Source organism: Lynx canadensis, chromosome D3 (assembly GCF_007474595.2).
Source record: "Lynx canadensis isolate LIC74 chromosome D3, mLynCan4.pri.v2, whole genome shotgun sequence".
NCBI lineage: Eukaryota > Metazoa > Chordata > Mammalia > Carnivora > Felidae > Lynx > Lynx canadensis.
Window position 1 is genome coordinate 12909964 of NC_044314.2, and position 72089 is coordinate 12982052.

Consider the following 72089-nt stretch of genomic DNA (forward strand, 5'->3'; position numbering starts at 1 on the left):
AACCTTTTTCTGCATGGGGGCCATTGTCTACATTCACATGAATGTTAACTACAGTACAGTATTAACAAACTCTTGTCATATACTGTATTGAATGTAACTGGCAACAAGGCAGCAGAGGAAAGGGTCTGTATCTGCAGGCGGCCTGACCTAGAATGAAGCAAAGCATTCCTAAGCTCCCTCTTGTACGGAAATACAAAGGACAGTCCATAGGTGCTTTGAAGTGACAAAAAATATACTAGTGCCAGTTGTGGGCACCTCCCAACGTTCCGAAAAATCACTGATTTCTGCCAAACACCACAGCCTGAGACCAAGCATTCGAGAATGGGAGATGATCACCCACAATCCAGAGAGAGAGACAGAGAGAGAAGAACCATTGGCTAGTTGTGATCATGTGACGTTCCACATCATGTACTACTTGAATTGTAAGACATCACTCACTTATCAAGTTGAAATTTACTGGAAATATTTGCTCGTCTTGCGGAACACTCGCAGAACAAGTTCCTCGCAATCCAAGGTTGTACTGTATATATTTGTAATGGTGACCTCTGGTGGTGATTTTACTATTTTTTTGCTTGTCTTTTCTATATTTTATCCTAATTATTTTTGCAATTACAAACACAAAAACATTTTTAAAGTCAGTCTGAATACCAAGTAAGATCTTCAACTGTACACATGAAACTGGGACAGATGACCTGGCAACATACTGTCATTTGCTCCTTACTTAACCTCCAGCCACCCACTAAAAGTATTTTTACTGTCTTTTAACTCTAATCACCATGCAAAAGATTGTAACAGTGGATATTGATTTATGCCCGGTGTGGCCCATTTAAGCATCTCCCATAATCATTTTAAAGCAGTTAATTCATGTCTATTTACCTATCCACAGATAGATTGCCATTAGTGAAATGTGTTTGTCAAGCATTTTCCCTCCCATTCATCTTTGAAACATTATAACATTAAAATTGTGCCAGCTGGTAAAATCTGGTGACTACAAAATACATTTTGTTTGTTTGTTTGTTTGGGCATGCCAGTTAGAAAACACAGTCCCAATTTTCATATTAAGTTTACGTTTGAGGTATTAATCGAGTCTGTGTCCCATGGTTTGCAGAATATGAAACATAGTGTGAAATGCAAAGCTCCACCACCCATATGTAATGACAATTGGTGACCCCAGTGGCAGCTGCATTCGTAAATTTTCACTCAGCAAACCTGGAAGTGGGCCCTTCATACATTAAAGAAATAGAACAGTGTTAATCTATCCGAATCTAATCTTAAAACACACATACACACACACAGAACCTCTAGGTTTTAATTTTTTTATTGAAAGGAGAGAGATTTTTCTCATATCAATTTTCTTTTTATTTTGAGGGCATTCTAATTTCTACTGTTTCAGTAATTTTGGACAAGTCACTAAACATCTGTAAGTCTTAGGGGTAAAGAGATACACAGTTCTTCCAGGTAAAAAGAGGTATGTTTTGGGCAGGAACTACCTTCCTAGTATTTAATATTTGTACAGAGACCAGAATGATGACAGAACCTAACCAAGGGGAGAGAAAGGAGAAAGGCCCAAGGCAGGATGTGTTATTAGGGGGCAAGTAGGTCAGTGGCCTAGAGCACAGGAATAAGAATGGTCAGGGAAGACATTGAAGAAGTAGGCAGGAGTCAGAACAGAAGAGTTTCTGTAGACCACACAAAGAGTTAGGATCTCATTCTAAGTTTAAAATGGAAGTCATTGGAGGGTTCGAAGCAAGGGAATCATGTGATCAGACATAATTTTTAAAGTTTCTATCCTGGAAGCAGGGAGGATGGTCAGGAGTTTACTGAGGTAGGTCAGTCAAGAGATGAGAGTGGCTTGATCTTAGCTGCCATGACATAATTAACAACTAAGTATGGTAAATAATTAATAGCCAAATTTAAAATTCATTTTCAAGTGAATTACATTATTGCCTGCTCATCACAGTCCCAAAGCAAACTTCTCATCTCATTCCCAGTTTTCAGATGACAAACCTAAAACTTAGACAGTATGTGATGTATCCAGTGTCACACAAGCATTTGACTCAAGATTCAGAATTCAGATCTGGGCTTTATGGCTCCGTGACTACTATACCTGTGGCTCTATAACAACACCTAATAGTATTGATTTAACATTATCAGGGGCGCCTGGGTGGCTCAGTCGTTTGAGCATCCAACTTCGGCTCAGGTCACGATCTCACGGTCCGTGAGTTCGAGCCCCGCATCGGGCTCTGGGCTGACGGCTCGGAGCCTAGAGCCTGCTTCCGATTCTGTGTCTCCTTCTCTCTCTGCCCCCCCTCCCCCATTCATCCTCTGTCTCTCTCTGTCTCAAAAATAAATAAATGTTAAAAAAAAAATTTAAAAAAAACATTATCATTGGGCCATTGGCTGCTTTACAGAATTATATCATTTTTAGTTGGTAGGGACTTTTAAGACTGTCTCTTTTGACACTGACTCTACGGATTGAGGAAACCAAGAGTTTTTTTTCAAGTTTGCTCAACAAGTAGCTGACAAGGATGGCAGTATGTTCAAGTATCTTGGTTCTTATACTAACATTCTTTCCACAACAGAGTAATAAATCCACTCTAGGGTGCCTTCTGTGACAGGAAATAAATAGGAATTTTGAGAGTACAGAGAAGATTTCACTTAGTTCCCAGGTATATCTGATTTACCTTGTTCATTTTTCATACATCTGTTGAATATCCATTCTAAAGCATTATAATAGATTATGGATATTTAGAAATTAATGTTACAGTCCCAGTTCTCCAGAAGATTATAATCAAAAAAGAAAGCCAGAAATAATGTAAAATATATTTCAATACAGCATAGTAAAGGCCAAAACACAAAAAGGGATAGAATTATGGGAGCACAGAAAATATAACAATGGATACTTGTGCCTGGAAGCATGAGGAAAGATTAAAAAATGTAATTTCTTCTGAAATCTTCACCAATGAGCCAATGACAAGATTGGGAAGGGTGTTCTAGGTGGAAGGAAAAGCATGGACAAGGCTTGGATTTATGAAAACAAGTAGAATGTCCAAGGGACAGTGAGCCTTATACACCTGACTGCTGTATAAGGGTAAGAATGACAAGAAGTTGGGGTAGACTTTGCAGCTTTCTGTAATGAAGCCATGGGCTTTGATCTTGCCCTATGGGCAGTGGGTGCTGGAAAAACAAGAATAAATCCCCCCTCTTGACTTTCTCAAAATAGAAAAACAAAACTGTTTCCAAAAAAGTTGAAGGAATAAAGGAATAAAGCTTATCTAAAGCCTCTTCTACCAATCACATTGGAAGGTCATGACAGCAACCTTCTCAGGTTATATAATGGTAGTTCATTCTAGATTCTTTTGTGTGTTACACTGAAAGTAGTGACTTAAGAATTGTGGTTTGCATCCCCAAAGCTGTATCATTCTACAGTCAGTAGATACTTTTCTACCCTTGGAAATAAAACAACCTAAAAGTACACATGGACCAGTGAGTCCCTACTATTGTTGACTATTGTTTGGTTCTCTTTTCTCCATTTTATCTCCTATCCCAGAAAAAGCCCACCCTTTCTCATTATTCCAACCCCACCTACACTACTAAATCTCAAATAGTATCTACAGGTAGACTTACTAGGGGAAGTCAGTTTCCTGTTGGGTGGCAGTGAGGAGTGTCCTTTCCCCTTGATTGCTATTTACAGACCTGATATCCAGAACTGGCCCAGAAAAAGCTAGTGCCTGAATTAGAATGTTCAAAACCAAAGAGTAGGCCAAATAACAAAGAAATCAAGCTATTAAACCAAAACAGAAAGCACGAATTACCTCCATGTGTGCATATAGAGTCTTCCAACATAACATCGGTCAAATTTTATTGCCTTTTCTATTTTACACGTGTCCTCCCTTGTCAGACTATTAGCTCATCGTGAGGAAGGAATATATCTTACTTATATCCCTAGTACTGCTTAGGCTAGGGCCTAGTAGACACACACACACACACACACACACACACACACACACACACACACACACACACACACACACACACACACACACACACACACACACACACACACTAAATGAATGAGTAGTATGTAAAAAATGCATCCTGAGGTTTTTGGCTCCTCCATGGCACCATTAAGTCTTAGCAGATTCATAGGATCTCTGAAGCATAGTGTCTTAGCACCAAGAGAGTTATTAAAAGTCTTCAAGTGTAACCCTGTGCAACAAAGGACTTCTTTCTTCCCTGTGCACCTGAAAACCTAGGATGATAGAAGATTCACTACCTTCTGAGACTGTTGTTCATTCTTTAAACAGCTTAAATTGTCGGTGAGTTGTTTCTTTTATTGAGCTGATATCTCTGGCTTCCTCCCACACATTCTAGTCGTGCCTTAGGGCTTTCAGTGAATACATATAATCTCTCAGAAGATTCTTTACCATTGATTTGAGAGCCATGTCTAGGTCATATATGATTTCAGACTGAACTTGTTATTAGTCTTAAGTATTTTCGTTCACAAATCCCAACAAAGGATTAATCGAAACCCAATTGAAATGTGCTCAGTGCAACAATAGCAAAGTGATGTCTTCTTTCTTAGGATCTTACCCTTGTTTAATAAAGAAGGGAGAAAAGGCCTATAAACCAGTTAGTATCAACAATGCTCAGCGAGTTTCCACATTCTTCTTACTTCAACTCAACTTGCCTCACCAATTATGGTACAAATAGTATCATTATTCTCCTCTTACAGATATGCTAATAGATATTGTTAAGGGAGCCAATTGTCTCAGGTTCAAAAATATAATGATCTGTATTTGATTTTAGATAGATCTGACTGGAAAATTATCATAAATTAAGGCATTAATTTAAAAACATGAATCCATCATTGGCAGAGAAATTGCCTTCCTCTGAGTAGGCACCACGGATTTCAGAATCAAAGGGATCTTGGCTCCATTTCCTGGCTCTGCCTCTTCATAGCTAAGTAATCCGGAGCAAGATGTGTAACTTCTCTGGGATGTAGTATCCTCATCTGTGAAATGATGCTAATAACATCAACCTGGAAAGGTTGGAGTCAGGATACATTGGCACCATGTGTGTAAATGTTGAATACGATGCCCAGGACGTAGCAATGAAGATTATGATGAAGATAACGTCAAGATCCAGCTGAAGAAGAACCCATAAGTTTTCAGAGCTAGGTAGCACTTTAGCAATCACTTAGTCAAACTCTTTCTCTCTGTCTCTCTCTGTCTCTGTCTCTGTCTCTCTCTCTCTCTCTCTATATATATATATATATACACACAAACATACATACATACGTATGTTTCTATACATTTCTAATAAATTTTAACTTGATAAACAAGCAACGTCTTGACACCGAATGGCTCATGATCAAAGTGAGCCAATGGTTCTTGAAATGTGCTTTGATATATGAGTGCTTTAGATTACAAGCATGTTTCTAGAATTAATTACGCTCACAAACCAAGGTTTCACTTGGATATATATATATATATATATATATATATATATATAAAATGCAGGCTCCATTCAACGTCATTGAGCAAGTCAGTATGGGTTGCCTGTTCCCCAGATCTCTGCTCCTCCCTGTAGTCCACAGAGTCCCCCAGGCTTAGCATCTCCTCACTAAGTTAGGACAGAAACCAGTCTACAAGGCAGCCCCTGGCACTCAGCTTGTTCTCTAACCCTCGTGAGGGGTGCAGGAGAAAGAGAAGCCCGGCCTCCTCCCTTCCTTACACTCTTCCTGGTGTTCCTTTCATGTGTAATCACTAAAGACAGTCACATGAAAAATAAATCTTCATTTCTATGGGGTCCAGATGCCAGCTCATGAATGCATCTCAATTTTTTTTTTTTTTTTTTTTTTTTTTTTTTTTTTTTTTTTTTTTTTTTTTTTTTTTATTATTTTTGGGACAGAGAGAGACAGAGCATGAACGGGGGAGGGGCAGAGAGAGAGGGAGACACAGAATCGGAAACAGGCTCCAGGCTCCGAGCCATCAGCCCAGAGCCTGACGCGGGGCTCGAACTCCCGGACCGCGAGATCGTGACCTGGCTGAAGTCGGACGCTTAACCGACTGCGCCACCCAGGCGCCCCGCATCTCAATTTTAAATGAACAGTCGAATAAAATGCTACCATCAAGGCTGCCTTACAAGGGGTTAAAAGTCACAATGACGGAGCCCCTCCTGAGGCACCAAGCTGATGGCTCCCTCATGCTGCAGCCCTGCTCCTGTTAGTGAGAAGGGTAAAAAGAGCCTGTCAAAGCTGCTTCCCCAGGACATGGGGCCCTCAGGCAGACAGATGTGCTGAGTCTGAAAAGTTTTCAAATGAATTCCTTGCTCCTAGCCTGGGGCAGAGCAAACAAGGCTGGGGAGCAACATTACCAGAGCTACTGGCCTCCAGGGCAGATGCCCCAGATCCTGGATTTTAACTTCACCTTCTGACTTCCCCTGCTGCGGTTCATTTTGTTTATGTTTTTTGTTTTTCATTTTAATACATTTGTAAAATTATTTTTCTTGGATCCTCCCCATCAAACCTATGTGCGGCCATGACATAGAATCAAGAAGGTAGGCTCCAGTCTCATCATGACTGAGTGAAGAACACGTAAGATTGGCAGGGAAGGGCTGGAAAGAGCTGAATCCTGTTTCTTAGTAGCTCCCACTCTTCATTATACCACCATTTACTCTGCCCAATCTAAACAGCAGAGGGATGGGTGGAAATCATTCCTCTACTATTCTGAATTTTCTGTGGGAAACCACATCTCCCCCATTTCAACCCATTTTTAATGCTATGGTGGACATGTGACTCACATCCGCCCATCAGAACAGACAATGTGGGCACAGCAATGTGATCCAGTCACGATCCATTGGCCACACCAGGCTTGTTCTGAGACTAATGGAAAAGAATTCTGTTCTCACATCTACAGATTTTAATCTGAAAATGTATAAGCCTAGAAATGTTGGGAGCCACCACGAGAAATCAGAGGATGAAGGCTACTCAAGAGAAGTCAGAGCCCAGAAATGGAGAAAAAGTCTATTCTGATGAAGTCAATTGAAAGCCTAGATCAAACAATGATTCAAACTATGATTTTCCTTTTAACCAGTTTCTGCATTCTGTCATTAGTGAGTAAAAGAAACCTGACTGATACTACTTCATTTGATAATCTACATTAATAAAGATTTTGGTGAGACAGGTGCAGTGTGAAGGTAGGTGAACTTGTTAGCACAAGATGTTGAAATAAAAACCTCATGGGTTACTTCCTAGCATAATCTGACTTCTCTGGCAAGCACAACACAAGAAGAAAAATATCCAGGGAAAAGTTTGTTTTAGTGATTTAGTCACTGATATGTCTTGAGCAGTACAATACAGTGCCCGCCCATTTACTACTCTGATTAAATTTTTCTGAACTCTAACTCCCACCTTATAACATGTCTTTCTTTCTTTCCTACACAGTTAGCACCTTCCTTGGGTTCCCTCAAATCCAGTGAGTCGATCTGACTGATGGTCCTCCAAGCAGAGAAAATGAACACATGCCCATTGCCAGAGGATCATGTGTTCCCCAATTACAGCTGTCACCGACACATGGGGCTGGCAGTTTCAAGCCCTAGAGGGACAGAAAGCCACCCTGCAACCTCTGGCTTGGGAACAGTTTCTCTAGATGTCAGAAGGAGAGAATGGTCTTTCTTCCTCACATTGATGCTCAAATATTGTCACTGCCTGCCAACATCGGCATGAGCTTTCCATGACAAAACATGACGGAATCTTGATCCCCTTGGTGTACACATAGTCATTGTTTGAGGCACACCCAAGTTGCCAGGACGCCTGGATTAGATAGAATTTGACCACGAGACTCATATTGTGTCTAGAGATAACCCTCTTTTAAGATACACACACACACACACACACACACACACACACACACACACACCAAGAGACACAGAGAGAGAGAGAGACCTAGGGAGTGGGGGAGAAAGGGACTTTACTTGGTTCAAGAGGTCGGTTCTTGTTCCTCTCACTGATCACTGAAAACACTGGAATTCTCTAGGCACATGGTGGGGTGACTGTGAATGGAGGGAGGCTGAGAGGTTCTGGGCAGCAAAAACAATGCCTTTTCCAATGCCCCCCCCCCCATACACTACCACACATTCTCATTCTAGCCTGACATATATATTTTTCCAAGGCAACTGTCTTAGAACTAATTCAAGTTCTTCTTATAACCTCCAGAGCAGGATATTATTTTATATAAGGAGTCAGCTCTCTACCACACTATACACTGGTTTCCACTAACATTAGCCTCTGCATCTGGTGGTACTTTGTGCTTCATCACCAATAGTGCGTTCCTATTTTAGAACAGCATTGACATCCAGGATGCGCATGAAAGTACCTAACCCACTTTCCACCCTGTGGTATCTATGGAAATAACACATCTGCCAACCCCTCTAAGATATTAATAGCAATAAAAAAACATATCCCTGCATGCCACCCTAGGCATGCTATTTACAATAAAATAAGTATTCAAACTTTCCCAGACCACACAGTCCTTCCCCACTGTCAGGAAAGGACTGGGCTTGCCATGAATTGCTCTGATTCTGTATGATAAACAGACACCCAAAGGGTCAAACCCCACTAACAACCAACTTGGATCAGAATAGCAAAACCTACATGCCCTAGAATGGGGGCAGTGGGAGTCACTGCCTCCACACCAAGGTTTTCTGAGCTCCCAGATGAAATGCTTCTGATATAGCATAAATGACTATAAAGTTTCACCCAGGATTCCTCTTTCCACGTTTGGGAAGTAAATGGAGAACATGGATCTGACAACCAGGCAATAACCAGCCCTCAGCAGCAGTGGGACCATCACAGATTGGCCGACCCTGAGGAACTGCAGACCACTCGAAAGTATGAGGAGAAGGGAGAGAAAACAGCATAGGGCTGGCCACAGACCCAGGAAACCAGTGACAGAGAATTGAGAGTTGTCAAGGAAATCGGTGAGGGGAGCTGGCCATCGCTCCCTACCCAGTAACTTCTGCTTCTCTGTAGAAGTGACAGAAATACAAGAGCAAACAAGAGACACCCAGGGGCACAGAAATATATGCTCCATTCAGATGGTCTCACTCTGGACATCCCGTGTGCCCTCAGGATTCTATGACTAAAGGTGTCCTTGAGACTGTGCCATCCTAAAGAATTGGATTGGAGAAATGGGTCAAAGGTGATTCTGGGACCATGGAAAAGGGGGGAAGGGTATGTGTTTAAATCACAGCAAAAAGTTGAGCGGCTGTCGAGTGAATGAGAAGACAGTGAGGGCTTCAAGTGTCCTCATCCCGGGCTAGGGGCGATGAGCGCACAGCCTGCAGGAGAAAACACAACGGGTCCAACATGCAGGAGAGGCTCGGGTATGTCCTGCGTGGTGCTCTATGAGGAGATGTATTTCGTGTGTGTTCATTTGTTTTGTTTTTAGTTTGGGGCTTTGTTTGTTTGTTTGTTTTTAGTGAAACTGACAATACTCAGAGAAGCTGTGAGGGAAGCAGAATCTGGTCCTCCAGATGGAAAGGCAGGAGCCCGCACTGGGAGATGTGTGGGAGTGAGAAGAGAGGAACAAGGTGCAAGTTGGAGGGTGGGGGAGGCCGGATGGGCAAAGAGGACAGGTGTGTGCTGGAAATAGCCAGTACAAATAGAAATCAAGGGGTCCTGGGTGTTCTGGCAAAAGCACTGAGTAAGACCTACCTTTGACTTGTAGCAACAAGGAAAGTGAATCTGGGACCCCAAGATGGAAGGAGTCTTGTGCAGGAATGCAGAGCCTTCCACCCAGGCTTGAAATTGCAGGACGGAGACTGGCCCCAGCCTCCTCATTCATGGTCCATGCCACGTAAAAATAACAAAGGAAAAAAATTATCATTTTTAGCACTATTATAAACCTCATTGATTACACACCAAGACTTCATAGGGTTTTCTGGAGACAATTATTTGATGGATTTAGGTATTCAGACCTTGCCCCCCTACAATGTACAAACTACAAGAGAAGGTATTTTGCAAGGTATCTATCAAATTCAAAATATTCTCTTTTTTTCATATTAGAATGCATTCTGGATGCAAATATTAAAATAGAGACAGGGGCGCCTGGGTGGTTTGTGGGTTGGGGCCCTGCTGTGGGGCTCTGCACAGAAAACGGTAGAGCCTACTTAGGATTCTCTCTCCCTGTCTCTCTCTGCACTTCCCCCACTTGCAAGCACTTTCTCTCTCAAAAGTAAGTAAATAAACCTCCTGTGTGGCTCTGTAGGTAAAGCGTCTGACTTCAGCTCAGGTCATGATCCCATGGCTTGTGGATTCGAGCCCCACGTTGGGCTCTGTGCTGACAGCTCAGAGACTGGAGCCTGCTTCGGATTCTGTGTCTCCGTCTCTCTGCCCTTCCCCCATATGACTCCATCTCCCAAAAATAAATAAACACTTTTTTAAAATTTTAAGTAAATAAACGTTTAAAATAAAAAAAGTAAAATAGAGACAAAGATGCAGATGAAAAAATTTTAAAACACTGAAGACCAAAAACTTTCCATGAAGACAAAAAAAAATTGAGTACTTTGCATTTGTTTGTTCTTTCTGTTTGCCTAAGTACTTTTAAAGCATTAAAACGTCATTACTCAGGACCACATTTTCTAGATGGGTGGTAAGAAAATCCTCTAGTATGGAAGCTAGAGTAAACCGTCTTGGTTTGATTGGTAGTAAGATATATTTAAAACAAAAGCTAGGTGAGTTACTTTTAGTTATTATATGTTATGCCAAATACACATAAAGTATTTTTTTTTAGCTGTTCCCAAAACGAAAGGCAAAATATACTGGAATAACTTAATTCCTACAATAAACAAAGGATATAAGATACAAAAACAACTCTAAAATAGCAGGGAAAATGAACTCATTTTAAAATAGGTCTTTAGCAGGTATAATGAAGAAGATAAATTTGAACAATTAGGAACTAATGCAGACTTTGTAAAAATTGCTATTTTCAAAGAGTAAGTGAAAAAATGGTTGGAAAACATGGACATATATTAAGCAATAGGTCTGAATGACAAATGCCCTAGGCTATTAAGGAAATTAGTCAAGAAACTTAATTAACTTACAATGATTTTTCAAAACTCTTACAATGGATTGGATACTGGCAACATGGTACCCATCTTCAGAAAAAGATGAAAACGAATGAGCTCAGAAATTAACGGGTGGTAATTTTTCCACTAATCATATTAATCACCCGTAAAATCATAGAATACAGCGCATGACAAAAAGATGTTGGCACCAGAATCATAACAATCATGAAATCCTGAAAAAGAAAACACAAAACAAAACAAACTTTAATCTTTTCCCCCCAAATACAGAGGGGGGAGAATGAAATTGACAGTGACTATTGAATATGTATTTTTTAAAATAATTTTGGAATGTGAGAAATCAAACATTCACCTGCCAAATGACTTTTAATTGACTTATTCAGAAGTTCAGCTATGTAAAATGAAATGTCATTGGTGAGGGAAACTGATCATTAATCTTCACATAAAAGAAGTCTCTAGGGAGGGGTCGCAATAGTTGACCAGTCTATGCCCTATACTCAAGATGTCAAGACTGAACATTGTGAAATTTGGTTATGTCTCAACACTGAGAGCAATTTTCCGATTTAAACGTTCATTGCATTGGGAATTTGTGGTTAGCGTTGGTATGGGTGGAAAGAGAGTGAATCTAAAAACCTCAAAGCCAGGGGAAAAAATAGCTTTAAATGAGAAAATTGGAGACAAGTATTTGAGAGGAAACAAAGTCTTTAATGAAGATAAATGGGTGGATAAAAGCAAGTAATCAGTGAAAGAAGGATGTTCCCCAGCCAGTGGCAATCCTAATGAATTATTCACTAGAACCAGGCGAGGGCCTGCTGGGAGCTGTCCTCTCCTCACTATGCGGTTACCAGCAAAGGCAATGGCTGCACCGAGACCTGACTGCCTCCAAGCGGGGCTCAGCCTTCAGGGGAGTCAGACTGTGGCAGGTTTGGGGGGATGACCTTCATGTCGTTGATGTAGACATGTAGCTTATGTCCACATACTTAACCAGAACATTAGACACAGATGGTCCGGACTGATAAACACAGTTTTAAATCACATCCTTGTGAGGTTCAAGACTAATAGTAACTTTCTTCCCATCTCCAAACAATGCAAAGTAGACTCTCTCCACAAAACAAAACGAAACAAACCCCAGTTGCAAAATAGAGATGATTTTTTGCAAGACCTACTTAACACGGTGAGAAGATCAGTTACATAAGATAACATGTGCTAAAGTTATTCATAAATTTTTATGTGCCATATGCATCTGTTACGATCCCCACATCCTGGCTAGATCATATTTGTACCCGTCCCCAAAGTATGAACATGTACATGGACCCATTTAACAAACATTTATCGTGCCTCTCAATACTGTGCTACTATAACAGGTTCAAGGATAGCGTGATAAACAGTTCTCTGCCCTCTAACTTCCCAAGGGGGAGAGTGATATTGCAACACAATGCAACAACGGATCTAATTTAAAAAAAAATAATTAATTGATTTTTGAGAGAGAGCGAGAGAGAGCAGGGGAGGGGCAGGGAGAGAGGGGGACAGAGGATCCGAAGCGGGCTCTGTGATGATAGCAGAGAGAGAAGTCGGATGCTTAACCGACAGAGCCACACAGGTGTCCTGAATTTTTTTAATGGGTGTCCATGGGAGGCACACTTATTCCAGTTTTGGGTCAAGGAAGATTTCCTGGAGGAAGTGATATCAAAGATAAGAATTAATGTATACATGAAATTTAGAGAAGTAAGAGGTTTTGAGGAAGGAGCATAACCCACCCAGAATAAACAACACATCAAAGACCTGGAGGAGACATTCACTGAAGATTTCTGAAGCTGCACACAGTCCAGTTGAGATAAACTGAATAGTGTAGCCCTGAATGTAAGGAGAGATGAGACTGGGAAAATTTATAGAAACCAAATCTTGAATGGTCTTATACAGCATGCAACAGAATCTGGACTTTTCCCAGTGGGTGAAAGCAGGTGCTGAGGGTTTTAAGCAGGCTATGGCATGATCAGATTAGCAGTATTAAGGACTGGACCAAGGATTTAAATTAGAATTGTTGCAGTAACCCAGATGAAATATCAGAACAAAATGTTCATAAAGTTTTACTGGAACACAACCACATTCACTTACATATTGCTTATGTCTGCTTCAGCACGACAATGTCAGGGCTGGATATCATGACAGAGACTGTTCGTCCCCCAAAACTGAAAATATTTACCATCAGGTACTGATCAAACATCTTTGCCACCCTTTGATCTAAGGAAAAAAATGTTAGGAATGGAGAGAAGGAGAAGGCATTGCAGAAATAACAAAGAGCTAAAATTGATAGGCTGTGACGGATTAAACATGGAGCAGGAAGAAAAGTCAAAGATGTCTAATGTGGGTTGAGTGAATAGGTGATAAATAAATAAGCTATAGGGGCGCCTGGGTGGCTCAGTTGGTTGGGCGTCCGACTTCGGCTCAGATCATGATCTCACGGTTTGTGGGTTCGAGCCCCGCATCGGGCTCCGTGCTGACAGCTTGGAGCCTGAAGCCTGCTTTGGATTCTGTGTCTCCTTCTCTCTGCCCCTCCCCCCACTCGTGCTCTCTCTCTGTCTCTCAAAAATAAATCAATGTAAAATAAATAAATAAATTAAATAAGCTATATATAATAACATATTTATAAATGTTCAACTGTGAGGAAGGAATCATGCTCTCTGACAATCACACATCAGGGTAGAATACACATACTATAGAATCTTCAACCTACAAAAATGTCCATTCATATGGTTCAACACACAAATGTAATAGAACAGTATTTTATTTTGAATCAAAGATGGAATGAATATTATTTTCCAAATATAGATGAACTTGTGCTTTCAAACCTGATTTTGTTTTTCTTGATTGAGTCTCATAGCTATTTGTGGCATTAACTATGCATCTTGGGCAAACCCTTTCAAGTCTCAGTGTTCTCATTTGGAAAATCACTACTTCTATTACCCTAACATCTAAAGGTTCACACATTAATGATTCTGTATCATGATGATTTTCAATTAATTTGCAACAGAGGAAAAGAGCCGAAAGATGGTTGAGGTGGCTGTAAATCTGAGAAATAAAACATTGAGAGAGGGAGCCATATTTTAAGGGAGAGATTACTGAGCTAAAAAGGGAAAGTTCCAGACTAGATGCTTGGGAGGCATGTGTCCAGTCTAGTCTTCCCCTGGACTGGATACAGGCAATGGTTAGCTGGTTTATATATATATATTTTTTTTAATTTTTTTGTTTTAACGTTTATTGATTTTTGAGATGGAGAGAGACAGAGCATGAGTGGGGGAGGGGCAGAGAGAGGGAGACACAGAATCTGAAGCAGGCTCCAGGCTCTGAGCTGTCAGCACAGAGCCCGACGCGGGGCTCGAACTCACGGACCGCGAGATCATGACCTGAGCCGAAGTCGGCCGCCCAACCGACTGAGCCACCCAGGCGCCCCTGGTTTATACTTTTAAAAGGAAGAATATGGAAGCCTTTTTAGTGGCCTATTTCTGGACTTTCTAGTATTTCTAATGCCATGATGATTCATCTCTATTGAGAAACTCAGTATAATTACTGATTTGTTTCTCTGTCTTTATGGTGTAGAATCAGTCATTGTAGTTGTTTTGTCAACTGACTAAGGGGTATATTGGAAAGATTGAGTCAGTCCACTACGATATAAACCTTGGTAAGCCACTTTGCTTTTTGATGTTCTAGAGACACTTCTGAAAGTTTTCTCTGTCTTACTTTTTCCTTTGCAAGTCCTGATGGGAGGAGAGAGAAGGGAAGGATATGTTGTGGTATGATACACACGGTTGATTCCAAAGGCAGTATTTGTCTTTCAGAAGAGGAGATTGAAGTGAAAGTTGCATATACGTAGTATAAGGGTTATAGTGTCTATTACTTCAGCACTTAGGCATTTGCATTTAAAACCAAGAGCACAAATATTCTGAGTCAGGATCAATTTTTCCGTGAATCAGTTGGGTAGATCCAGAGCCAAGACACTGGCAGCCAAGGTACCTGTTAAAGGAGATGATAAATTGAGTCCTTAAGTCCTTGGCAGAGGAGCTGACTTGGAGATAAGAGATAAGAAAATGACTTTGCAATAGAATCTCTAAGCATTCGTTGGGATGGAAATCAGAAGGTCTTCTGTAGTCTTGATTACATTTTTTTATGATCTTGGCAACTTATTTGGTACATCAGCATATTTTACAACTTCTCCCCCCTTGATCCCTTCAGAAACGTCTTTTGCTTGAACGAGCAGTAAATAACAAGGAGAACTAGGGACAATTAAGTATTATTGTAGCCCTATGACTAATGAAAACTCGTACATTGCACTTTGGGGGGAAATGTACTTATTAACATGCCTGTGGGGGGTAGGTTAATGTTGCTCTTTTAACTTTGCTTTGGAGAAACTGAAGTAGAATAACTTGCCCAAGGTTAGCCGGCTGTGGCAGTCAGAAGTCCTTGAGCAGGTTTCTTCCCAGCAATGGCCGGTGAAGAAAGTCAAGGGGACCCGCAGCATCCTCCGGCAACGCCCCATACTCGAGCCACAGGACTCATCTGTGCACCGCAAAACACCACTGGCTCACCAAAAAATGTACGTATAAACTAAAAAAAAAAAAAAGAAAGAAATCACATCTTGACACTCCCAAATCTTTTCACATGCACTCACACATTGATTTAATCAATCATTTTTGAGGATTTTTGAACCCAAGAAAAACTCCACGACCCAAAGAAGAAAGTTTTAATAGTGATGTGCCAACTGGCAGGTTGGGGTGCGAGCCCATTGGCCATCAAATCGCGCTGTCAGTTATTCTTTATTAATTCGACCAAAATTGATCGAACACCTGCTGGGTAGCTCAGCGTTGCTATAGCGCAAACCTTAAGGGAGTCCTGTGCTTACATGACATGGAAAAAAGGATTTCATTCTCTAGTTAAGGGTTAGCTACTAGAAAATCGGAACAGGGGTTTCACTTGATTCGATTTTCTTGACTGGTTCTGGCAACAATCTGAAGCGGAGAGGAGGGGAGAAGCTGGGTGAGTAGCCCTTTTCTGAGAGAGAGAGAGAGAGAGAGAGATGGTGAGAACTTGAACTTGGAGAGATGAAGACAGATTATGAGAGACATCAGTGTTCACAGGACTAGGAGGCAGGGGGGCCTGAGTGACAGGATGTGGGAGGCAAAAGAAAGAGGAGGTCTAGGGTGACTTCTGGGTTTTCCAGCTTGGAGAACATGGTTGGAAGGTTGGTGCCATTTGGTGAGATTGGAATCACACGGGGGAAATCAGGTGAGTGCTGGGTGGGGTGCAGTAGATACAGGGATGGAAACGGCTTTACATTGAAATATGTGCAGTTTGGATAACTGCGGATGTCTAAGAAATAATTTCCAATAGGCAGTTTGATATACGGGTCTAAACCCCAAGGCTCAATCTGTGTAACATAAAGATTTGATAGTCATGTGGGAGTGGGCACTCACGCACCGTGGCTGACCTTGATTCTTCACCCAGCCAGGACATGATCCTCAGTGAAGGTTATCATCTTTAGAACTGAAAAACTGAACATGGTCATTCATTCGCTCTTTGACTTTGTTTTTAATTTTTTTTTTTTAAGCCAGGAAGAAATCGAATGATCTTAGCAAGTACTGTGGAAAATACACAGTCAAATATCAAGATGTGCCTAATAAACTCTGATATATTTTTTATGTGTAACTTATAGATGCTTCCCGGTCTTTCCTCTATTTCTAATGGTTTCCCTGAGTGTTTTTGACATTTGCCCTCTGCCTCATGGGCATCGTTAAGATAAAGTGACTTGTAAGCTGCAGAGCGTTGCACGAAAGTAAAAAATTTGAATGGTTGTAATGATGAAGATGATGAGACTTTATATACTTTATAGACTTCATAAATCATTTAACACAATGTCTTCACGCCACAAATATCCAATCGATATTATTTGTCTTAACCCATTTCAATGGACCCAAGTACTTACGGCATCTCCAGCACAACAAAACTAAACTGGCACTAATAATCAAATTACTAGTTGTAAGAAATCAATTCTAAAAATTCCATTCGCCTTGCATTGATTTGCCCTTGACAGTATTTTAAGGGTTTCCTTCTGGTGCCGTTATTTCTGTTTAGTGCACCAAGATGAGGCTTTTTATTTTTAATACGAGACTCGTTGGTTGGAATTTGTCTACTGAAATGCACCCAAAGTCGCTTTATATTAAGTTTTGAAAAGCAAAATTAAAAATGAAGAATTTAAGCTGAATTCTGATAGATCTCTTCCAGTTTAGCCCCAAAGTACTTCTTTAAAGTAAACAAGCTGTCATTTGTCTACAATTCAGAAAGAAAAGGCAGTTCAGTCAACTACATACAAATAGCGACACCAAGTGGTGCCATCTGGGAAATGTTTTTAGACTTTTTTAAACATCTGAAATTACCTGAGAAAATGGTTGTCAGTGACCAACTTAGTCTGTAATTTGGCTCTGAAATGGATGGAGTTTTTCAACTATAATTACAACCATTGCTTCTATATTGAAAATTTGTCTCCAGCCCAGACTCAGAGTCAAATAAAAAAATTCCATATGGACAGCCATGATTAAATGAGCATAATTAGTTCTGTTTGTCGTTTTGGAAATAAGGACGAGACAGGTGTTGTGCATTCTGCAGAGGTAGCTGCTGCCCCTAATGATGAGAGATACTGATGGGAAGGTTAATTGAGTAATGTCAAATCCTTCTTCGCTGCCTATTAGGCATATGATTTGCAGCCCATTATTTAAAATCTCTCAGCGAGGTTTTTTCTCATCTCTAAAATGGGGATAACTAAACTTATTGGTATGAGGGGAGACTGGTTACAGAAGGATCCGTTATCACTATTAGATAGACGAGCGCCTCTCAGTACCTTTACCAGGGGACCCCTGCAAACTCCCCCAGGTTGCAAGGTGCTCCCTGGGAGGGTAGGTGACGGCAAGAAGCCGAGCAGAAACACCTGGGCGGGTTTGACCAATAGTCACAATGCCAACACGTGAAGCAGCAAGGGATATAAATCAAACGACGGGCTCCGCTACAGTCGAACTGTGATGTGCAAGTGAAAGGGAATGGGAAGCAAAGAGCGTCAAGAAGCAGTGAGGGGACAGACCATAAGAGGCCACATCACTTGAACAAGGTCGGATTTTATCACGAAGGCACTGAAAAGTGGGGAACGGTATGAATGTATTTGCTTGCATAAATCATGACCCTAATAACAGTGTTAAGGACTAGACTCAGGAGGGAGTGGATAATAAGCCTGGAGCAGAGGAACCAGGGAAGGGTTGGGGGCGTGGCAGGCGTGCATGGGCGGGGCGTTTAATTGATTGACTATGGGGGTAACCAGGGTGGGTAACCAGAGAGGTGGAAACCAGGGACGGTGCCCGGCTTTCTCCTGTCGTGCGTTGGCGGATGATATTCTATACCTGGGGAAGGAGGCGCCGAAATAGCTCTCTCTTGCTTTTTCTAAAGGCGAAAGTCTCGAGTCCTAGAGCAAGACTCAGAACGGGCCATGGGAAAGGAGGGGCTGCGAGCGCCAGAGACTCTCCTGTAGCTCCCTGCCTTCCCATTCTTCCGCACCCAGAATTGAGGGGCTGTCCCCACTTAACCCAACACTGTTTAATAAACCGCTCTAATGTGTCAGGCAATATGCTGGGTGCTGGGCAAGGCATACAAACTCTGCGGTCTCAGACTCCATAGAGCGGGGGTGGTGTTTTGAGTATTCCTAAAATCGCTCCCCATTCAAATACTGAATCTCTGTGATTGCCCAGTAAATCCCTTCTTAAACACTTGTCACCCTTAGCAATAGCAAAATTTGTTTATTTCTTGTGCTCGTCACCCATAGTATTTCTCTCCGCTATCTACCTACAGGTAAGAACATGATCCTTCCTTCAATCTCCCCTTCAGAGCAGAAGTATCAGAGCTTCTGGGTTTTCTAGAACAATCCTGATTTCAAACCTGTTTCTCAGACAACACGCTTGCCCCGATTCAGGATCTGGGGGCCATGACCTAAGTGGAGGCAGTTAGAATGCTTTCCTTATGCACCTCCCGGAAGGCTCTGTGACCCAGGGAGTCGGCAAGGCCTCTCCCCCCGACCACGCTCCACTGGCCAGCTGTGCCGCTCGGGAAGGGGTAACCGGGTCAGCTGTCCCTTCTGCCTCCAGGCCCGGGACGCCCAGGCCTCTATCGGGGAAGATACACGTCGGATCTGTTGAATATAAATAAGCTTACTTCCAAACAGCAGCACTAAAGCAACAGCAGCCCCCGAGCCCCAGGCGGGTTTTCTCCTCCAAATCCTGGTCCTCTAATTGAACGCTGCTCTATTTATGGGGAAGAGGAGACTGCCCAGAGACCTTGATTAGCACGTGAGCAGGCTTGCCAGAACCTCCTTCTCTGTCAGGAGCAGCAGGTCCGGAGGACTGTTAGCAAAGGCCTTCATTCTGTCGAGAGGAACTTCAAAGGCCCCAAATGAGGAGAGACGTGTCGCTGGAAAATGTCGAAATGACAAATAGCAGTATTTCCGCTGACAAAAGATAAAGATGAAACAAATGTTAGAACAGAAAACATGATTTTATTTTGCCATGCTCTCACTGGAAACGGTCATCAAAGTCTTTAGCTGAAATGAAAAAGGTGTCGAAATAACAAGCACACCAGAGCCAACTTAGATTTCTAACCACGAAAAGTCATCTTCGAAATAACAAAAGCTTACAAAGTAATGAAAAATCTCAACGAAGAAAGTAAAGCTTACGGCCCCAAATAGTCTCGTGCTGCGCGTTTATTAGACAGCGCGAGAGCTGGGAGATACTTAGGGATCTTCTGGGCAAACCCTTTCTCGTTACCAAGGAGGAGACTCTGAACCCAAAGGCCTCTAAATAACTTGCTCAAGGTCGTGCAACTAGTTAGTGGCGTCCGAATTGCTAGCAACTGCTTCCTCTCCAAGCACACAGCCAGTCTCTGAAGTCTTCTGGCTGCAAATCCAATCCATCCTTGCCCAGTTATTGAGGCGTCCCTGATCTGGGCTGAAGGTCAAGGTCACCAGACGCCGGGGCTTAGTATTGGTCTCACTGTCTTTGATCCACGCTGTACCGTGCTCGTTGAGCACAGACTTGCCCAGACAGACCCAGTATTCTGAGGCAGCAGATACTGAAAGAGAGAGGTGGTTCCCGCTGGCTCCCTCTCTCCCACCTTCCCGCTACAGGGTGATCGGCAATCTAGAACTGTCCTCTGGAGAATCACTAATAGTGTGAACTTTTTTGTAAAGAAATGTTTAAGATCTGGCCTGAGAGAGAAGAGGATTTTAGTATGGATACTAGAGTCCAAGAGCAGAATTCATCTTCGTCTGAGATTTGAGAGAGAATTAAGGTAGGAGGCAGGAGGGTAGAGTTGGTGGTTAACGGGGCAACCACGCCAAGCTTCTCTGCCCGTACGCCCTCTGGCACAGACGCAGGTTGACTTGCTTTTCCAGAAAACATGAGGCATCTCAATTAAGCATGCTTTTGGAAGGGAGGCCTATTGAGATAGAGTTACCTATACCCATACACAATAGTAGAGATGATGTAAGTGAGTTGCCTACACCAAAAATCGAAACTTTTCATTACTAGACAGGAATGGGCAAGCCTTACAAGGAGCTTTGAAGAATATCATTGGTTTACTCTCCAAAGAACGATACTGATACTCAGAAGAGTTGACCTGGAGGAAACAATTTAAGCAAGAACATTAAAAATTCCAATTAGTATTCTTAGCTAACTCAAGAACTCATCATACACGCTCACAAACACACACACCCACACACAGACTGATACAAAAAAGAAATAATCAAAAGGCAAGAAAGTATGCTTATGAAATTTAAAACATAATTCCCCCCCCCCCCAAAAAAAAAAATTAAGAGAAGGACTAAGAGAAAATACTCAGGAAATCTCTCTGGATTTAAGAATGGAAAAGTTGAGCTGTCCGTGATCAATTCAGAGGGCTCAGCTGTAGATGCTCATACGCTCTAGCCAGTAAGATAGGAAAGGAAGAAATAATCACATCAATTGTACCACATTTTGTCAATTCTAAAATGATCTCAGCTCTAAAACATTATTATTTCACGTATCGCCAAGGAAATAAAGGCTGTGCCAATCGCATTATGAGACAATACTTTATTTCACTTGAATTTTTATTTTATAAATATGTAAAGAGTTCTTTTAGCTATACTTAGATGTATGTTTTATTATATTTTATTCTTTTTCATATGTAAAATTAAATATTTGCAAAATAAATTTCAAAATAACCTTGAAACCAGTTCAGAAACTGTCTCAATAGTTATGGGGCTGAAAAGCATAGATGTTCATGTTGTTTGTGGGGTTTTTTTTGTCCAAGTATTATTTATTGTGCCATCAGGAAATGTGGTATGTGGGCATTACCAAACATGTGAGCAGACAGAGCACTAGTGTCTCTAGGAATTTTTTTGCAAACTGCTGGCACCCTTTCTGCAAGCTTTGATGCTGGTGAGTGATGGGTAATCCTATAGCATAGCTTCTTCTCAGGTTCTATAAATCATGGCTGGTGCTTTGCAACAGAATAGGGAATTTTACGCCGTCCTCTAAACCTAAGGATTTGCTTCTCTAAGATCAAATTTCACATCACTATTCTAGCTTAATAATTTTTGGCACTCACAATAATTTTTTAGCGCCAAATGATAATATGATCTTCAAAAATTAATGGCCACTATAGTCAACATAAAGATGTACAAAAATGGGTCTTAGTGTGAAGTATGGTGTAATATTGAGCTTTTTCACTGAGTTTTTACTGTTTTTTCCATGTTCATTTGTCCAGTAGTGAAAGAGGCACATTGAAAATATTTTTGTCTTTTAATAGGGAAGTTACATTTAGTGCGATTATTAAATTTAACAGTATTTGGTCTTATTTTTCTCAGCTTATTGTACTTCTTATCACACCATACTATACCATGATTTCTCCATTCTTGTGTCAAATTTCTTTTTATTGTGAAATGTATCAGGCATATAACACAATGGATATACCAATGGGTATAGTTAAATGTATATTTTTAAAGATTAATAGTAAATTTAATAAACATCAAATATCCACTACCCAGCTTAAGAAACTATCATGAATGACTCTGAAGCTTCCTGTTGGCCTAGCTGATCACATTCTTTTCCTGCCCTGGATTTAATAGTAGCTTGTATTTTGCATTAATAATTCCTGTATTTTTCTTATAGCTTTACTACACGTATATATCCTTCACAGCATAATGATCAGTCTGCTTACTGTTTAACTTGGTGCAAATGTACTTGACCCTTGCTATTTTTGTCCTACATTATGTTTTATGCTGATAGCTAGGATTAATTCACTTTCCCCAATATGTGGTATTCCATACAAATTTGTACAACTTCCAGAAGATACCACTCCATGATGATCTATATGAAAGGTGCTAACAATGTGAATAGCGCCCCAGAGCTCAGCAAGGTTATGACCCTGATTCTGCTAAATGCCTACAACAGAATTTATTCATTTTAATCAGTCAGCATTTTTCCTACAGGTTTTTTTTCAACATTTTTTCTTGCCATGAGGAACAATATTGCTCTGAGCATTATTTCACATGTCTCTCAAACATATAGCTGCTCTAGTGGTGAACTAGGAGTGGGATATCTGATCATAGTCTATACAAATGCATGCTGTAGTAAACTGTTTTCCTCTTGCTAATTTGTCTTCGTGTTAAAGGGTCTCAGTGAAAACCCAAGACGGGTAGAGGTAAAGTCTTCCTCCCCTACAAAACCATAAGATGGACTGGACTGCCATTGCTGGCTTGGAAAATGGAAGAAGGAGGAGGCCAAGAAGCTGGGAAATGTCCCACTGACCGCTAACAAGGAAACACGAACTTGGTTCCACAAAGAGCTCAGTGTTGTGCTCAGTAACCTGAATGTCCCTGAAGTGTATTCTACTTTGGAGCCCCAGAAAGGAGGTGGGTAGTCCTGCCAGCACTCTGACTTTAACCTGGTAAGACTGGGGCAGACAAGTCAAGTCTACTGACCTACCAAACTGCGAAATAACAAATCCACGTTGCGTGAGCCTCTGAATCTGGGGTCATCTGTCAAGGCAGCAACAGAAAACCAATACGGTAGGTGAACTTTGCTCGTGATAATGTTGTTGGTCCAAATGCTTTAACTTTTTTTCTAATTTTTTAATGTTTATTTTTGAAAGAGACAGAGACAGAGAGTAAGCAGGGGAGGGGCAGAGAGAGAAGGAGACGTGGAATCAGAAGCAGGTTCCAGGCTCTGAGCTGTCAGCCCAGAGCCCGATGCTGGGCTCGAATCCACAAACTGTAAGATCATGACCAGAGTGGAAGTTGGATCCTTAACCGACTGAGCCACCCAGGCATCCTGGTCCAAATGCTTTTACATAACTGGATCAATGTTCTTTTTAGTTAACCTTTTCTGGTTGTGTTTATCTTTGACTGACGGAAGGAAGCTCAATTAAGGCCAAAACAGGTTGAGTAGGGTACAGACACTTGATGATCTTCCAAGCTTCATATTATAAGAACTTTTCTCTGGTTCATCCCTATGGCTTCCCAGGGAGGCAGGATGTCGGTACATCCTAGCCCCTTTGGCCTTGTTGTTCGTTCTAGGATAAGTAAGTTACAAAATGACCAATCCAAGATGATGGTTGATGGTTAGAGGGGTGAATATCCACCTCAAGTTCCGTGGGGAAAGAAAAGGAAGCGGACACTTAAGAAAAACAACAAAGCCAGAGATGGGGAGTGAGCCTAAGCCAAATGGGTCCACGGTCCTAGTTATTCCTCAGGTACTTTTCTAAGCTTGATATGGGATAATAAATTACTTTTTTCTTAAGTTAGGCAGAAATGTGTTTCTGTCATTTGCAAAAGAAAAGCAACAGTATTGAATACTTTATTGATTTCTTGCTGATACTGTGATAAATTATTACAAACTGCAAGATCTGAAACACGAATTCACTATGTCACAGTTCTGCTGGCCGGAAGTCCAAGGCAGGTAGGTCCCAGTGGGCTAGAACCAGGGTACCCGTGGGGCTATATGCTCCTCTCTGGAGGCTCTAGGGCAGAATCCATTTCCCTGTCTTCTTCAGCTTCTCCATCTACATTCTTTGGCTCGGTCCCCTTTCCTCCATCTTCAAAAGCCAAAAACATTACATCTCTCTGCCTTTCCTCCATGGCCCCACCTCCCTCTGACCTCTAATTCCTATTTTAATTTGCTTTCTTTCATTAATGACATTGAGCATCTTTTCATATGTTTATTGACCTTTTCTGTTTTCTCCTTTGTAAACACAGAGCTTCAAGTCTTTACCCATTTTTCCATTGGCTTACCATTTTCTTAGATTCTTTCATGAAAAGTATTTTATTTTGGTATTTCGCTTTTAATATCTTTTAAATGTGTTACACTATCATCTCCTGGTTTGAGCCTATGTTTTTCTAATTTTTACGATGTTTTATAAAGTATATTTTTTTAGTAGGCTTCACACCTAGTGGAACCCAGTGAGGGGCTTGAACCCACGACCGTGAGATCAAGACCTCAATTTATCTCAAGAGTCCGATGCTTAACCAATTGAACCACCCCGGTGCCCCTAAAGTACATGTTTTAATGTAGCTGATTTTGTCAGTTGTTTGCCTTAATTGTTGCTTTTGTATATTGTTTAAGAAATCTATCCCTTCCTGAGAGTCATGAAATATTCTGCTATGTTTTCTTGAAAAGCTTACAAAATTTGATTTTCATATTTTGGTATTTAATCACTCAGTAATCAATTTTGTTTTCTTTTATATAAGGAAGTTGTCCAGCACATTATCTTGGGTTGGCATTTCCCTATTGCCTTCTAATGCCAGTTCTATCCCATTTCCATTTTCATATGTGAATATGCTTTCGAGCTCTATTCTGTACCATTAATCTGTTTGTCTATCCCCGTGTAAACACCACACTGAATTATTAAAACTTTATCATAAGCTACAATATCTGGTACAGCGGTGCTCTGCAACTTGATCTTTTTCTGAAGGAGGGTGCTGGGTATTTTTGGCCCTTTGCTTATTCATATAAATCTTTCAATGTACTCGTCAAGTTCCACAGAAAACATTGCTGGAATTTGGATTAGCATCACATTACATCTACAGGACAAGTGAGGGAAAACTGATGACTTTTCAACTCAAGGTCTTTCTATTCATGGTATGAAATCTCTCCATTTCTTTTGGTCATCTCTAATGACTTTCTATAGCATTTTTTAAAATATTTATTTTTGAGAGAGAGAGAAAGAGAGAGAGAGAAAAGAGAGCACGAGCATGGGAGGGGCAGAGAGAGAGGGAAGCAGGCTCCAGACTCTGAGCTGTCAGCACAGAACCCGACACAGGGGGCTCGAACTCACCGACAGCAATATCATGACCCGAGCCGAAGTCAGATGCTCAACTGACTGCGCCACCCAGGCGCCCCTCTCTAGCATTTCTTAATTTTCATTGTAACAGCCTTACTTATCTCGAATTATTATTGAGAACACTATATTTTTTAGTGCAAAATTAACTACGTTTCTAATTATTGCTTTTTAGATGCACAAAGATGCAAGTGAGACTTGTCTAATAACGAGTCACCAATTATATGCTGGGTCCAGTATACTATGCCAGGCATGGTTCCGACCTCTTTACATGCCCAGTAAGTTCTCTCAACAACTCTATGGAGTTGGATCCTGTTCTCATCATCACTTTTCATGTTGGTTCCTGGGTGTTATGCTTGGGACACAGAGGGGCCCTCCGAGGACCTTTGCAGTTTTGAGACCCCATCTGGGCCGGGTTTCAGCTATATGGAACATCAGCCGTATAGAACATTTCCACTTTACCAGAGAGAACTCCCAAGCTAACCCCTGCCCAGAGATTTGAGGCCACTGACCTCTGACCTTGACATCCTGCTTCTGTCCCCTCTGGGGACAGAAGGATCTCAACCTGACCCCTACTCTGCTTTATTTGGAAAGCAAGGAGGTCTGGGTAACAGTTGGCGAGTCTCCCTAAGTCACCTCCTGGCCCAGTCATAGGGACTGTCAGTGTGGAGACCTTAGAGGACTGCCCGACAGGCCTCCCCTGGCCTGGTACCTGGCCATTTGTTCATTGGTTTGGTTTCATGGACACCTACATGTGTCAAAACTTATCAACCTGTACATTGTAAATACGTAAAGTTTCTTCTGTGTAAATTGTACCTCAATAAAGGTTGCAGATTCTTTTAAATTAGAGGTGGAAATGAGATTAAAACTAAAAGATGCAGGCCTTCTAGTCCCGTGGATTAACTTTCGACCGAGTCTTCTTTGGAAAGTATAGCCCCAAAATGAATGTGACCTACAGAGAACGTATTCTAGCTTGATGAATCGTTAAGTAGAACTATAATATGGATGGTTCATATTACAGTAACTGTGAACTGTGAATCCAAAACAGAAGTCAGGAATAACCAATCATTAAAAAAAAGGAAGAGAAAATGGCCATCCACAGCTAGTGGTAGTGTAAAATGGTAATGAACGGGGGGTTATAAATCCTTACGGCATTCTGGAGCCTAATTTGGAAGAAGTCTCAAAATGTGCCCAGCTTTTATCTTGACAGTACTTTTTAGGAACATTTCTTCTAAAATATGAAGGATGTGCAGCAAATTTTAGTATGTTCACATAAGAGTACGGTATACAACATAAATCATTTCAGTTATCTAAATTGTCTAAAAGCAGATCCAATAGAAGAAATAGAGCCTTAGAATAGGACCCATGAAATTGATGACATAATTATCTTGAGGAAAGTTTATACCAAGTAAGGGTAGGAACAGCTACCAAAGTAGATGATTAACTTGTGCTAAGACGTTTCTAAATTTGCATTTGCATACACAGAACAGGGAAGGATATATGTCACTCATCGTGATTTTACAGTGCTGATTTAACAGTGGTGATTACGGGTGACTCCAGTTTCTTTGGGACTTTTCAACAGCTTCCAAATTGCTACCATAATACAAATTAATTTTTTGAGGTCAAATGAATACTGCAGGGAGGGCCCGTTTGTAAGCTAGATGGGCTGGAGACACACGTGAGCACAGGTGATGAACTAGAGGGACTTCTGCTCCTGCAGGTGCTTCCTGCGAAGGTCCCTGTGGGGCAGGGAGAGGCGGGGGACGGTGCTTCAGAATGGAGAGGACCACACGGCACCATCAGAGCTCTGCCCTCCGAGCTCAGGCCTGAAGGGTTACGGCAAGAAGATCTGAAGGTGTTGCCTTCGTGAGGGACTGTGCGAGACGTGAGATACACAGGGCGGTCCGTGCGACGTTGGGGGGAGACACTTCATCTCGGTGCTTATCTGGGGACCTGGCTGGCTGCAGGGTTTCCTCTGTGGTGTTGGTCCCTGGCTGTGTGTGCAGCCGGGGCTGGGCCCTGGCATCTCCAACGTGGGCCCGGCAGCGGAGGTGGGCAGAGCTTCGAGGTCACTGAAGGACGGGAAAGCGTACAGAGGGCTGGTTTGGGAAACCCTAACACCCACAAACAGCGGAGAGCAGGATCTGAGAGGAGCAGGCCATCCTCCGATAAGCAGATGTGGGCAGAGTCACTGAGGAAGAGGAGCTCCCCAAACCCTCCAGAATAAGCATGGCCTTCTCAGCCCCAAATGTCACACACCTGACGCCTCAGTTTTCCCAGCGCCTGGGGAATATTCGGTAAAAACGTTCACACACTTTCTGGGTGCACGCACTTTTATTTTGGCATTCAAAGCACCGTACCAGTTGGGTCACAAGGATCTGCCTTAAGCCAAGTGGGCAGAAGGGAAGACGTGTGCACACGGGAACCGCCCCTCCTTACGGAGAAGAGAAGCGGCCGCAGAACAAGATGCTGTTGGTGCCGTGGTGCATGATGAAGAAAGGAAAGGGTGGTCTGCACAAAATCTTGGTTCGATTCTGCAGCACCGGGCATTCCTGACCACGGGCCGTGGCCACGGCCGCCTCTGTGCCCTCCTCATTGACCTCTACGAAGCACTTGTGTGCGACCTTGGACACAGGCACATTCTTCTTGCTGACATTCCGAAAAGTCTGCCTTGGCTTCCTCAAACGCATCGGTCATACCTAAACCTCGAAGAAAGACTCCAAGTCGTAACTCTCCGCCAGCTTCAATCGGGGAAGGAAAACCTGAACTTTTTCCTCGAGTCATCTTTTCTGGATTTGTCCAGGCTCTGAACTTCTCGTATGTAAGGTTTCTTCCACCTGAAATAATGAGGAGTCAAATCTTCAAATGTAACCACAACAGCCTGGTGCCCATGTCCCCACTCAGTTCCCCTCCCCGATGCCATGAGTTCTGGCCCAAGACAATCGACGGACATTTTCCTCTTGTAAACACACCAAGATTTCCCCTCAAATTCTCATCTTTTTCCCTGTTCTATGGATATAAGAGGGAAAACAGCTAAAACAAAAAAGAAACACTTGAAACAGGGGAGGTGTGTGGGTTTTTTTTAACTATCCGTACTAAACTCACTTCAAATATTTTTTCGTTTAGAAAGCTCTCATGACCAATCGATTGTACTCGTGCAATGCACACTGCTGTGAACGCGAGAGACGGACAAAAAAGAGACAGAGCTTGGGTCGGAACTCTGACGGGTCAAAGAGGGGGAAAGCGGGGACGATCTGAACAGGAAGGGAGACGTGGCTTCTGGGGAAGGGGAGCGCAGCGACGGAGAATTCAACAAGACCGTTGCTTCTGGCATTCGTGTTTGTCTTCTTGCCTGCCCTGGGGTTCGTTCCAAACCTCCAGCCTCATCGCTCATTCTGTTTGTCCACGATGAAAAAGAAACAGAGAAGAGAGCGAGACTGGTGGCTGCAGGGTTTCCTCTGTGGTGTTGGTCCCTGGCTGTGCGCGCAGCGGGGCTGGGCCCTGGCATCTCCGCGTGGGCCCGGCAGCGGAGGTGGGCAGAGCTTGTCCCCCTTCTCTTCACCACCTGGAGCCCAGGTGAGTGCCCCTCTCCAGTGATGGCTGTCTGGACATCAGCTCTGTTTCCCAGACTCTCCTAATTTCTCTTCTTACGCGGCCACGACAGATCTCATCCGTGACGGACGCCACGGGAATCAGCAAGTGTTAGAAAGGAAGCCTTTCCCCAACCCCGGAGAGCTAGGTAACACGCTCACGACTGGTCCCGCACCTCCTTACAAATTGACTTTCTCCCATCCTGAACTGTGTTCCTTTTCTCTCATGGGAAGACGTCCCTCTCCTCCCGGCCAAGGGAAATTCTTCGCCGGTCCTTGAGACGCTTGCTACTCAAAGTGCGGTCCTTGGCCAGCAGCATCGGGGACATCAGGAATCTTGTTAGAAATGCAAGATCTCAGGCCATACCCCCCCGAGTCAAAAATCTGCATTTTAGCAAGATCCCCAGGAGATTCCTATGCACATTAATGTTTGAGAAACACTGCCCAGATCAATCCTCCTCCTTTTCTAGTCCTTTTGTTCAGTAATTATTGGGACCTCCGGGGCGCCTGGGTGGCTCAGTCAGTTGAGCATCCGACTCGTGGTTTCGGCTCAGGTCGTGATCCAGGGCTGTGGTATCGAGCTCCGCTCTGGGCTCTGCGCTAAGCCCAGAGTCTGCTCGGATTCTCTCTCTCTCCCTCTGCCCCTCTCCCTGCTTGCACTCTCTCTCCCTCTAATAAAAAACATTAATTTAAAAAATTTAAAAAAAATTATTGAGACCTCAACCAGCCCCTCCCTTCAGAATAGAGAACAGGGCTCTTCTGGAACTCTCTCTTCTTAGCTTCATCAGAATGTGTCCTCACCAACCATTCCATTCCTAGGTAGATACTCAACAGAAATGCCAACACATGTCACCCAAGACCTGAGATGATGTTCGGCACTCCTCATAACCCTACACTGGAAATTCCTCAAATGCTATCTGGTCGACGGACATAAAGACCTGAGCGCCCGCTGCCTGCATGGACCCTAGGCCTACTGGCAAGGGCTTCCTTACCACGGCGAGATCGGTGTTGTCATCTGGCAGCAGAAGACCAGGCACATCTCCTTCCCCGCGTAGGGCAGCTCCAGGACCTGCATGGGCACCTCGTCCACATACCCCATTCTAAATTTAGCTTGCTTAAACATCATCTGCACGGTCTTTTTCTCCTAATGAAAATAGGAATTTAAATCAGACTACTGAAAGAAAGGAGCACAGCTTACCAAAATAAGGGAAATCTAATTTGCAGAACCCTAGGTACGTATAACAGGATTATGATTTCTGTGCATTATGCGATAGATGGAAGATTTCTTTATTACATATTAGTATTGAATACAACACGCTATTGTCCAGCAGGTCAAATATTACCAGGCGAGAGAGGATAAAATTGGCAAATAGAGAGACAGAAACATAAAACCCTACGTTATTTTTGGAAGAAGCCGTGTTTTTCTCTTCTGGGAAGATGCATTAGAGGAGCACTCCCAGTGACCTTATAATTAAGAATTATTTATCCAAGTTGAGGGGAGGATTAACTAATATTCAGGTTTGGGGGTTGAAGGATGTGGTTAGAAAAGATGTAGAGGCCACAGAGAGTTATATTTTTATTCTGGAAAGTTGCTCACTTATATAATTGGCTTTATGGCTTTGGTTTTCTTGGCGAGGGACCTTGACAAGATTTTCAGTGTCCACCTCTTCTAAAGCTCGCATCAAATGTATTCCAGACTTTCAAATCTGTGTGCAACGTGCTATCACCAAGTTGATGCACGTCAAATTTTCAGCTAATTGCTCCTGACAGCCAGACATTATCGGGCTCAAAAGGGAATACGGCCAAAAAAATTTTTTAAGTTAGGCTTTCAGTCTGAAGATCTGATATCCAGCATGATGGCTGCAGTTAATAATACTGTAGGGAATGCTGGAAATTTGCTAAGAGTAGATTTCAGGTGCTCTCATCACAGAAATAATACGGTAACCATGTGAGGAAAGTGTATGTTACTTAGCTTGACTGTGGCACTTTTTTCACTATAATGCGTATATCAAAATCATCTCACACACCGTAAACATATACAATTTTTCTTTTTAAGAAGGTCCAAAAAATAATAAAGACAAAATCAGCCTGAACATCTGCTAACACTCTTTTTTTCTTGTGTTCGGAATTGTATGGCTCTGATTATAAGGCAACACACAGGCGTAGTTCTCACTGATATTGCAAGAAGGTGTCTATGTAAATAGAGACGGTGATGGTACAATACAAACATAACTCCAAGGGTCAGAAGAAATTTTCTTTCAATCCAAATTAATATGACCCAAGACAGAAGAATCAGTCTGACAAAGGAGGCAAACACAAAACTGTCAATATAAAAATGATTTCAGCTTTTCTCTTTCCCTGTCCAATAAAAGATACAAGGGGGCATGAAATTCATTCAGAAATATAGTATGAAATACATTATTTTTTTCCATTCAATCACAATCTTTCCCAGCGTATTATTTTAAGTCGTAGTACACCTGAAAATATATTTCCCTACCTGGTTGGTTTTAAAGGGCATTCCCCTTGTGTGCTTTCTATCAAATTGCTCGTTCCACTTTCCTTTGAAATAGATGGCATTCACGAGAACCAGCTTCGTCAGTGGGTCAACTGTCCCAGGACCCAGTATCTCTGAAATCTTACCTGCAAAGAATACGAGAGAACTTGATTGCTATTTCGGGGAGAGGGGAGGGGAATAAACATTGTTTCCCACAATCCTCTTGACATACGAAGCCTGGCTTGGTTGACAGCCAGGCTGGAATCCTGTCTTCCTGGCCACCTGAGGAACAGGGCGATGCATTGCAGTGCTGTGCACATACACAGGGTATTGCTCGTCCTTAAACAACAATCTTGAAGCAGGCAGGTCGACTATCGTTTTACCCTCACATTATAGATAGAGAAATTCAGGCCAGAGCATTTGCCTGACATTTGTGCCAAAGACCCATACGTGGCAAGTGGCTGAGCTGAGAAAATAACCCAAGAGCCCTGAGTCTAACGGTAAGCTTCCCAGCCATGGCGCCATAATTTTTCAACCATGCCACTACTAGCATGTAAAGCCAGATAATTCTTTGTGGTGGGGAGTGTCCTGTGCACTGTAGGATGTTAAGCCAGATAGCATTAACCCAACTGTAACAACCCAAGTATCTTCAGCCCTTGGCAGATGGTACCCCGGGGCTGATTCTGAGAATCACTGCTCTACGCCAACCTTCAAATCTCATTTAGGTGGGGAGAAGCTTCCAAAGGATGAAGGAATACAGACCTGAAAATGGGTGAAAGCAGTCTTCCTGAAGGCATGCATGGGGTAAAGGAATTAAGGGGTGCAATACAGGGGCCCAAACTGAGTTATCCAATGAGACCGGGGACAAAGTGAACCCCAATGCCCCCTCTGGCTCTGGTATTTGGGGGAAACATATTGATGGTCAATGTGACGAAGAGGAAGTGAGTGGTGTAGGGAGAGTAGCGTATGGAGAACCTTCCAGCCTCCCCTCGTGACCCATTACTGCTGGATCAACTGGAGAGCAAGAGACCACTGCACATACAACGTAGGAAAATGTGAAACGCTCTGCCCTTCCGACGGTCATTATTTCATTGGCTTTCAGTGTAATCACGGCTGCTGCCTCACATGCGCTGGGCACACACCAGAAAGGCTGAGCTCTGTACTCAGAGCTCTGTGGGCTCCGTGGGGACTGCACCTCCAGAGTCTGCCGTAAAGTGAGAAAAGGTCGCGCTCTGAAAGCAAACTCAGCCATCAGCCACATCAGCCAGGGAGGGGAGGAATGCAGAAACACGAGCTATGCTCACTACCACAGGGAGATCACGTGAAACGTTGCCCTATCTCAGCTGCCACCTACACTGAATGTCACTCTACCCTCAGGGCAAGGCAAGGGTCTCCCCCTCCCCAGAAGGAAGATTAACGGGGCCCCAAGAAGGAAGCAATTTTCGGAAATTTTCCAGCACAGTCCAGCGGGGAGAAGGTCTGAGATCCTTACACTAGGTTCACGTATTTTTTAGCAATCACCACTTCGTGATCTCATAAACCCAAGAAAACTATCAGAATTGCGTTGCTGGCCTGAAAATCTGGCAAACACACACAAGAAGGTCACTGGTTGCGGGGCCCCCAGGGGGAGGGAGAGGCGGGGCAACACCATGGAGGCCACAACCCCGCCAATCTCGCTCTCTTTCCTGCAAAATGCCAGGTGCGCTGCGGTGAAAATCTCTCACCTTCGGTCTTTTCTGTCACCCAGTCGTTTATGTGTCTCCTGCATTCTTCGGTGTCCTCTGCGAAGGACAACTCCTCCAGTTGTGCCTGGTAGAACTTCTCGCAGGACTCCCTAAAGGCCTGCAAACACAGGACCCCGCGTTCACCCTGTTCAGCAAAGTGCCCACGAGTGTGAATGCATTTTTTCCTCTTAGCATATTTCCAGCATAAATTCCTGCACGGGCCGTCCTGCATCTTAAGACTCGTTCACGCAGTTGACAAAAATGTGTGGACCACCGGCTCCACGCCTCACCCTGTGCCAGCTGGCGGACATCAGGGGAAAGACAAGACATCAGACCTGAGGCGGCTCACAGTCGGCTGGGAGAAACCACACCACACACAGACGGTTACAAACGCTTCGAGAACACGGATGGCGGCAGGCACGCACAGAACCGCCATGAGAGTCCCAGTCGGACACTCCAGCTCCACACTGACTTCCTGTTTGATCATCTGTCTGTCTGCCAGGCACTCTAACTTTCTTTTGCTCGTTTTCGTATCACCAGCACCAACCACAATGTCTGAAATTTGTGAATGACTGGGAGGCTCCATGGTGGAACCAGGTCATCCTGAAATCTTTGGGTCCTCCCGGACTGGAATGGTCTAGATGTCAGGTCTAGATCACCGTGGGGCTGTGGCGGTAGGGAGGTGGGGATTAGGGACAACAGTGCCAAGGGCTGAGCCTTGAAATGTAAGGTAAGGTCAGCTCAGGAAGAGCCTGTACCCAGTACATGAAAACCCAAAGATAACTCACCTCACAAAAACTTGGTTTCAGATATAATGTGCCTGCAATTGGCTCCCATCCTCCGCCCATCTCCTGTTCTCAAATATTTTAGCTTCTACAGAAGAAAGAAAACGTAGGAGAAAGAGAAGCCAAGCAACTGAGGAAAGGGGAAGGCGGCTCCCTGTGTCCCCAGTATTCCCCAACGACAATACGCAAAGATCAGGCCAACATTCAACAATGAACACCAACTAGGGGATTCCTGGGATCATCGGTGCTTGTCCTAGAAGACCCAGAATTCTCTCCAATGATACTCAAGTCCAGAGCAGGCAACTTCCATGGGGTAGCACCCAACAGCAGCCAGGGCAGGGAGGTATCTGAGTCTCACAGAAGAATCCGTAGAACTGCCAGCCAGTAAGATGGCCAGGTTTGCCTAGATCACTTCATTAATCTGAGGTAGCATCAATCTGCATGGTGTGCGGCATAATTTTTTGGACCTCACTTACCGCATTATGGCAGGCTTTTCCTGGACTAAGGAACTTGGGAATTATATGCTTCAGAAAATGGGCACCACACGGATTTAAAAACCTGTTTTATGAGCCAATTTTCATTTTAGAAAGACTACTCTGTCAGGAATGTGGAAGAACCCGGCAGGACTTGGAGAGTTCCATAGGGAAGAATTAAAATAATGGTGCAGAAGATACAGTGAGAGTCTGCACCCAGGCAGTGGTGGTGGCGATTCAGAAGAGGGGACAAATGTAAGAGGCCTTGAGAGACCAGGGGACAGCCTAACAACCAGAGGTGAGACTGGGGATAGCTGTATAGGCACACAAGACAGTGTGGTCACTGAAGAGAGGAGTCAATGGGGAGAAGCAGGTCTGGGTGCAGGAGGATGGACATACTGAGTTTGACATCCGGAAGGAATCTATCAAAAATAACTTTAAAAAGGACATAGTTCAGAGGCAAACATAAAATTCAAAATTACAATTACACAAGTACAATTCTGAGCACATTTACAAGGCAAGAGAATTATACTTTATCTCTGTTCTTTCGTAGTTTCTATTTTATTTTCAATTTCTTTAACATCGATGTGCAAGTACAACTTACTGGAAAGAAGTCACACGTCTTCTCTCCAAACAGTCTGTTGGCGGTTCTGAGCACGTACTGAGTGCCAGATTTGTTCACCTCCGTGAGAAGTGCCTGGAAACCTTGGTGAATATCTCCACTTCTGTTCAAACAGAGAGCCTGGTAAGAGAAAACAAGGGCACAAACTTGTAACACTGCCGCCATCTTGGTCCCCCAAAGAGCAATCTCCACACAAACGCCTGCACTGAAAATCACAAAGGATCCTACCTTGAAAGGAGTTTGATTTAAACCTCACACAGTCCTTTTTCACCTGGGCACTACTGACTTTTGGGGCCAGATACTTGGTTGCTGTTCCGTGTAAGGTATTTTGCAGCATTTCTGGCCTCTACCCACTAGATGTCAGTAGCACCTCTCATTTAGGACAACCAAGCTGCCCAGACAGTGGTGAACATCCCCTGGAAGGCAAAATCGCCCCTAGGTGTGAACCACTGCCCTGGTAGATTTCTCCACTTAGAAACGTGGGTGTGATGGGGGCCTGGGGGGCTCAGCCGGTTAACCCTCCGACTTTGGCTCCGGTCATGATCTCAAGGTTCGTGAATTCGAGCCCCACGTTGGACTCTATGCTGACAGCCCAGAGCCTGGAGCCTGCTTCGGATTCTGTGTCTCCCTCTCTCTCTGCACCTCCCCTGCTCACGATCTGTCTCTCTCTCTCAAAAATAAACAAACATTAAAGAAGAATTTTTTTAAAAAAAAAATAAATAAGAAAGGCAGGTATGATAACTCAGGAGGGAATCAGAACAGAACAAATAGATAGCTGGAATGAATCCAGCACGACCCAGGGAATACAAGAATGAGCAGAAATCAACAGAAAATACTTCATCGGCAACTTCACAGAAGTTCTCCAGACCAGACTGTGACTTCCAAGTCAAGTCGTTCCTCTGTCTCCCAAGGGCCTGGGTCCAAAGCCCCCCTCCTCCAGTGAGCACTTCCAGAGGGCGCCCGCGCACCCCTGCTATTAATGGGAAAGCGGTGTGCATTGGCAATGTTCTGGGACACTCACAAGGTTGTCGAAGAAACTTAAGGTACAAAGAGGTTAAAGACTATTCCCCTCAAGTGTTTGCCACTACTTGGTTTGCAGCTCAGATCCCACAGAACCCAGTTCAGACCAATCAGATTCTATATTCCCTCTAAATAATTCCGGAGGTAGACGTCCATGTTTGTGTTACTTTCATCTTGCACTTGTGCACGCACAATCATACACTCTTAGAACCCATGTAACAGAAAGTTGATTCACACGGCTACAATTCAATCTAATACAAAACATTAGAAAACATTTAAAATATAACAAAGTTGAAATCCTCGGACTTCTTGTGGGACAGAATTATAGCTTATCCTACTTATCAAAGTTTGCTGTAACATACTGATGCCCCTATCCAGTGCAAATGACATAACGACTTGATTTCTCCTGTAAACGCTAAGGGTAGACGGTGGGTCTTAAATAATTCCCATTTCTGCCATGTCTGCTCTCTTTCCCTCACCACGGTGCCCCTCGCCACCGACCAGCCACACTGGCGGCCATCCGCTGCGGTGAGGTATGAAGAAAGCATCAGGAAGCAAAGAAGCGGCCCACCGCTCCTCCTCTGCGACAGGCAGGCATACCTGGGACATCTGGGTGGCAGTGTTTCCTTTGGCCCCCATGAAGACCATGGCCAGGGCAGACGAGATGCTCAGAGGGGAGCAGAACACGTTTCGCGAGCTGTCCTCTTGACCCAGCATTTTTAATAAGTTGATGGCAAAACTGCCATTGGCTTCACAGAGATCATCCATCAGGAAAGGTCTGCACCAAAAAAAGCACAACACGGAGGCACATCAGCCCAGCCCACTGTTAGGTCATCTAGTCACGAGCGCCCGTCAGAGGCCACTGGGTGTGGTCAGCAGAATGTCCGCGCCCCCACAGCCATCCACATGGAATCTCCCAGCCCTTCGTCATCTTCCACGGCATTAGGGACCTTGCAGATGTGATGGACTGAACCAAGGATCGTGAGATGGGGAGATTTCCTGCATTATCCAGGGGGGCTCCGTGTAACTACAGGGCCCTTACAAGAGGAAGGCAGGAGGTGAGAGGCAGAGAAGGAGATGACACAAGAGAAGCAAAGGCCAGAAAGGACGCGAGGCCACGGAGCATGGAATGCAGGCAGCCTGTAGGAGCTGCAAGAGGCCAGGAAACAATTCTGCCCTAGAGCCTCCAGGAAAACATGAAGCTCTGCGGACCCATATTGATGTCATTTCTTATGTCTGTCTGTCTGTCTGTCTGTTTAGAGCGTGAAAGCACAAGCCAGGAGGGGCACAGAGAGGGAGGGAGAGAGACTCCCAAGCAGGCTCCACGCTGCCAGCAAAGAGCCCAACGCGGGCCCCATCTCACCAACCCGTGAGATCATGACCTGAGCCGAACTCAGGACTCAGACACTTAACCGACTGAGTCACCCAGGCGCCCTTCTGTAGGCCTATTATGGACTTGTGACCTCTAGAGCTGTAAAATAATAAATTTTACTGTGTTCAGGCAGTAAATTTAGGGTAAGGCGTTACAGTATTAATAAGAAACTAATACCCTGGTTTATTCACAAAGCAGCCAATCGCAGGGCTGAGGGATGAATGCCACCCTCAGCAACAGGACCACTGCAGGGGCTCAGAGTCCCTTCGGGACCTGACGACTCCCTCCCTTCGTGTCACAAAGGCCAACTCGTCTCAGCGCCAGGTTCTCAGGTTTTACGGGAATCTCTTAATCCCCACAACGATACCTGAGGTCACCACAGTTGACCCACCCTACAGACAGGGAGCCTGGACAGACGGTCATCAAGGAATCTGGGTCGGAACCCGCGATCTCAACCCAGAGCCTGAATTCATCATTACGCAAACCCCTCACTGCTTGCAAGTTCTCCCTCAGTTTGGTCTCTCTAGTATAATCTATAAACAGTGTTCTGTTATAAATAAGTCTTGGTAGGAGCTGGGGGGGCTCCGTCAGTGAAGCCTTTGACTCTGGATTTCGGCTCAGGTCACGATCTCACAGTTTGTGAGTTCAAGCCCCGTGCAGGGCTTTGCGCTGACAGCATGGAGCCCTACTGGGATTCTCTCCTTCTCTCGCTGCCTCTCCCTCTCTCTCTCTCTCCATCAGAATACATTTTAAAAAATAAAGATAAATAAATCTTTGTAAATAAATACATTTCTGTCACCATGTTGTGTGAAATCAACTGGATGGATTTCTTTTTATTTTTTTTTTAACGTTTATTTATTTTTGAGAGACAGAGAGAGACAGAGTGTGAGCAGGGGAGGGGCAGAGAGAAAGACACAGAATCTGAAGAGGCTCCAGGCTCTGAGCCGTCAGCACAGAGCCCGATGCGGGGCTTGAACTCAAGGACCGTGAGATCATGACCTCACATGTCGGACACAACCGACTGAGCCACCCTGGTGCTCCCCTTTTTTTTTTATTTTTTAAAAAAAGTTTTTTACATTTATTTATTTTTTAGAGACAGAGAGACAGAGCATGAGCAGGGAGGGGCAGAGAGAGAGGGAGACACAGAATCAGAAGCAGGCTCCAGGCTCTGAGCTGTCAGTACAGAGCCCGATGCGGGGCTCGAACCCACAAACTGTGAGATCATGACCTGAGCCAAAGTCAGATGCTTAACCGACTGAGCCACCCAGGCGCCCCCACCTTTTTTAAAATTTTTTTTTAATGTTTATTTATTTTTGAGAGACAGAGAGAGACAGAGTGTGGTGGGGGAGGGGCAGAGAGAGAGAGAGAAAAAGACACAGATCAACTGGATGGATTTCACAACATTATAAGGGTGGGTTTAGGATGATCTGACCTAAAATAGGAGCTACTGGGAAGACAGAAAATTCACTTTGAATCAGGAAGTCTCCAAAAGACACACTATTTTCCATGGACCATATCTGGTTTGAAATTGGGGGGCGTGGCAAGCACCCAGCAACAGAGCCCATAAGCAGGGAAACAAAATATGAATCTAAATCTCAAGTCATTAGGTGAACACTCTGAGTCAGAGGCACCAAATCGGAGTCCAGCCTGACCAAGCCAGCCTTGACCTTCATCCCAGCTTACTCCTTCCCGCCTTCCTGACCTCTCTCCCTTTCCTTAGAGCATTTACTTTAAACAATGTGTCACTGTAAATTGTTCCCCTGCCCTGTTGAGATAAAAATACAGTAAAACCTTGGATTGCGAGGAACTTGTTCTGCGAGTGTTCTGCAAGATGAGCAAACATTTCCAGTACATTTCAACTCGATAAATGAGTGATGTCTTGCAATTCAAGTAGTACGTGATGCTGAATGTCACACACTGAGCCAATGGTTCCTTTCTCTCTCTCTTTCTCTCTTTCTCTCTCTCTCTCTCTCTCTCTCTCTCTCTCTCTCTGCGGGATTGTGGGTGATCATCTCCCATGCTCAGGCAACGGCATTTGGCAGAAATCAGTGATTTTTCAGAACGTTGGGAGGTGCCCACAACTGGCACTAGTATATTTTTTGTCACTTCAAAGCACCTATGGACAGTCCTTTGCTTTTCCATACAAGCTTTAGGAATGCTTTGCTTCATTCTAGGTCAGGCTGCCTGCAGATACAGACCCGTTCCTCTGCTGCCTTATTGCCAGTTACGTTAAATACAGTATATGGCAAGAGTTTATTGAAAGTCGTCCTACACAATAACCCTCCTTTCTCTTGCTTTCCTCACACCAGCCATGTAGGTTTTCAAAGGTAAGTGCAGGTTAATTTGTTCATTTTTCTTTCTATTTTCTATTCTCTTTATGGTTTTATATTATATTACAGCACTATAATAATTTTTATATGAATATGTTTGGGTTGTGCAATGAATCATCTGAGTTTCCGTTATTTCTCCTGAGGAAATTCACTTTGATATACAAATGCTTTGGATTACATGCCTGTTTCCAGAATGAATTATGCTCGCAAACCAAGGTTTTATTGTATTTTTTAAAAGCCTCTTTCCTGTTTTAAACCCAAGACAGTCAGTCTTTCTCAATCCCTAGAAGGCATTCCTTTAAAAATGGAATTATCAAGGGGCTCCTGGGTGGCTCAGTCAGTTAAGTGTCCGACTTCAGTTCAGATCATAATCTCACAGTTCATGAGTTCGAGCCCCATGTCAGGCACTGTGCTGACTGCTCAGAACCCGGAGCCTGCTTTGGATTCTGTGTCTCCCTCTTTGTCTGCCCTTCCCCTGTTCATTCTCTCTTTCTTTCTCTCTCTCTCAAAAATAAATAAATATTTAAAAAATGGAATTAGCAGGGTGCCTGGGTAGCTCAGTTGGTTAGGCATCCAACTCTTGATTTCAGCTCAGGTCATGATCTCGCAATTTTGTGAGTTCCAACTCTGCGTGAGGCTCTGTGCTGACAAGGCAGAGCCTGCTTGGGATTCTCTCTCTCTCTCTCTCTCTCTCTCTCTCTCTCTCAAAATAATTAAATAAATTTAAAAAAAAAGACATTTTTAAAACATCAACCAAGAGAATACAATAATAACACAGCTTGCACGGCAGTATGCTATACTTAACAGGTCATTAGAGGACAGAAGTGAAAGTTTCCTTCCTCTGGAAGCCTTTCCAGAACCTTCAGCTGCACAGCTTGAACCCCAGGGCTGCAGACTTGGGGAAACCGACGTGTCTGCAGCAGGCGAGTCCCACAACAGATCAGGGCCCAGCCTCCCTGCAGGCCACTCCCGGCCCCACATTCCCTCACCTCAAATTTGAGGACTTTTCAGAAAATAAACAGCTAGAAGCCAAAGGGATAGGCGACCTTCACAGCACTGGGCCGCCAAAGAAGGTGGCGCCGAAGAGACCCAAAGGAGGAGAGCCTTTGGTAAACAGGAATGTGGATGTGATCCTACCTGAGCATAAGTGTAGGCTGGTGAGTGTGAGTGCGGGTGTGTGTGTGTGTGTGTGTGTGCGCGCGCGCGCGTGTGGTCCGGCCTGAACAGGCAAAGGAGTGAACTGGGATATCACAGCAATCCCAACTTGATGTTTTAACTGCACTTAATGGCAAATGCCTGCTTCTGGTTTCTTCCACCTTTCCTCTTCCTTCACTTGCACGCCATCAGGTGCTGGTCACTAGCAGAGTATTCACCATCAGTGTCTGCCCCACGGCAATGACTCACTGGGTGCACACTCACCGCAAAAGCACCTCCGGGGCGGGTCCCAGGTCACAGCGGTGAAGAGGCAGGAGCTGGAACAGGAGAACCGAATGATTCTTTCCCCCGCTGGCTCTCGGTGCCCCAACCTCAGGTGTCTATCAAGCCTTTGAGAGGGCTGGACTTCAACCAAAGTGGAACCTGCCCAATAAACATGAAAAGGACTGAATTTCAATACAACATGCAACGACACCTCTGGGTACCAGTGCCACCACGGAGTTCAGTGTTGTGTCATAAAAACACAACAATGTGGAAAGATTTCCAGGCTGTAACATAAGTCGGCATTAAGCTAGTTTTTCTTTGATGAACAGGGTCAGGGCAATTAAAGACTGTCCTCAAGGCTCACAGAAAGAGTAGCAGATTGGGCAGCAAGTACGAGGCGTCGCTCTCCCCCCCCGCCCCGGGGGGACCCTGAATGCCTGTGATCCCCTCGCTCCCTCCACCTCCCCACAGACACGTCCAAAAGTGGATTGAGGGCAAACAGCATTTTATGCAGAACTTTCCTTATGTGGTTTAGAGGGGAGAACGAGCAGTAGATGCCATAATTCCTGACTGGGAGCTCTCACCCTAGGGACACACACACACACACACACGCACACAGAAACGTGTGGTCTCAAGCCAGCTGTGTGCTCTGAAACCGGATATTTTACAAAGTGCTAAGGAAGCCCACGTAGAAGTGGAATGAATTCTCTCTAGAAGCTCAGGAGAAGGTGCGGCGTAGCTGGCTCTAAGGGGCTGGGCAGGGGTCTCTGTGAGGCCGTGACAGGGGAGGTGACCGCTGAGGCCGCAGCCGGGGGTGGGGCTGGCTGGGGGAAAGACGGCAGCAGGTGCATGGTTCGTGCACGTGGGGCCCAGGGCGGTGGGTATTGGGTGACAGGCAGGGTGTGCTGAGGCAAGAAGTTTGCACTGGAAAAGCCAGCTATGGTATTTAAACGAATGTCGTACAGGCGTGCCCTGGGTTTTAGGAAACTGCAGTGGCCCGCCGCTGAGCCTGGGGAAGCCGCCCACCCACCCCGGCCACAGACCAGCCGCTGCCAACCACGAGGAAACGCGAGCACCAGAGAGCGGAAGGTGGCATTGCCAGGCTGGGTGACTGATCATACGAGCGACAGGGAGCAGGAAGGGTCAGGGCCTACGCCCAGGCTGGTTAGAAACAAGAGCACAGGCCCCACGTGGAGTTGCTTATGCTCAGCCCCAGATCCGGAGACTTAACCTAATTACATTCTGGCTCTCCCAGAATCGGAATCTTAAACCAGTCAGTCGGGAGCTGCCTGACCAGCTCCGGCGAGGTCATCGACCTGACAGACCCCTGCCATCCCCTAGGGGAAAGGGGCTTTTGCGATATGTCTTCCCCGTGTAACTTCCTCGTTCCCAATCCCTTCTGCTTATAAATCTTTGCTTTTGCACAGCTCCTCAGAGCTCCTTTCCACCTGCTAGATTGATGCTGCCCCATCCAAATTAATCTTGCTCAAATACATTTTTTTTTTTTTAGAAAATGCTTATTTACCTTATTTTGAGAGAGAGAGAGAGAGAGAGAGAGCGTGGGTGCAAGCACATACTGGCGCAGGGGAGGGGCGGGGGAGAGAGGGAGAGAGAATCCAAGCATGTTCCACAATGTCAGCGTAGAGCCGGACATGGGGCTTGAACACAGGACACGAGATCACGACTTGAACCGAAATCAAGAGTGGGACCTTCAACCGTCTGAGCCACCCTGGCACCCCTAAACGTAACTTTTTAATACGTCTCAGTTTATCTTTTAACAAACTTGCAGCTAATTTATGCTTAGGGTGAACCACGAACCATCGGAAATTTGTGTGAGGAGCCAGACGGAATGAAAAAGGTGATCCATCCCGAGCCGGATGTGTGGAACGCACCATGCTGAAGACGGCCACACGTCCCGGAGCGAGAGATTGGAGCCATCAGTGCTCAGACTGCCCAAGATTCTAGGCGAATGGGAGGAAATTACTTAGAACATACAGAGAAGGCTTAGGAGAAGAAACTCACCCCGTTTTTAAGAATTGCCAGCATTTGCAGGTAGAGAAAGGAGTCAGACAGGAGGACGGCAACAGTCAGGGATGCCCTGGGAGACCTGGGAGGGTGTGACTGGGGGGGGGGGCAGGGAAACAGGACAGAAAGGCAGCACAGGGGGAGGGAGGCAAGGAGTGGGAAGGCAGCTGGGGAGCATCTGGGAAGTGGGGAGTCCGTTAAATTAAGTACTGTGGCTGCGGATGAGGTGGAAACAGGCAAGGAAGCATTTTCTCAAGTTGAGGAAAAGCAGCCAAAGAACAGATGAAAGATGTGAAAGGGGGCGCCTGGGTGGTTCAGTTGGCTGAGCGTCAGACTTCAGCTCAAGCCCGGCAGGAGCGAGGAGGCAGAGAGGAGGCGGGAGGGACCGCGGAGCCCGCAGGCATTCCCCGGGAGGTGGCGCTGACGCAGCACCTCCCCGGAGCTGGCCCCAGGCTCCATGAAACTCCAGGCCCAGCTGCCCCGGGCGCCCGGGTGTCCCTGCTGCACCCCTGCGGCGGTTCCCACGCACCCTCGCAGGGGCTCCCGCCCACGCCTTCTCCCGCAACAGCCCCCAGGCTTGGGCACCGGCCTCCCGCTCCTGCTGGCAAATCGCGGCGCGGTGGCGGGTCAGCCGGCCCGGAGTCACTCCCACCCCGGGGACCCCCTCCTACCCCGGGCGCGTCTTGCGCGCCGCGCTCCCCGCGCTGGTGCCACGCCCGCCCTCGCCGACGCTCACCTTAGCGCCCCACGCGGCGACCCGCGGCGCGTCCGGTGCGATCGGGCCGCGCCGGCAGCAGCCCCCCTCCCCCGTCCTCTCCTCCCCTTCTCCTGCCCGCCGCTCCCTCCCTCCCCGCCCGGGTCCCGCGCCGCCGCGTCCAGTCGGGGACCCCCGCCGTGGGGGGGGGGGGGGGAACGGGCCCCGCGCGCCTCCCAGCCCCGGTACCTGGGCCGTTCCTGCTCCTGCATGCGGCTGCTCCTCTGGCCGGCTGCGCGCTTCCCGGCCGCTGAGATCTCGGCGAGGCTTCCGTGCGGGTGACTCAGAGCCGACCCGGATTGCAGGGCTCCGCGTGTTGTCCGCGGGAGAGCCCAGCCTCCCCCGCGGTCCTCGTGCCCGGGCCGGAGCGCACTTGGCCTCGCGGGGGAGGCTGGCGCCGGGGCTGGTGAAGGCGTTTGCAGAACGCGTCCTCGATTGAGACTCGGTTCGTTCGCCTGGGTTGGTTGGCGCAGTATTCGTGGTGGGTGGGTGGGTGGGTGTGTGTGTGTGTGTTCGCGCGCGCGCTCAAGAGCAGTTTCAAATTTGGGACGTCGCCTTGGAAATTGACTAAAAGCAAGACCAGAGGTTAAAGGTTCTTAAAGCCAGTGGTTTCCAAACCTTTTCGGTAGGACATCCATCAAGAGAGTTTTTGAGCGTGCGTCTCTGGTATCCATATGAAGTTATATGTGCTAATGTGCTAAATAGTAACATATTATAAACGCTATACAACATAAAAATTTCCAAAACTAAAAAAAAAAAAAAAAAAAAAAAAAAATTTAGAATCTGAAGCAGGCTCCAGGCTCTGAGCTGTCAGCACAGAGTCCCAGGAATTGAGATCATGACCTGAGCTGAAATCCAGTGCTTAAACTACTAAGCCACCCAGGCACCCCAAGTTCAGTTTATTTCTAAATTGGGGTTGATAGCTGTCATAAGGAAATGCTTCTCAGGAAATGGGTTGATTAAAATAGATAAAGGCATCATTGTTTGTATTGACTAAACCTTGACACTTGGTTTTCATTCACATACTAACTGTGCAGATTCCTGGTTGAAGTCTAAATGTTAAAAATCTGTTTATCCTCTTGAAAATCATTTGCTTTTGCAAACCAAAATTTTGCAACATTATACTTTCAATATGTGAACAGGTAGAAGCCCATCAAATCTTTTCTTTTGGGAAGATTTTTACGAAGTTTACAAATTATATTTGCAAGTTTTTTTTTAAGTGCCCATATTTGACAGTTTTAACATTATTTTAGTAATAAAATCAGATATCAATGGAAAAACATCCCAATAGATGTTCTCAAAATGATCACTCAAAAGCATTTGATTTCACATTCATAGATAAAACATGCCTTTACCTAAAGGCAGCTGTCAATCAGCAGTGTTTTTTTTTTAAAAATACTTCCTAGATGTTTTACTAGTAACAGCCACTTATCACAGAAAAAGTCAGCACATTTGGAACACTAGACTTTTTTTAAAAAAATGCAAATAATTAATTAACCTCACACCAATGCCCTGTGTTGTGGAGAGCCCTTAAGTTTAAATGAGAAGAGGTGAATCGAAAGGCCCAATTGGTCAGAAAGTCTGTAAATGCAGAGAAAAATCCAGGTAGGTAAGTAGGTGGGCTCCGTGGGGAGCAGTACCTGTCTGCTCTGATATCTTTTATAAATATTTACAAAATTGAGATTTACTGTGGTAGGGTCCCCTCCCTAAGGAAACAAATCTCAAGGCCGCTTGAAAACACCCCTCACGACCTTGTAACATGAGACCACTTAATCAGACCGCCCCCCCTCCCGTGGGGGACTCCCGTGGGGGACTCAGTTCTTTGGGAATGAAACCAACTGAGCCTGGGTGCCCGCAGGAATATGCCCGCAGGAATAAAGTTGCTTCCTGGAAAGAAAAGCCTCGGGGTCACGACCCTCTGACCCTCACCCTCCGTGCAGAATCCTGCTACATTGTCAGTGAGGATTGTAACACATTCACAATGAGTCATCACAAAAGGTCAATACATGTGACAAAAAGTATTTGATTTCCACGTTAAAAAGATGCCATAAATTAAAAGATGAATAAGAGAATAAGAAAATATTTTAAAAACTCTTTAAATGTCACTTAAATAGCTCAAGAGAAAAGCTGATTTAAAAAAAAAGACAACAGACCCTAGTAGAAATCCTGTGCCAAGGACATTAGCAAGTTTGTGGCAAAGAAAAACAGTGGCTTTTGTACACCTGGAACTAATGTAACAGTTTGCCAACTACACTCAAATTAAATTAAAAAGGAAATAAAAAGAAAGCAATGGCGAATCATACAAAAAAGGACTAACCTCAAAGAAAATAATAAATACTTTTTGAGTACATACTATGTGCTAGACCCTAAACTAGAGCTTTTCTCGCAAGACTTCATTTAATCTGGACAACTCTGGGAGGTCAGTGCCATGAACGTCTGAGCAAAGCATTGAGCCTTAACTCTTTAAGTTGCTGGTCCCTGAAGTCACAGGGCTCCAAGCAACAAAGGTTTCCACCTGGTTTCCAGGTCTGTGTGACTCTGGAGTTCACTGTTTCAATCAACTGCTACATGATGGCCTTCCAAAAAGAAAAAAGTAGGGGAGAGCAGATGAAGGTTGCCTTTTTAAAATATACAAATTTGCAAGTATAATAACCATACATTTCCAATGCTGGTAAGATAAGATGGGTGTGACTTTTTATTTAAAAAAAAAAAAAGTTCATTTATTATGAGAGAGAGAAGGAGCACGTGTGAGGGAGAGGCCAAGAGAGACGGAGAGAGAGAATCCCAAGCAGGCTCCCCATTGTCAGCACAGAGCCCGAAGCAGGGCTCGATCTCACGAACCGTGAGATCATGACCTGAGCCAAAATCAAGAGTCAGATGCGTAACCAACTGAGCCACCCAGGCATCCCATATGTGCATGACTTCTTACTCTCCATCAGCAATGCTGTCAATTGGATACCAGTTACTAATTTCGAATTTAGAATTGAATTTTTAAAAAAGAAAGAAAGAAAAGAAAAGAAGGATGGGTGAAATAAGAAAGAAGAAATTGCCATGAAAACATTTATACCTTCTGAATCAAAACTGGCATTTCAAGGAATTTCACTGAAAGTAAAACTCAGAGATATGGAGTAGAATATTGTGCAGAATGATGACCACTTCATCTTTGACTTCTCACGCACAGAAAAAAACCTCCAAATGCCCAACAGAGAACAGATTAGATTCTATCACATCCATGGTAGGATACTAACGTATCTTGTAGAAAAAAACAGTATTGCCGTGGGAGTGATATTAAGTGTAAATTAGGAATACCGTTACATGTGAGCATAATTCTATAGACAGACTAGAAAGAAATAAATTCTGTACATCACCTGTTTCTGGGCAATGGGGAAATTTTATGTTATTTATGTTTATCTTAGGGTTTCTTAATTTTTTGACGGATTAATGTGCAAACACTTAGCTGAAAAAGCACAGTGCTGGAGGAGATATTTGTAAAGACAATAAGTTCCTAGCCACCCCTCCCAACTCCCCAGAAGCAGGCACTCTCAAGTCATTTGTTCTTTCTCCTGGTATCTGCCTCCGTAATTCCAAATAATATGGATATATGACCATTTTTATCTAACAATTTTAGATATCTGTTGCCTTCCTAATTTAGGGGGTGAGGATTCAGTCCTCTTACACCACTCACACTATCTCACTTTCCCTGTTTACTTTATCACAACTAAATAGTATTCATCGCTAAGTTAAACAATGTCCTATGAATGCATTCCTTTTTCATATAACACCATTTTTCCTTATTTTCATATTGCCTTCTTCCCCATTTCTTTAGTTTTCTAGGTTTTCTAGTTTTCTACGGCAAATGTGCCCCTCCTAAATGTTCTACAGATCAGTCAAACCTTGTGGATGTTTTCTCACATGCTCACTCCCATTTGAGAAACTCATGAACTCCAGTTTTCCTCTCCTGGTCTGCTATCCTGCTGGTGAGGAAGTCGTTCCTTAAAGTTTGTGGGATTTTCATTGGCAAGGTATAATTTCAGAAGCAGGGAACAACTTTCCCTACCTTTATACCTAAGTTAACAGGCGACATATTTTTTGTCGATCGAGTAAAAAAAAATTTTTTCTCAAACATTAAGGCACACTACCTACACAGGAAATAAATCATTTTTTCTTAATGTTTAAGGATTGATTACATAATCTGTCAGATTTTTTTTTTAAATTTTTTTTTTAACGTTTATTTATTTTTGGGACAGAGAGAGACAGAGCACGAACGGGGGAGGGGCAGAGAGAGAGGGAGACACAGAATCAGAAACAGGCTCCAGGCTCCGAGCCATCAGCCCAGAGCCCGACGCGGGGCTCGAACTCACGGACCGCGAGATCGTGACCTGGCTGAAGTCAGACGCTTAACCGACTGCGCCACCCAGGCGCCCCTGTCAGATTTTTTTAAAACACCTTTAAAAATAAACTTACAAAGTTTCACAAACACACTTTTTAAAAATATTTATTTATTTTGAGAAAGAGAGAGCAGGGAGGGGCAGAGAGAGAGGGAAAGAGAGAATCCCAAGCAGCCTCCACACTCAGCATGGAGCCCCATGAGGAGTCAATCTTATGACTTTGAGATCAGGACCTGAGCCAATATCAAGAGTTGGACACTTAACCTACTGAGCCACCCAGGCACCCCACAAACACACTTTTACAAACATTTGAACTTCCGTAAATCTAATCAATCCGGACTTACAAATCTAGTGAACTAGACTTTTCCAAGATTCAAACATGTTTAAAAAACACACAAAACGGGGGCACCTGCGTGGCTCAGTCGGTTATGCGACCGACTCTGGCTCAGGTCATGATCTCATGGTTTGTGAGTTCGAGCCCTGCGTCGGGCTCACTGCTGTTGACACAGAGCCTGCTTCTGATTCTCTGACCACCCCTCTCTCTACACCCCCTCCCCTCCAACTTTCACCTGCTCTATCTCTCTCTCAAAAATAAACATTTAAAAAATTAAGTAAATTTTAAAAAATACACAACATAGTACAGTGATTGCAAAACTTATCCTACTAATCTCGTGGTCACTCATCTGAAGTTTCTAGTATCATCCTTTTTTCCTTGTTGTTTGTTTGAAAAACATTGTGTTCAATATTCTCTGATTGTCAGTCTCTGAGAGTGTTATGATGGTCTCCCTTTATGATGTTTAAGGACTTTTGATTTACTAGAACACAGACACAAAGGCTTTGTTTTGCTGCTACTTAGTGTGAGATGGATAGAGGCAAAATGTTGCATAGACATATGATAAAATGTCATATATATTACAAATTCCTGTCTTTGGAGCTATGGCTTTTTTTTTTTTTAATCCTATAATACTGAACCAGGATTTTATATCAGAAAACACATTTTATTATACTAATGTACAGAGCTGTTCATGACAGCTCTAGTCTTTCATTTTATTAGATGAATATAAGAAAGAAACCTGGAGTATATAATCACTCTCTAAAACGAGAATAACAGCTAATAGACTGCCCATAAGCAGTTGTGTGAACGGCTTTTGACGACATTGGAAAAACACGGCCAATTTTATGAAGATTTAGTGTGACTAAGAACATCTTCTTATAACTTACAATACATATTATATCAATTAGAAATTTGTTCTGCTTCATAAAAATGTTAAAAGCAGGGATGTTAGCATGACGACACTTTTACACATGATAATTATTCTTCATGAAATGTTTATTTTTGAACACTTTTCCATTCACAGAAAAGTTGCAAAGATAACACAGGGAATTCTGTATACTACTAACACATTTTCCCCAGTACTAACACCTAACATTATCATTATACATTTGTTCAAACTAAGACGGCAATTAATTGTTAATAACTAATCTCCATATTTCGTTTGGATTTCACTGGCTTTTCCATTAATGTCAACCTAAGTATTTTTTTCTTAAACACTCTGCAGAAAGGGTGGGAGCTTCATTTTACAGCGGTAGTTTCTGAACTATCAAAATTACACTCCTGAGAAAATTCTGGCTTATCCATATATCACCTTTGTGAAGATTTTTCTTCACTCAGTGAGGCATGTGAACCATAAGTGACACTGATAATACAGTGACCAAGGAGTTCCGAAATGGTAAGACGCTCAATTGAATAACATAGCACTTCTGAAATGTAAATAAAAGTCACATCAAGACAAAATGTTAAGTGGTAAAAATGGCTGTATAGGTATGAAAAAATCACTAGAATGCATTATTTCAAGGCTTAACGGCTAACATTTGACTGTGAAAAAGATACGAGCTATAAGCTGATTTTTATTATAATTGTGTTTTTTCCTCTTTTGGTGCACTTTCCACACTGTAAAATGGTCTCATTTGGTGAGAGAGATACATGGTTTAGGGGGAGCAGAATCTCCCGTAAAAGAGGATGCTATTGGTTCTGTTGTGCCTGATGAAGAAGAGGAATGGGTGATTTGCATTAAATTCAACGGAGGGGAGTCTGCTTCGAAAACTCACCTCACTCCCGGTGCCGGCTGAAGCCTCTGTACCTTGTTCGTTTATTTCTACAAAAGACTTGTGGAAAACATTGGACAGAAATAAGTTTCTGTCCATAGACATTCCTGAGAAATCAGCTTTGCCCTGGTTAAAGGCGTCGCTCATGCCCATACTGCTCAGGGTCGACTTGAGGTCATAGGTCTCTTGGAGCGTGAACTTGGGGAGATACAGCTGCACGTCACACAGCTCCATCATGTCTGCGCTGGTCCACCCGCTCAGCTTCTCATAGGTGATGGCCTTTTCCAGCTGCGGGTGTGGAACAAGAAGGAGAGAGTCAAAGTAGAGGGAGGAATATTGGGTGGGCGAGGCCTCGGGATAGAGCAGAGATGAATTACCATCACTCCCGTTACCCCGGGTAGCAGAGCACACACTTTTGAAAATTATTTCTGTAATGAAATGCTTCACACTGTTGACCTACAGAATCTTTGTTTTGCAACTTAGTAGTTCTCAGGATACGGGGGAATTAGACTTTGATTCAAAATGGCAGTACTTTTGCATCACCTGGGTGGCTTAGTAGGTTAAGCATCCGTCTCTTGATTTAGGCTCAGGTCATGATCTCACAGTTCGTGAGCTTGAGCCCCACATCAGGTTCAGTACTGACAGCATGGATCCTGCTTGGGATTCTCTCTCTCTCTCTCTCTCTCTCTCTCTCTCTCTCTCTCAAAATAAATAAATAAACATTTAAAACAATGGCAGCACTTCTATAACAGTAATGCTAGACATCAACTACACATGGAAATGCAGTAGAAATATTCATTTAGATTCTGTCTATGCAAAAGCATAACCTTTGGAAGAAATTGTGTGCAAGGGTACAAAAAAAAAAACATATTCAGGGGCGCCTGGGTGGCGCAGTCGGTTAAGCGTCCGACTTCAGCCAGGTCACGATCTCGCGGTCCGTGAGTTCGAGCCCCGCGTCAGGCTCTGGGCTGATGGCTCGGAGCCTGGAGCCTGTTTCTGATTCTGTGTCTCCCTCTCTCTCTGCCCCTCCCCTGTTCATGCTCTGTCTCTCTCTGTCCCAAAAATAAATAAACGTTGAAAAAAAAAAATTAAAAAAAAAAAACATATTTGTTACATTAACATGGGAGACAGTTCTTTGAAAACAAAATCTGAGATAAGATAAAATGTCACAACAATATGAAATTAGTCACTATAAGCTATGCAAAAAAGAAGTGAAGGAAAAGTAAAGAAAGGAAACTCTCCACATCTTAAGAGTAATGCCTTTTTTAGTGTAGTTTTGAGAGTGTTTATCTCCTCTTTATATTAAAAATTTTTTAAATAATAAATATATATACATCCATATGCATAAGGATATATCTAAAAAATGTGCTTTTTAAAAAATTTTTAAGTGTGTTTATTTATTTATTTATTTATTTATTTATTTAGAGAGACAGAACACAAGCAGAGGAGGAGCAGAGAGAGGGACAGAGAGAATCCCAAGCAGGCTCTACCCTGCCAGCGCAGAGCCCAGTTCAGGGCTTGAGTTCACAAACTGTGAGAACGTGACCTGAGCCGAGATCAGCAGTTGGATGTTTAACTGACTGCACCACATTTTTAAAGAATAGCATGTTTGTTTCAGAACACTTGCTTTTGCTGCTCTGAGAGTTTTCTACACCCAAGCATTGCTGTCAATTACGTACTCGTAGATGGTGTACATTGTTAATCTGACAGCATGTTCAGCTCAGGAACCTGCACTATTAGGAGGAAAGGCTTATCTTACAAGGGTGTGAGCCTAATGGCTTAGTGTCCACACTTGGTCTTATTTTTACCATCCTCTCTGGCTTCACAAATTTTATGATACAATTTGGAAATCTTTTCTACCTTCTTGCAGGACTGTGGAAACTTTTAAGTATAAAGAATCTGGCACACATGAGAAGTTACGCGCTGTGCAAAGAAAGCCAGGCCACTCATTGCACGAGAGACTAACGTTCAATTTAAATTTACAAATGGCTCAGAAACATGGTCTGACCAAAGTTCTGTCCACCATAATAGAAATTTGGCTGATAAACAACTTAAATCATGCTTGAAGGTGGTCCTGATACAGACTATTTCTCCTGAAGACTATTTACATGATTAAAAAATTTTTTTTTAAGTTTTGGCAGTCAGTATCTTGTTTAAAAATGTATATCTAAAGCTAGATCGATGCAAGGGATTTAAAAAAAAAATTAGCCTCCAATTAGGTGGGCTTTACCAGAGGGAGAAGAAAGACCCAGACTGATTGAAAGATAGATCAATGCACACAGCTTTGTCATAGGCACTCTGTTGCTCGTGTGGCTGTTTGTTTAGCTACCCAATGCTAGAGCCTGTAGATTCCTAGCCTTTCTGAGGATAGTAATACCAAACTGACAGACTTTTAGAAAGCTTAAATGACACTGTGAAGGTAAAGTCCCTAGGGCTCCGATGTGTTGGTTGCCTTCCTGTTCAGGAATCAAAGAACAAGGAGATTATGTCTTATATTTACCCCCAGAGCAGTGAACACTGAAACCGCCTTCACATCAGACAGACTGTACCTGATCCAGTCCTTCGACATCTTCTGGCAGCAGGATGAGCAGGCTAAGGTCACGGCTGTTATAGTAGAGTTGGAGGCCCATGGCCTGTGGCTCTTCAATGTGAAAAGCTTGGAGTTTTGTTTTCATGGACATCATTTGCACTGGTTTGCTTATACTCTATGGGAAGTAAGTAGCAAAGATTGGTGTTCCACCAAATCTTTAAATTATTTTTATCATAATTCGTGCCCGGTAGTCTGAGATACTGGTAAAACGTGATTCTCTGCAAAATGCTGAGTAAAGTTATTCAGACCTTGCTTTCTGGAAATATGTGTCCCAGTGGAAACCATTATCCATAAGTGGTGTGGAAGTTTCTTTTATAACACTATTGTGGCAACCTCTGTAAATCATAGCAAGATGGATCCTACTGAACACCTAAAAAACTATATAATCTTATGTAAACTATGTAAATGTCAACGATTCAGAAACTGAATAAGGTGTATTTCACATGCAAGCCATTTGAGGAAGTAGTTTCGTGTCATAAACACTGCAATTTACTAAGAGAATAAAAAGATAATAGACTAGGAGGAAATATTTGCAAAACACATATCTGATAAAGAGCTGGTATCAAAACATACAAAGAACTTTTATAAAGTCGATGATAAAACAACCCAATTTTACAATATAGGCAAAAGACATGAACAGATACCTCACCAAAGGAAGACACATAGTATTTGAAAAGATGCTCAACCATATGTCATTAGGTAATTGCAAATTAGAACAATGAGACACCACTACAGACCTTTTAGGATGGCTAAAAGTCCAAAACACGGACAATATCAACTGCTGGCAAGAATGTGGAGCAACATGAAATGTCTTTCTCTATCAATGGGAATGCAAAGAGCAAACCCCTTCAGAAGACAGTTCTTTTGATAGGTTCTTACAAAGCTAAATGTAGTATTACCGTATGATCCAGGTGTGCTGGTATGAGTGAAAAACTTATGTCCACGAAGTCTTGTGCACAAATATTTATAGCAGCTTTATTTATAATTGCCAAAAACTTAAAGCAACCAAGATGTCCCTCAGAGGGCGAATGGCTAAGCAAACTGCAATACCTCCAGTCAGTGGAATACCATTCGACAATAAAGTGAAATGATCTATCAAGCCGTGGGAAGACAGGGAGAAAACTTAAATACATATTGCTTAGTGGAAGAAGCCAGTCTGAAAAGGCTACATACTATACAATTCCAATGATATGACACTCCAGAAAAAGTAAACCTGTAGAGACAGTAAGAAGATCCAGATATTTAGGAGGAGGGATGAGTAGGTGGAGTACAGGGCATTTTTAGGGCAGTTAAACTATTCCGTATGATACTATAATGACAGATCCATGACAAAAAGCATTAGTCAAAACCCATGGAACTGTACAAGACCGAGTGAACCCTAAATGTAAACTATGGACTTCAGTTAATGAAAAGATATCAATATTGGCTCATTAATTGTGACAAATGCACCACACTAAGGCAAAATGCTAATAATAAGAGAAATTATGTGAGTGTGTGAGGGGGTGTGTAAGGGAACACTACTTTGCTCTCAATTTTGCTATAAACCTAAAAATGCTCTTTAAAGTGTCCATTTTTAGTAAAGACAATGGTAAAACAAAAACAAAACCCTGCAATTCAGATATTGGGAAATATGTCATTTATCCATTCTATATGGAGCTAAATGGCAATCACAAAGCCCCACCCTTCTGCTAATGTAGTGGCCATATGACTAGAGCTGTTCGTTCAGGATACTTCATGATACAGTGATTGTTTTGGGGATGAGCACATGAATGGCACAAAATAGAGTCTTCCCTGGGAGCCTTCTGTTAGAGCTAGCAGCAGACTTTATCTACCAGGGTTTTGAAGCTAGAAGACTGACTAAGGGGCAACCATATTCCCAGGTCGTGTGGATAAATTGTATCTTCAGTATTAGACTCCCTGGACCTCTCAATTCCTCTCAGTTACACGAACTAATGCTAATACGATTCCCATTTCACCGGAGCTAGTTTGGAATGCTATTTTTATCACTTGCACCTGAAAATTCCTTGTGGCTATACTAAGCCAGGTAACTATCCAGCTCATTTCTGGCTAGTCTATTTGATTACATGTTCAGTCCCTTCCCCATCTTTATCCCACTGATTATGTAAGAACCACCTATTGTACACATCCACGTGATTGCTGCAGTAGGTCCCTGGCAACACTGTTTATGTGACATGAGCCACTCCAGGACCAAACAGCTCCAAACAAATGTTGGATAATCAATTCCTTTCCTGGGAATTTAAAATGAGATCTATCAGAACGGTCTCTAAAACAGAGGCAGTGTTGTGAGTAGACAGATTGTGCCATTGTGGATGGGGAAGAAGAGAAAGTTAGACTTTAGCAAGGTGTAAGAATGATGGGAGAAACAGAGTTGAAAAGGTAGAGACTGAGTCTTGTTTCCACTCAAGTTCCAAGGCCCAGCCACATCCCAGCCCTTGGATTCTATGAGATCTATCTGTCACCTTATATTAGTCTCCCTTTTTGTTGCCATCGGTTCCTATCACAAAAATAAGCATGATGCATCCTAACGCTAGGAGAAAACTCAATGAAAGAGATGCGATTTTAAATTTGTATTTCTTTTACTTTTGGAAGTGTAAGAGTTTGGTAGAAGAGAATATTTCTCTGGTAGAACAAGAACAGAACTTATAGTGAAGAGTTGGGGTTACAGTTCTGGTAGGTTTCTGACTTAGACATGACTCCAGTCATGTGACTCCAGCCACTTAGCTACCTGGGAAATAAATATAATAACTACCTTATGTACTCTATCATAGCCGTAGCAAGGACTGAGTGATAAATCTGTGACTAGTCTATTTTAAGAGAAAAAAAAACAATGAAAGGGGAAATCCCAAGTGTGATGGATTTGGGAGCTTTTAGTTCAGCCATCCCTGTCCTCATAAGAAGCAGAGTTATAGGAACACATAGTCAGAAAGAAGAGTGAATTTACACTAGAATCTCCTTCACAATGCCGTGTAAAAGCTCATGCTGATTATTAAGAGATTTCTACCTTGTTTATTCTGAAAGGCTTTTCTGTGGTATTTTGGACTAAGAATTGATGTTCCCAGATTCCTTTAAAGTAAAGGGCGTTCACCAGAACCATTCTGGTTGCAGAATTCACAGCATCATCAGGTAGGAGATTCACAATTTTTCCTAAAAGAGCAAGAGGACAGATTACAAATGGTATCATTGCATCCTGGCAATATGCCACACTTATAAAAATAATAATTATGGGATACTGTTAAGTGATAATATCTCATATCCACCAATGATCGAAACTGGGATGTTAGCACTGATATAATATTACTAACAGAGCCTATTTAAATTTCATCTATTTTTCGAAGAAAGTCCTTCTTCTGGACCAAAAATCAATCCAAGATCTCAAGTGGTGTTTGAGTGTCATTTCATCTTAATCCTTTTGAATCTGGGACAGTTGTCATTCATTCTTTGTCTTTCATGACTTTAACGTTTTTGAAAAAAGTTTGGTAGCATGTCCCTCGATTCTAGTTCAGATTTGTCTGATGTTTCGTCAATTGTTTCCACCGAGAAAGATACGTTAGTTCCTAACAGCCAATGCCTGTAAATGCAATCTTATTTGGAAACTGGGTCTTGACAGATCAAATCAAGTTAAAATGAGGTCATACTGGATTAGGATAGCTCCAATCCAATGACGGACATCCTCACAAGAGGAGGAAAATTTGGACATAGACACAAAGAAAGGACAAGGCTTTGTGAAAACACAGACACGGGACAGACATAAAGAAAAAATTATGTGCCAACAGAGGCAGAGATTGGAGTGAAGTGTCCATAAACCAAGGAACTTTCAAGGATTGCCAGCAACCACCAGAAGCTAGGAGAGAGACATGGAACAATGCCTTCCCTACAGCATTTAGAGGAAGCATGACCCTCCTAACACCTTGATTTCAGACTTGCAGCCTCCAGAGCTACGGGAGAACACCCTTCTATTGTTTGAAACGAACTAGTGTGTGGTAATTTGTTATGGCAGCCCTGGGAAACCATCACAACCACGGAAGTGGTGTTGTGTCTTTCTCAATGAATCATACCAGGAAATATATGATGTTCATATGTCCCATTAGTAGTGATATTAACCTTGATGATTTGATTTCTACAGGTTTCTCAGTGTAAAATTATGACGTCTTCCCTTTGTAATTAATAAGTATCATGTGGGGAGATACTTTGAGACTATACAAATTTCCTGTATTCACCAAACTTTTGCTCACTGATTTTAGCATTTATTGATGATCTTGACTGAAACAATTATTACTGCAGCTTTTGCCAAATGGTGATTTTCAATTTCCACTATTCCTTCTACATTTATTAATTGGAATTCTACTACGAGGAAGAACTTTCCCATCTCCTTCTTTTACTTAGGTATTCAATAATTTATATCCCTATAGATGCATGCATATTTGTTTTACTCTGTGTCTTATAATTTATTACTATCATTATTTATTTTGTTTCTCAAACTCTCCCAGATTTGGCTATTGGGAACTTCCTCAGCTTGGCTCCTATGTCCATTAGACATGTTCCCAAATATTTTGAGCACTTCCCTACATTCTGGTACCACAGTATATCCTACGGTTTGTCTGGTGCTTTCTAGGAACCCTGGTTACTTTTTTGAAAGGATGGCTTTTAGAAATCAAGATGTGAATGTTAGCTATGCTAATTACTACTGGGGTGTCATTGCTCAGCAGGGAAAGCTAGGAAATACATATATTATACACACATCTGTAAATATTTTCATATCTATATAATTTTCTTTCTTCTTATCTGTTAAAGATGAGGAAGTCATATTGATATCACCTGTTTCAATCCAACACTGTGGGGTTTATGCTCACCTTTGCTTTTCCTTATTTGTAATTCCTTTCTCTGTCAACTAGAAACCTGGACCTTATTAATCCCAATATATTTACTTATTTGCTCAATCCTAGAATATACGTAAAATAGGTTCAGAATGGCTAATCCATTCTCCTATGGAAAACAAATTTGATAACTAGGGTACAAGATTTGTATACAGTTCCCTTTTTTAAGCCTTAGATTGGTTACGTAATGAAAATATTGTTTTACTAGAACAAAGATTTGTTCAAAAGAATAATTCTGAAATGGGATTGTAAGCCAAGAAAAGATGCTATTGAAGGACCGGAAGTTTTGAAGAGAAAATACAGATGGATTAGACTGATAGGTGAAGCCACAGTGTGTATGTGCATACACACACACACACACACACACACACACACACACACGAGGACTACTGAGCAAGTCCAAGTGTTATCCAGGGAGTTGGAATCTCAAAGGCCATGAGCAATGGAGCTTGTTGGGAAAAGGGGAATGTCAATAAGATTGAGGGAATTATTTCATTTACAGCAATTTTTCTTAGCCTTGACTGTGAATTAGAATCACCTGAGGATTTAGAAATACTGATGCTTGAGCCTCACTTCCAGAGACCTGAATTAATTCACCTGGAGTTGGGCTTAGGAATAATTAGATGTAGTTTCAGTAAATTTAGTTTCACCTATAGTGAGGACTGAGAGCCACCGGTTTGAAGACTTTTGGTCTATTGGCCTTTTATACCTCCCTGCGTGCCAGCAATGGGTAGCAAATATGTTAGCTTGCAGGTTAGTGCAGTGAGTAAGGACGCTCCCATCACAGTAGGGTTAGGACGTAGAGGGATTGCTGAATTGCATCTTTAAAAAATAAGGATTATAGGGGCGCCTGGGTGGCGCAGTCGGTTAAGCGTCCGACTTCAGCCAGGTCACGATCTCACGGTCCGTGAGTTCGAGCCCCGCGTCGGGCTCTGGGCTGATGGCTCAGAGCCTGGAGCCTGTTTCCGATTCTGTGTCTCCCTCTCTCTCTGCCCCTCCCCCGTTCATGCTCTGTCTCTCTCTGTCCCAAAAATAAATGAACGTTGAAAAAAAAATTAAAAAAAAAAAAATAAGGATTATATGTAACATTTGTAATAAAACTTTTAAAAGTAAAGAATAACTAAAATTAGGGGCGTCTGGGTGGCTCAGTCAGTTAGGCGTCTGACTCTTGATCTGAGCTCAGGTCATGATCTAACAGTTCTCGAGTTCGAGCCCTGCGTTGGGCTCTGTGCTGTACAATGCAGAGCCTGCTTGGGATTCTCTCCCTCTCCCTCTCTCTCCCTGCTCCCCTCCCTCAAAATAAATAAATAAACTTCTAAAAATGTTTATGAAAGAACAACTAAAATTAGGTCTACTAAACTTCTCAGTTTCCCTTTACTTTTACAAATGAAAAGTAGGTCTGGAAAATGATAGTAAGTGAGTGAAATTTAATAAAGCAACAGTGAAATGAAATCCAGAGCTCTGGTCTTCCATTTCGAGTGGCTTGCTGGTCAACTGACTCCAGGTAGGGGTGGGAGAGAAGGAGACACCTGGTTTGTAGCCCGTGTCTGTAGTGTCAATATTCTCACCATATTGATTTCAAGCTACCAACGTGAAGTCACTGAAAGAGGGATTGGGAAGAGATGGGTACAGACCGCCAACGGGCTCCGCGAGCCTGCACTATGCCACATGCACCGCCTGCTGCAGTCCTCACAGGGGGCACATCAGAAGCACCTGTGTGGCTTTTAAAAAAACTTCTAGAGATTCCAGTAGATCTGAGGTACGACTTGGACATGTCTTTTCAAAACAAACAAAACAACATCTCCCTCACCTATGAAACAGACATTTCGGTTTTAACAATTAAATTTGAATTCGATTTTAAATGATAATGTCAAAACTTAAACACGTTAGCATCTGTTTTTCTATCTTATGAAACACAGCATATTAAACTTAATTTAAAATGTCTTTGATGGTTCAGCATGGGGAGGCCATCTACATCCTTTTTTTTTAATCTTCATTTTTGCACAGAAGCTTTACATTTTAAAAGTTCTGGGTCATTTTTAACCAATTACTCTATCGTGTGATAGAGCCGCGGGTGCAAATAGGGAACGTATCGAGGATTGGGTTTGCACAGACTTATCTCAAGTTGACCAAGATCCAGATGATGTAAGCTTTATTGCATTGTTCCCTGGGTTCATATGCTTTCAAGGAAACTAGCCTCTTGAAACCTCTAACCACATGTTAGAACATGTACAATATAATTATTTTACAAAGGATGTAAAAAATGTAGTTACATGCAACTTTAAAGTAACACATAGAGCCAAATTTGACCAGGATTTTCCTACCCTCTCGAGAACTAACGTCCACCTACTGGCTCGCTCATTGCACGTGTCCTTGGTAGTTTTAGGTATTGGGAAGGACAATCTTCGAAGATTTTCAGGGTTAAGTCCTGCTGGGCACCGAGTTATTAATGTGACACTAGAGTGCCCCATGTGCCAAGCAGATGATAGATTTTGAGATTAGAAACACGGAGACAAACATGGATTACCAACCCCCACTTTTAAGGAGTTTATAGACTATAGGGAAGACAAATCAGAAAACAATTGCAACATTTAACAACACTATCACTGAGTGATATGTGTGTGTCCAGCGTATGTCCCAGTGATATGTGTGTGCCGTGTATGGCCCAGCAGTCCATATGACTACTTGAAAGATGACCTATTTGAAAGCAGAAGGAAAGAAGCTCCCTTCAGGTGGCTCAGAGGGAACACAGTCATGCCAGAGTTTCTAGCAACTTTTCTTTACGGATGTGCAGAACTCTGCCTCAACAAAGTTCCTGCCTAGCTGGTTAAGTCCTTACCTTATCTGATGTTGAATAGCCCTCAAATAGCAGATGTTTGTGTTCAATATGTAAAGAGAAAATATAGAAAGATTACAGCTTTCTTCCTCTTTAGAAGAGTCCGCTTCCCCTCTCCCTACCGGACCACATAATAGGCACTGGGTTAGGAATTTGAGACCTCAGATTTAGTTCAGCCCCAGACTATCCTTAGGCCCACTTCTGTCATATTGAGTGCTTTTGCCTGTATAATCCCATGTGGTCCTCCTGCTAACTGAAACACTGCAAGTACTCAGTAAAGACTAGCTGACCTAGAATTCGAAAAACAGGCTTACTTCTGAATGAATCCAAATCAGATGTAAGTTAAGTAAAATGGTCACTCTTGCCTCACCATGGCTTTTGAGTCACTAATACAATGAAAAAGGAACTGAGAATTCAGGGCTGCCAACTTCCTCAGTTTAGTTCAACAAACAGTAACGTTCTGAACGACTGCTATGGGTGGGCCTGCCGTGTGTTAGTGATTCACCTCGAATCAGGCAGCATCATTGCACTTGGGTCCTTCAGTCTAGTAGGGGAGGCCTCAGCAGTTAACTTCAATAACAATATGGCGCCTGTCAAGGTAAACTTTCGCACCGAGTACGATGCGAACAAAGAGGAAGACGCTTAGCCAGGCCTGGGAGCCAGCAGCTTCTTGGAGGATATTACACCTGAGGGAAGCCTGAGGGGTTATCCCATGCCAACAGAGGGGCTGGGAGTGGCAGGGCAGGGCAGGATGTTTCAGATAGAGGGAAGAGCTTACGCAAATGCACGGGGTCATGAGGTGGCACAGGGAGTTCTGGAGACTCTGTGGCACTTGGAATTCCTGAAGTACAAATTCTGAGTCAGAGAATGACAAGGGTTGAAGTGGGGAGACAAGCAGGGCTCCAGGGGCCTGCTGGGCCTTTTATGTCAGTTTAGGGAGCTTGAACTCATCCTGTGGGTCATGGGGCACCATGATGGTATCGGGTTCAAGAGTGACATTATCTCCCTGGTCTAATTCACATTATAGGTACATCATCTGGGTGGCTGACAGGAGACGAGATTTGAGGGAAGCAAGAATAGAGGCAGATTATTGTATTAGCACAGATAAAGGATAACCAAAGCCAAAAGCAAGGGAGGAAGAAACCGGAAGGAAAGGTGAACTGAGAAACATGTAGGAGAAGGCAAAGGAAAGGGGAGAGCTGAGAGCATCTGTCAGATTTCTGGTGTGAGCAAGAGTGTGCATGCCAGCGCACACAATCACTGAGATGGAGAACAAACACACGAGGAAGACGAGGTGTGGCAAAACCACTCTGAGGTGTGACTTCAGGTCTGTTGAGTTTGAAATATGTGGGGCCCTCAGCAGGCATGTCTGGCAGGTATATATAATGAGCACCGAAGTTCCAGGGGTACGCCTAAACATTCCACATACTTGGATGCCATGCTAAGGCTTAATTATTAGTATTCATTAATAATTACATCTTTTGGGGGCGCCTGGGTGGCGCAGTCGGTTAAGCGTCCGACTTCAGCCAGGTCACGATCTCGCGGTCCGTGAGTTCGAGCCCCGCGTCGGGCTCTGGGCTGATGGCTCGGAGCCTGGAGCCTGTTTCCGATTCTGTGTCTCCCTCTCTCTCTGCCCCTCCCCCGTTCATGCTCTGTCTCTCTCTGTCCCAAAAGGAAATAAAAAATAATAATAATAATTACATCTTTTGCATTTCTTTGTGAGATACAATGGACCGTCAACAGTCATATCGATTTAAAAGGCAGCTTGGTCTGTTGAAATGAGTTCAGACTTTGGAGCGAAACTGACTTAGATTGGAATCTTATCTTGCTCTTATCTCTGAAGATTTAAACTCTGTGATCTTGGACAAATGAATTTCTCTAAAGCCTCAGCTTCCTAATTTCTAAGATAAGGATTACAGTAAAAGACTGCTAGGTTGTCTACGAGAGTCTTTCTACTATTTCCTTTTAGAAATAGAACGCTTGCGTTGTTAATTTTAGCCATGCTGACAGGTGTGAGGTGATATCTCATTGTAGTTTTCATTTGTATTTCCTTGATGATGAATGATGTTGAGCATCTTTTCATGTGTCTGTTAGCCATCTGGAGGTCTTCTTTGGAAGAATGTCTGCTCTCGTCTTCTGCCCGTATTTAACTGGATTATTCATTGTTTGGGTGCTAAGTTTGATAAGTTCTTTATATATTTTGGATACTAACCCTTTCTCAGATAGGTCATTTGCAAATATCTTCTCCCATTCCGTAGGCTGCCTTTTAGTTTTGTTGATTGTTTCCTTCTCTGTGCAGAAGTATTTTGTTTTGATGAAGTCCCAATGGTTTATTTTTGCATTTGTTTCCCTTGCCTCAGGAGACATACCTAGTAAGAAGTTGCCACATCCAATGTCAAACAGGTTACTGCTTGTAGGATTTTAATAGTTTCCTGTCTCGCTTCACACCAGTCAGAATGACTAAAAAATTAACAACACAGGAAACAACAGATTTGGGGGAGGAGGCGGAGAAAGGGGAACCTCTTGCACTGCTGGTGGGAATGCAAACTGGTGCAGCCACTCTGGACAACAGTATGAAGATTCCTCAAAAAGTTAAAAAACAGAACTACCCTACAGTCCAGCAGTTGCATTACTGGGTATTTACCCTAGTAAATTTTTGAATAGAAAAATATAATTTGAAGGGATACATACACCCCAATGTTTATAGCAACATTCTCAACAATAGCCAAATTATGGAAAGAGCCCAAATGTCCATCAACTGATGAATGGATAAGGAAGTGACGGTATATATACACAACGGAATATTACTCAGCCATCAAAAAGAATGAAATCTTGCTATCTGCAACGAGTTGGATAGAGCTAGAGAGTATGCTAAGTGAACTAAGGATCAGAGAAAGACAAACACCATATGATTTCACTCAGATGTGGAATTTAAGAAACAAATGATAATAGGGGAAAAGATGAGAGAGGAAAACCAAGAAACAGACTCTTAACGATAGAGAACAAACCGATGGTGACAGAGGGGAGTTGGATGGGGGGTGAGTTAAATGGGTGATGGGGATTAAGGAGAGCACTTGTTGTGGTGAGCACCGTGTGTTGTATGGAAGTGACGAATCACTAAATTTTACACCTGAAACTAATATTACACTATATGTTAGGCAACTGGGATTTAAATAAAAACTTAAAGTATTTAAAATTAAAATTAAAAAAGAAATAGAACACTCAAATTTTAGGTGAGCATGCGGCTACGCATCTAAAAACGACATCTTAGGGGCGCCTGGGTGGCTGTCGGTTAAGTGTCCGGCTTCGGCTCAGGTCATGATCTCACGGTTTGTGAGTTCGAGCCCCACGTCAGGCTCTGTGCTGATGGCTCAGAGCCTGGAGCCTGCTTCAGATTCTGTGTCTCCCTCTGTCTCTGCCCCTCCCCCGCTCATGCTGTCTCTCTCTCTCTCTCTCTCTCTCTCAAAAATAAATAAACATTAAAAAAATTTTTTTTGTAAAGTTTATAAAAACGACATCTTATAGGGGCACCTGGGTGGCTCAGTTGGTTAAGCGTCCTACTGGCTCACATCATGATTATGTGGTTTGTGAGTTCGAGCACCACATCAGGCTCTCTGCTGACATTTTTAAAAATGACATCTTATAGATCTTTATTACAGCAAGTCTAGGGGGCCAACTATCCCAGTTCGCCTGGGACTGAGAGACCTTTAGGTGCTAAATCCAGGAAAATCTCAGGCAAATCAGCACAGGTTGCTTACCGAAGCATAAAGTACGCCATGTAACTGACTTTGGGATATGACCGAAACTGTTGCGTGAAACTCTCAGGTCATGTCCTTAAGAGCAAAGAGGCTTTCTTCTCCCCATTTCCTATTGACTATAAAATGACAAACATAAGAATCATCTTAGACGTAAATATGAAAGCCATGTTTTCAGCATGGCAGAGCTGACCCACTAGTCTGGGTCTCCGGATGGCCTCACGGAACAGACTGCTTATTTCCATTTTGACTATTACGTGAAAGAAAAATGAGCTTCTATCCTATCATCAAGCTACTGTATTTCAGGTCTCTTTGTCACAGCAGCTTAGCTCTCACTCTAACACATGGCCTTATTTTGAAAATTACTTAAAATCACATGACATTTTTAAGGCCACAATTTTGTTATTAACTACTAGCTATTTTTCTTTAGAAATCACAAATGTAGCAGTGTCCTAAATCTCCTTTTTGCATTTTTCTACTTTTTACCGCTGGACTTCTCTTTAGATTTACTGGGATATAAGAATTCCTTGTCCACTTAGTAAAGGGGGTATCTTGACTTTTAAGTTTTGGAAAAGACTAATTGAGAAAGCTGTGGATCTCAAAATCATGGGCATGAATAGAAAGACGTGTTCTGAATACCTAGAACGTGACCACAGTTCTACTTACGAAATACACATACTTACACTCAATGCGAACTCAAAAAAAATACAACAATGCTTGGAGAAAGTGCTCTGTCAAGCACCCTGGTGAAAGCTTACCCTCAGTCTGGCTTTCAACCCAAGAGTTGATCTCCTTTCGGATTTGTCCAGAAGCTCCCACAAAGTTAACAGACTGTGGCTCCGCACCAAAGTATGTTTTCATGTCTTCTAAATATTTCTGGAAGATATAGGTAGTATCTCCGTCTGTAGAGTTTATCCGAAACTGAGAAATCAAGTCTACTGATGGACAGGTGCAAACCCCCACCTCGTTGCCCCTTTCTGTCTTTCCATACTCCCATTTTGGTCGAAAACTAAATACTTCCTCTCTAAAACTGGATGGGCACTGACTCGCCAAGCAGAAGCCCAGATGGGGAGGGAGGCCTGCCTCCCACAGTTCCGGAGCGTCCATGCCCTGTATTTATTCATGCCTATGAAATGGGGCTGGAATGAAAAGAGACAGGGTTCTAGGAATCCCAGGACTGACCCCAGTGAGCAAGAGTTTTTTGCGGTTGCACTTGGCTTTCTGTAGCAGAGATGGAGCCTAAGTGAAGCCTGAAGGGTCTGGCAGCTGGCCCCTGGGACTCTGAGTGCCCATGAGCCCGTGATGGGCCCCCGAGGAAAACTCTACACTGCCGTGGAAATTGATCTCTAGGCATGGCTGGAGGTTCAGCGGGCTTTCTGAGGGAAGAAAGCTGGCCTTTCAGCCTTTGATGTCCACCCTGATGGCAGTCATATAAGTGGGCTGTAGGGTTGCTGCTTGTGGGAGCACCTGCCTCGGGAACACAATTTATTCCTCAGGACAGCTGTCATACTTCTTATTTTTATTACGTTATGTAGGAATCGTGTGCAGTAAAAAAAAAAAAAAAAAAAAAAAAAAAAAAAAAAAAAAAAAAAAAAAATGAGTTAACTCAGCTTCCAGAAATCTAAATTCTGTAGAATTTATAATCTGGTAAAAAAAAAAAAAATTGAAGAGTCACAAGGCACCATTCTTTGTCTTGACTCATGGCTTCTGATCAACCTGTGTGAGCACATCCAGGGCTGGTGGACACTTTAAAAGATGTATCATTTTGTATCTCTGTGTCCTTCTCATCTCTCAGTGCCCACCGGACTCAAATACCTCCTGCTTCTGGATCAAACCCGAATGCACACGACTACCAGTAAAAGAAATGTCTTTAAGACCTTGTTTGGATGCTTTCATGCCTTTCGTAAGAATAACAAAGCCCAAGTCCTGGACTTCCCAGAATTCACTGACTATGGTCAGGGATAGCACTACTGGGTACCACAAGGTACTTCATCTCTTACATTGTTATCCCTCTACCCTATCTGATCTCCTTCCTGTTTGCCCACTGGGCACCCGCTCTCTTATGAGATGGGCTCTGAGGAGCCTTTGAATCTGAAGCAAGGATGAAATCATGGTCTGCATTGAGGGGTCTAGACCATCAGAGAAGGAGAGAAGTTGGTATTATTCTATATTAAGAGTGTTTCCTAAAGTCTCAAAAGTCATGTTGTGAAATGACTTGTCTGATCCTGAAGTCAGCTTTGCTCTTGAGGCCGCAGTCTGCAGTCATACGTCCAGGACGAGTACCTCCTTTTGTTTCTGCAGATTAAACCTCCTGAGTTACTCCACTTGTTTGTTCCACTTCCTGTGAAACAAATGCTAACCCAGAGATGAGACAAACCACGTTTCATGTTCACAGGCTGTTCCTCGAGTGTACCCCTTTATTCTAGACGTAAAGATCTGATCGCTAGATCTGGTTTGAGACTGATTATTGGTTTCCGTTACAATTAGACATTTACGGGTGCTCCAAAAGGTTGTTTACTAGAAATACTGACCACATTTGTTAACTTTGCCCCTGGGATCTCTAGAGAAACGTACAAAGACTTTACTGATTGGTCTTGCATGGCTCTTTCTTTCCCATCAGCTTAAAACATGTTTGCACTTACGGTGTGAAATGGGTAAGTTTGCTCTCCATATATCGCATTGGCTGTTTTAAGAGTGTAAGCATTGCTGGGATTGTTGATTTCCGAGATGAGTGCCTGGAAATGAGAGTGTATTTCTTCAACCTTGCCCAAACCGAATTCCTTTAAAAGAAAAGGGATTATTAGTCAAATAAAAATGTCCAACAAAAACTGTCTATATATGAACAACCTGTATTGAACTGAAATGATTTGGTGCACTGCATACAAAAGTTGAAATTGATTGCATGATGGACAAAAAATGTCTTCTTTAACGTTATCAGTGCAAGAATTTAAAAGTTTTTGGGGCTTTGTTTTCTTCGCATTTAGTTTGGAAAGGCAAGAACAAGTTTGAACATGGGGCAGTTTTGAAAGGGAAGAAAAAGGTGGAGAGAGAAAAAGGGAAAGGATATGACCCTTCCAAAAAGTGTACACATTTTTGTATTTTGGAAATTTTTCTATAATTTTCTGATACCTAAAAATTTTTAATATTTATTTATTTTTGAGAAAGAGAGAGAGAGAGAAACATGAGTGGGGGAGGGGCAGAAAGAGAGGGAGACAGAGAATCCAAAGCAGGCTTTGCACTGTCAGCACGAAGCCTGATGTGGGGCTCAAACCCATGAACGCTGAGTGAGATCATGATCTGAGCCAAAACCAAGAGTCAGATGCTTAACTAACTGAGCCACACAGGCGCCCCTAAGCTACTTTCCTAAGAAAAGTTACCTATTAAAGGGTGCTGAAATTTGCCACAAAAAGACACGTGCTTCAAGTGTTTTCTCCTTGATCATAAAATAGATATTAAAAATAAGACATACCATCTTTCTTTTCTTTTCACTTTCAGGACAAGATTTGTTGTCCTGGTCTCTGAATTGAAGCACCTGTCATTTGAACAAAAACGCAATATGTGAACACACTTTGCAAAGATGTAATCATATGAAATACTTATCAGTAAATACAAGTCAGTCATTCCCATCCATACAGAACATATAATTAATTAACCCCGGGGAGGGGAGGGCTCTGATTTCAGTTAAATAATGCGAATGGATGAAGTCATCAGCGACTTTTAAATAGATTTTTGAAACTCCAGTTTAAGTAGCTAGTCTCTTTCTTCCAATACTCTTTATAGGACATTGGAGATGATGTTGGGAATACCCTTAGAGGTAACATTCCCTCGTATTCCATGTTTTATTTTTTTTATCTATGGCTGTTTTGAAAACTAGGTGTTCTGTTGAGAGCGTCATTTAGACAATTTCAGCAAAAGCAACCATCGCTCTAGTTATCTAGAAAACTGAGGGATTTTAGTTGTTTATTCTAGTTCAGTGTTTCGGTTCTCATTGTGTACCCCCCCCCCCCTTTGACATTTATAGACACACTCTTTGTGTTCACCACAGCATTTCCTTTGGAAGTTAACAAGGAGGAGGTGCACATGCTTGTTTCCTCTGAAGTGTGCAACAGTAGAAAACAAGGTGATAATTCCATCTCTCACATCCTGGACCCGGCTTACACTAAGAAATAAAGTCTAGTTTACCAAAGGTTATGCTGACACAAAGTAACAGACAGGGGTACATGAACAATTCCATCTCCATTGCAAACTGAAGCTGTTGATATTTAACTAACATTTAAGTAAAGCAAGGGTGAGAAACACACAGTAATATATTTAGGTGAAATGGACCCAAATTGGAGTCCACCTAAGATTGCCTATCACATTAATGGTTAAACCTTTCAACAATTACTAATGATCAACAAGTCGTGGAGGATTTTGTTGTTGTGTTTAAACTATGCAATATCATGTGAAGCAAAAGAATAAGAATGATATCCTTGGCTGAAACTGACAGAATATATATTCTGCCTATTTTACTCAGGATTACTGGCTGTGCCCTTTTCCATATTTGGCACAGAGAAAACTACCTTGAGTGGAAATTCTGTCACTTGTCCTTTTGATTATTGCATGATTTAGGGCTGGATTTACTATTTTATATTTTTTTGTTTTAAAACACACACATATATTTGTATGTTTACACATTTGTACACATAAACACATATATGGATTTTTAATTATATTTTTGCGATCTATGGCTATACTCACGGGTATACACACACACACACATACACACACACACACGCACACTATGCCTGAAGATGCTTACAGCAAATCAATAATTGTTTATATGGTAATATTGTTTCATTATTTTAATGCTCTCAATGAGCTGTTTAGGATCATTCAGACAATGAGGGATTGAATGAAGACACAACCAAACAAATCACAAAGAATAGAATTTACTTGATTTTTCTATTTGTGTCTTCAAGAAAATCCTTCTGAGATCGGAAAGATGATGACAATATTTAAAATATGAGCCATTCAAATACCATATGATTTTGCTCATCTGTAGAATTTAAGCAGCAAAAAAAGGAACAAAGAAAAAAGAAGACAAAACAAAACAAAAAAACAAAAAACCGGTTCTCTTAACTATAGAGAACAAACTCGTGGCTGCGAGAGGGAAGGTGAGTGGAGGGATGGGTGAAATAAAAGAGATTAAGAGCTCATTTTGATGAGCAGTGAGTAATGTGTAGAATTGTTGAATCTGAAACTAATATAATGCCATATGTTAACTTCGCTGGAACTAAAATTTTAAAATAAAATAAAATGAAGTATGAGCCATAACTTCTTGAAATATATTAATAATCAAAATTAAATTGTTTTTGATGTTGAACCAGACTTGATAATGTTATTGTTTCTGTCTGATCTTGCTAAAAAACACAGGCTCTTACGTGGTTTCTCAAGCAGCAGTTTTCTAAGCGATTCTCTTTCCAAGACTTCTTTTTATGGCCTAAGGAAACGTTTAAGTGTCTCTTTTGGTTTGAAGGATATGGCCGTACAATGGAAGCTGTTTGGATTTCAGGAGGCAAATGATGATAAAAGTCAAAGAAAGCATTTGGTTTGAGGGCCACAGAGGATGGTCTCCCCTACTCACCTGGGCTATCTGGGCTGCAGTGGTACCCTGGGTGCCGAAATACACCATGGCCAAGGAGGTTGAGATGCCCCAAGGAGAAAAGAAAATATTTTTGCCCTCAGCAGATTCAGCTATCTTTTTGCTAAAATCCAGGGCAAATCGGTTGATTGATTTCACTAGAGAGTCCATTGGGAAAACCTAAGAAAAATAAAGTAGGGATGGAAAACTTGTTAATCCTCTCCACTTATTTTACTTCTGAAAAAAGGATTTGTTGGCATTCACAAATATCTCCCTTTAATCACCCCTTCCTGCAATGACAAAAATAAATATTATCGAATTCGATTTTATATAGTATATAGAATGCATATGTTTCTATCCATTATGTACATATATGCTTCCATTCATCCTTATACGTGTACCTATTCATGACATCTGAATGAACTGTAGGAAAATTCCACACCAACACTATCCGTTTACATACTAGAAAACTGAAGTCCAGGGGCACCTGGGTGGCTCAGTGGGTTAAGGTCAGGTCACGATCTTGTGGTTCGTGAGTTCAAGCCCCGCGTTGGGCTCTACGCTGACAGCAGGGAGCCTTGGGATTCTCTCTCTCTCTCCCTCTCTCTCTCCCCTTTCCCCACTCATGCTCTAAATAAATAAATATATAAATAAATAAATAAACTTAAAAAAAAAAAAGAAAACTGAAGTCCAGAGAGTTTAAGGGAATTGCTCAAATTTTAGCATGAAGGCATAACAGAGAACAATAGGATGCTGTCAGTTGGCGGCTCCGTGTTGAGAAAACCACAACGAAAGAGGTAGTGGAACCAGGTCTCCGGCACTGTTAGCCCCGTCCTTCTTTTCAATGCACCACGTGACTGCTGACTTTCCGCAGTAGATGAGAAATCACTATACATCGTTCCAAGAAACTTTATGCTTTTTATCACTTACCTATCGCCCATATTTGTACACGTTTTAACCCTATTTACTCATTCACGCCATTATGTGTGACATTCCCAGTTCCTGGAATGCCTTGACCCTCCTTGACTCTATTAAAATCCAATTCTGTTCGAAGTTTCTCTTTTTCTTCAGAAGCTTTAAGGGTATGTCCCACAACCTCATTTTTTGCCCCTTGCTTGACATTTCTCACACCACTAGCTCTGTCTTCGTATGTTCAGAGCTTTCCAACTCCAGAGGAAGTTCCTTGAGAGTGAAATTTTCTGTATGTCCAATGACACCTTGCTCTGGACTTCACACAAAATGGATGCTGACAAATACCTGTTTATTACTTCTTTACAATGTTTGTTGTTTGGCCTCCAGCCACCATACTTTCTTCGTTTAAACTTGAAACCACACACAATTTAGTGGGAAATGCTCTTAGAGAAGTAAGGAACTCCAGGCTCTTTGCCTTTACTCCCACTCACTTGAGAGTCTCTGAAACTGGTCTTTTTGAACAAAAGAGCTCAGGTTTTCTCATTTTTTTAAAAATTACATTCAACCTCTAAATTTCACCTCGAATTACACTGACATTGTAAGTCTTTTAAGACTTGGGTTCTATCAAAGAAATAACTACTTCAATCTGTTGTCATTTTATAGCCAAATAATTTCTCAAACTGGTTAAGTGATACATAAATCACATGAAACATAAATCAAATTCCTAGACCTAGAAATTCCCAGTAGTGCCAATGACTGTATAGAACTTCATCTCACGCTAATATCACCTAGCCCTCAGAACTTTAGAAAGGCCAGGAGTTCTCTCTGGTCAAACAGCTGAATCAAGGGAGAGGCATGTGTAGGCAAAGTTTTGGTTTCATCATGAAT

General features: G+C 42.9%; 2 protein-coding genes across 4 annotated transcripts in view; both read right to left on the reverse strand.

The window, feature by feature from the left end:
- Positions 1-24356: 24356 nt before the first annotated feature.
- Positions 24357-44393, reverse strand: LOC115528364 (serpin B8-like). 2 transcript variants are annotated; one of them, XM_030336445.2, is made up of 8 exons: positions 44286-44389; positions 41318-41476; positions 36797-36974; positions 35159-35296; positions 33297-33414; positions 31576-31718; positions 30071-30222; positions 24357-28325 (listed from the first exon to the last, which is right to left on the reverse strand). In XM_030336445.2, the coding sequence occupies exons 3-8, from the start codon at positions 36962-36964 to the stop codon at positions 28232-28234; spliced, it is 813 nt and encodes a 270-aa protein (XP_030192305.1). In that variant the 5' UTR covers positions 36965-36974; positions 41318-41476; positions 44286-44389; the 3' UTR covers positions 24357-28231. The 2 variants fall into 2 exon arrangements, with proteins under 2 accessions (XP_030192305.1, XP_030192304.1); XM_030336444.1 differs by having other exon boundaries at positions 26789-28325; positions 33297-33441; positions 44286-44393.
- A 5403-nt stretch (positions 44394-49796) lies between these two features.
- SERPINB10 (serpin family B member 10) overlaps positions 49797-72089 on the reverse strand; it is a 24989-nt gene continuing 2696 nt past the window's right edge. Inside the window, exons 2-8 of one of the 2 annotated variants that reach the window (XM_030336292.1) lie at positions 70293-70469; positions 68136-68198; positions 67309-67401; positions 65425-65542; positions 56203-56345; positions 53140-53295; positions 49797-50878 (exon numbers count right to left, since the gene is read on the reverse strand). In XM_030336292.1, the coding sequence (XP_030192152.1) occupies positions 50474-50878; positions 53140-53295; positions 56203-56345; positions 65425-65542; positions 67309-67401; positions 68136-68198; positions 70293-70460 (1146 nt within the window). In that variant the 5' untranslated portion in view covers positions 70461-70469 and the 3' untranslated portion in view covers positions 49797-50473. Of the gene's footprint in view, positions 50879-53139; positions 53296-56202; positions 56346-65424; positions 65543-67308; positions 67447-68135; positions 68199-70292; positions 70470-72089 lie in introns of both variants that reach the window. The other variant, XM_030336291.1, reaches the window with a different exon arrangement.

Bases quoted from the DNA above. Each gene is read 5' to 3' on its own strand.
- LOC115528364 (XM_030336444.1), bottom strand. From the start codon at position 36,964: ATGGATGATCTCTGTGAAGCCAATGGCAGTTTTGCCATCAACTTATTA. The intron at 30,223-31,575 runs GTAGGGAAATAT...TATTTTCATTAG, and splicing joins TGCCCTTTAAAACCAACCAG to GAGAAAAAGACCGTGCAGAT. The intron at 28,326-30,070 runs GTAAGGAAGCCC...TCATTATTTCAG, and splicing joins ACAACACCGATCTCGCCGTG to GTGGAAGAAACCTTACATAC.